General features: G+C 37.0%; 1 protein-coding gene and 1 pseudogene across 1 annotated transcript; both read left to right on the top strand.

The window, feature by feature from the left end:
• The first annotated feature begins 22780 nt into the window (after window positions 1-22780).
• LOC125469763 (expansin-A9-like) lies at window positions 22781-25258 on the top strand. Its single transcript, XM_048567533.1, has 2 exons — window positions 22781-23642; window positions 24396-25258. The coding sequence occupies exons 1-2, from the start codon at window positions 23402-23404 to the stop codon at window positions 25022-25024; spliced, it is 870 nt and encodes a 289-aa protein (XP_048423490.1). The 5' UTR covers window positions 22781-23401; the 3' UTR covers window positions 25025-25258.
• A 29039-nt stretch (window positions 25259-54297) lies between these two features.
• On the top strand, window positions 54298-55371 carry LOC125469762 (annotated as a pseudogene).
• Window positions 55372-72089: the final 16718 nt, after the last annotated feature.

A 72089-nucleotide genomic window follows, 5' to 3' on the forward strand; every position in this document is an offset into this window, starting at 1 on the left:
GGAGTTCGTCTGGCCATTTTCCCTTCTTGTTGGTGAGGGATTTCTTGAGGTAGTCGAGGATCATCTTGTTGGATGCTTCAGCTCGCCTATTGCCTTGAGGATATCTCAGCGTGGACATGTGTTGCTTGATGCCATACTTTTGGAAGAACTTTGCCATACCTTTCCCCATGAATTGCGGGCCGTTGTCCATGAGGATGGAATGTGGGATCCCAAATCGGCAAATGTGTTCCTCCATATGAAGTGCTCTATGTCCGTTTGAGTCATGGTCGTCTTGGGCTCTGCTTCTACCCATTTGGTGAAATAGATGATTGACATGATCATCATGCCTCTGCCCCTAGTAGGAGGCGACATAAGTCCTACCAGGTCGATTGCTCACTGCATTAACAGTTAATGACTCATATGCAGGTGTAGCTCGCTGGCAAGCAGTGCTAGTATCGGCTTGTAGCGCTGGCAGCGATTGCACTTTTGTACTAACTTCTTAGCATCTTAGTGCATGGTAGGGCATCGTGGAGCTAGGGCTATGTTACACGTAGCAGGAGATGCTCAATTGCCGGTATTGGACCATTCTAGAGCTAAATTTTGGAGCGAGGGTCAGCTAGGGCTGTGTAACGCGCAGCAGGAGGTAGTGCTCAACTGCCAGTACATGTTGCTCCTATATAGAATCTTTTGGGGCGACGAGGACAAAACTTGCTTTCGAGTGTGTCATTCCAGTGTTGGTCTGCCTTTGGCATGTCTTTTGGGGCGAGTTGTTGCGTTCGTCAGAAATATTTGCATCTACCAGGGTCTACGCCTTTATCAGCGTGCGTTTGGATTGGGTAGAATAATGTGTTATGAGGATGACTGCGTGCATTTGAAGGTAAAACTTAAGTTTTTGGGTTGCAACAACTATCGCCAAAGTTAGCTTTTGAATTTTTGATAGCATCGAGGAGAGCTTTTGAACTGTGGAATACATGAAATCGGGCCCCCAGATCTTCTCGTATAATGGTAGAGCTTATTGCTTCTTCAGATACCGTCAAACATGTGAATCAGTCCTTCTCTGCTTCCTATTTGGATAGTAGGGAAGTGATGTCGGGTACTTTTTCAAGTCCTTAAATATGCATTAGCGTGCCTCGTCCTAAAGTGCATGTTTCTCTGCCAGAACGAAACAGTCTGCTAGAGTTAGATATTCTTTCATGATCAATTTTTCGAATAGCGGGTGGTCTGCTAGAAGTCCTTTTTGGAATACTGCTCTAGCTATCAAGTTGTTGTATTCGACTATTCTTGCCTTCTCTACCTTGAACCTCTTCACATAGTCATGAAGCGACTCTTTTGGGTTCTTCTTGACGTTGAACAAATGGTTAGACTTCTTTTTGATCAAGCGATATGATGAATATTGTTTGGTAAAAACCAAAGAAAGTTCGTCAAAAAATAGATTGTGATGGCAAAGTGTAGAACTAATCTTGCGCCTCACCTTGTAAAGTGATGGTGAATATTTTGCACATGAGATTGTCATTGTTTCAATAGAGGATCATTACACTTCGATAGTGCTTTAAGTGTCTTTTTGGTTCTTCATCCCCTTTGAAAGATGTGAGATGTGGCATTCTAAACTCGCGTGGAGGCTTTATCTGCTTGATCTCGTCCGTGAAGGGTGACCTGCTTATATTGGTCACGTTCCGTCATAATGCCTTGTCGGTGACCTCATTGCGTTGAAAATCACACAATTGCTTGGTCAAGAGCCTTTCTACTTTTTCCTGAATTTACTTTTGTTGGAATAACAGAGCTCTTGGCTGCCCCCAGTCGTGACTTACTATTCGAGGCTGCTTTTCCTTGTGTTCGGCTCGTCTATGATGCGATAGCGGTGCATATGGTGGATTCCTAGCAGGCGAGGGATTTCGCAGGCTGCTGGTTGAATTTGAGTCGGATTGAGTTATTGCTTCTCTCCGCCCATCATGCTGCCTACTCTGATGTGATATGGAGGATGCTCCTTACGGGCCTAGTCGCAAATGAACACTTTGTTCGGAAGGCTACTCATGTTGATTATCGGAGTGTGGCCCTAATCGTGAATGTATGCTCGTCCATGGGCTTAGTCGAGAGTGCACGCTTCTCCATGCACTAAGACGGGAGTATACACTATCTCGGGGGCTGAATTGGGGGTGTACTTTGCCTAAACGCTTGGTTTAGTGGCTGGTCAAGTGGCTGCTTGTCAGGACGCTGCTGAAGAGGTTCTTCATCTGCCCTTGTCCTTCTTCAGGACACCTCGTTTGGAACACATTGCATCTTGGTGCGCTGCAAGAGCTGGTTCACCAAAGTCGTTTGCTGTGCTAGGGCGCTCGTTAACTCTATGACTTGTCGAGACAAGTGTTGTTCGCCATTTGGATTGGAAGAGCTTGGAAGGAATGTTTCTCCTTAAGCAGTGGAAGTGTGGTAAACTCCGGGTGTGAGATTTGAGCTGGGAAATGTCAAATCCGCAGAAAAATAAGGTGAACATGCTCCTGGTTTGATCATCGGTCCAGAAATTTGGAGCTGGGACAGTTGAACTAGTCTTGGACCGATTTGGGCTGCTTAGAATGCCACGGGAGCATGTTGCAAGGTAGGAACATGCTACTCAATGGGAACAGGCTGGGCCACGAGAGCAGATTGTTCAGCGGGAGCAGGTTGGACCACGGGAGCAGGCTGGGCCACGAGAGCAAACTGCTCAGCGGGAGCAGGTTGGGCCACGAAAGCAGGTTGCTCGGTGGGAGCAAGTTGGGCCTTGGAAGTGCATTGCTCGGTGTGTAGCACACATGGGTGCGAGGCTAGGGCTCGCGTTAGGCTTGAAGTGACATGGCTTGGGTCATGGCCTTGGTGCTATGAGCCTTGGATGGCATGGCTTAGGCTTGCTTTGGTGGCATGGCTTGGGCTTGCTTTGGTTGCACGGCTCGGGCCGTGGTAGTGGTGCCATAGACCTCGCCGCAGGTGCCCACCTCAGTGGTTCCCATGGTGGAACCTTGTGGTGCTGGTGCCACTCCCCCTAAGATCACATTTAGTCTCGTGGATCGCCGCGGTCCCATGTCTTGAATATTGGAATTTTCACTTATGGAGTTTTCTAAATTTCTAGCCATTTTATTTCTCTTTTTCGTTTTATCAAAGAATTTTTACAAATAAAAAATTCTAATAATAACAACGTACGAAAAATACAAGTGGACTAGAAAATAGAGAAAAAACCTTTCTATGCGAGAGTCTTCCACGAGTGTGAATTTCAACTCTCAATGAAAGCACCAATTTGTGGATGCAAATTTCTTCCTCCTTGATCTTGGACAAAATTGCGCCTACAAAGCAAATAACACCTTAGGTCAAGGCAAAGAGCCTCACACGCCCACGATGAATTGGCAGGGGGGCTTTGGCCGAAGAACCTCCGATGCCAAAGTTAGAATTTAAAGAGAAAAATGTTTGAGAGTTTTGGAGAATTTTAGCAAGAGTGAAGACCTAACTTTTTAGAGAAAAATGGAGTTCAATAGATAGAGCATGGCTGGTCCCCTTTGGAGAAAAGGTGGCCGGCCCTTTAGGGTATTTTTGGTGTGTAATGGGTGATTAATTGGAAATTAATGGATTAATTAGGAAATAAATCCATTAATTAACCAATTAACCTAATTTTTATGGAATGTTTTGAAGGTCATGGAATGATTGCTTTGTAGAGAGAATATGGAATGAGGAAGGATGAAATAATTTTGAATTTGTTACCTTCTTTGGGCACTTTTGACTTGGTTGAGGGATGATTGCCCACTGCTCGCGTGTAGGAATCCCAGTATGCCTCAAGGGTATTTTTGTCATCTTTTATCCAAAAATCCACATGTCGCCTTGTGATTATTTTTGGCTCCACAGTATCCACTTGTATAAATGTTTTAAATTGATGATCGAATTAGTTCATTGTATTCATATACGTTTAAAGAGTGCAGCTGTAAAAGATCCTCAAAATCAAAGTTAAAATAACCATTAAATAGAGATTTTTTGTTTATAGTTGTCGAAAAGGTTTGTCTCGTTACATAATCTCTGAATGTTTGTTTTTTACGATTTTTAGCGTATGCGATCTCGAAGCATATACAAACAAGTTTGACAGTTGGATCGTTGAAACTAATTTCGTACAATACGTATCCCATCAAAACGATAGATTCCCTAACACTTTTATTAATGCTTTCATCAAGTATAATATAAGATTTTATCGTATCCACTTATGTAAATATTTTAAATTGACAATCGAATCAGTTCGTTGTATTCATATAGGGTCAATGAGTGTAGCTGTAAAAAATCATCAATCGGAGTTAAAATAACCGTTAAATCATTATTTTTGTTTTTTGCGATTTTTCACGTATGCGATCTCGAATTATATACAAACAAGTTTGACGGTAGGATCGTTGAAACTAATTTGGTACAATGGGGTTCCCATGAAGTTCAATGGTATATATATTTACTAATTAGATTTTAATTTATTTATTTTGTACTCATAAGAAAAAGGGCAAAAAAGAAAAGAAAAAAAAAAAACTTTGGGCAGCGTTTCTGTAATTGCATCGCTCAAAACTGTTTTGCGCGACCCAGTTGCACCTATGTCGCGCAGTTTTTTCTTTCTTTTTTTTTTCCTTTTGCTTTTCTTGTGGGGTTCTTGCATTGCCTGTTTCTTTTGCGGTATCCACTTATGTAAATGTTTTAAATTGACAATCGAATTAGTTCATTGTATTCATATAGGTTTAAAGAGTGTAGCTGTAAAAAATCTTCAAAATCGGAGTTAAAATAATCGTTAAATCGTGATTTTCGTTTTTAACCATCGAAAACTTTTGTGTTGTTACTGGATTTCTAAATGTTTATTTTTTACTATTTTTCGTGTATGCGATCTCGAAGTATATACAAGCAAGTTTAACAGTTAGATCGTTGAAACTAATTTCGTGCAATGGGTTTCCCATCAAGTTCAATGGTATATATATTTACTAATTAGATTTTAATTTATTTAGTTTGTACTCATAAGCAAAAAGGGCAAAAAAAAAAAAAAAAAAAAAACTTTGCGCGACGTATGTGCAACTAAGTCGCACAAAGCTATTTTACGCGATGCAGTTGCACCTAGGTTGCGCAATTTTTTCTTTTTCCTTTTGCTTTTCTTTTGGGGTTTTTGCAGTGCCTTTTTCTTTTGCGGTATCCACTTGTATAAATGTTTAAAATTGACGATAAAATTAGTTCATTGTTTTCATAAATGTTTAAAGAGTATAGCTGTAAAAAAATCATCGAAATCGAAGTTAAAATAACCGTTAAATCATGATTTTTCGCTTATCGCAATCGAAAAGGTTCGTTGAAACTGGTTCCGTATAATGTGTATCCATCAAAACGATAGATTCCCTAACAGTTAGTTTATTAATACTTTCATAAAGTATAACATTTGTGTAAATTTTTTAAATTGACGATCAAATCAGTTCGTCGTATTCATATAGGGTCAAGGAGTGTAATTTTAAAAAAAATCAAAATCGGAGTTAAAATAACTGTTAAATCGTGATTTTTATTTTTTGCGATTTTTCACGTATGTGATCTTAAAGTATAAACAAACAAGTTTGACGGTTGGATTGTTAAAACTAATTTCGTAGAATGGGTTTCCCATCAAGTTCAATGGTATATATATTTATTAATTAGATTTTAATTTATTTATTTTGTACTCATAAGCAAAACGGCAAAAAAAACATTTGTGCGATGTAGGTGCAACTGCGCCGCGCAAAGTTTTTTTTTTTTTTTTCCTTTTGCTTTTCTTTTGGGGTTCTTGCATTGCCTTTTTCTTTTGTGGTATCCACTTTTGTAAATGTTTTAAATTGACGATCAAATTAGTTCATTGTATTCATATATGTTTAAAAAGTGTAGCTGTAAAAAGTCAACAAAATCAAAGTTAAAATAACTGTTAAATCGTGATTTTTCGTTTATAACCGTCAAAAAGGTTTGTCCCGTTACATAATCTCTGAATGTTTATTTTTTACGATTTTTGGTGTATGCGATCGAAGCATATATAAACAAGTTTGACGGTTGAATTGTTGAAACTAGTTTCGTACAATGTGTATCCCATCAAAAGGATAGATTCCTTAACACTTAGAGTTTATTAATATTTTCATCAAGTATAACATAAGATTTTATGGTATCCACTTGTGTAAATATTTTAAATTGACGATCGAATTAGTTCGTTGTATTCATATAGGGTTAAAGAGTGTATCTGTAAAAAATCATCAAAATGAGAGTTAAAATAACAGTTAAATAGTGATTTTTCGTTTTTAACAGTTGAAAAGTTTTCTGCTGTTACTTGATCTCTGAATATTTTTTTTTTGTGATTTTTCGCGTATGCGATCTTGAAGTATATACAAACAAGTTTGGCGGTTGAATCGTTGAAACTAATTTTGTACAATAGGTTTCCCATCAAGTTCAATGGTATATATATTTACTAATTACATTTTAATTTATTTATTTTGTACTCAAAAGAAAAAGGGCCAAAAAAAAAAAAAAAAAGAAAGGAAAAAAACTTTGCGTGCTATATGTGCAATTGAGTCGCGTAAAGCTGTTTGACGCAACGCAGTTGCACCTAAGCCACGCAAAGTTTTTTTTTTTTTTTTCTTTTTCCTTTTGCTTTTCTTTTGGGGTTCTTGTATTGCCTTTTTCTTTTGCGATATCCACTTGTGTAAATGTTTTTAATTGACAATCGAATTAGTTCATTGTATTTATATAGGCTTAAAGTGTGAAGTTGTAAAAGATCATCAAAATCAAAGTTAAAATAATTGTTAAATCGAGATTCATTTATAGCCATCGAAAAGGTTTGTCCCGTTACATAATCTTTGAATGTTTGCTTTTTGTGATTTTTGGCCTATGCGATCTCAAAGCATATACAAACAAATTTGATAGTTGGATCGTTGAAACTAATTTCGTACAATGCGTATCCCATTAAAATGATAGATTCTCTAACACTTAGAGTTTATTAATACTTTCATCAAGTATAACATAAGATTTTGTCGTATCCACTTGTGTAAATATTTTAAATTGACAATCGAATTAGTTCGTTGTATTCATATAGGGTCAAGGAGTGTAGCTGTAAAAAATCATCAAAATCAAAGTTAAAATAACTGTTAAATCGTGATTTTTCATTTTTAACCGTCGAAAGTTTTGTGCTGTTACTTGATCTCTGAATGTTTGTTTTTTGCGATTTTTCACGTATGCGATCTCGAGGTACATACAAATAAGTTTGACGGTTGAATCGTTGAAACTAATTTTGTATAATGGGTTTCTCATCAAGTTCAATGGTACATATATTTACTAATTAGATTTTAATTTATTTATTTTGTACTCATAAGCAGAAGGCCAAAAAAAGAAAAAAAAAAAAAAACTTTGCGTGACGTATATACAACTGAGTCGCATAAAGCTATTTTGCGCGACGCAGTTGCACCTATGTCGCGCAAAGTTTTGTTTTTTCTTTTTCCTTTTGCTTTTCTTTTGGGGTTATTGCATTGCCTTTTTCTTTTGCGGTATCGACTTGTGTGTGTTTTAAATTGATGATCGAATTAATTTATTGTATTCATATAGGTTTAAAAAGTGAAACTATAAAAAAATCATCAAAATTAGAGTTAAAATATCCGTTAAATCGTGATTTTTCGTTTATAGCCGTCGAAAAGGTTTGTTGAAACTAGTTTCGTACAATACGTATCCCATCAAAACAATAGATTCCCTAACACTTAGGGTTTGTTAATACTTTCATTAAGTATAATATAAGATTTTGTGGTATCCACTTGTGTAAATATCTTAAATTGAGAATCGAATCAGTTCGTTGTATTCATATAAGGTCAAGGAGTGTAGCTGTAAAAAAATCATCAAAATCGAAGTTAAAAGAACATTTAAATCATGATTTTTCGTTTATAACTGTCGAAAAGTTTTGTCCCGTTACCTGATCTCTGAATGGTTGTTTTTTGTGACTTTTCGCTTATGCGATCTCGAAGTATATACAAATAGGTTTGACGGTTGAATCGTTAAAACTAATTTTGTATAATGGGTTTCCCATCAAGTTCAATGGTACATATATTTACTAATTAGATTTTAATTTATTTATTTTGTACTCATAAGCAAAAGGCCAAAAAAAGAGAAAAAAAAAAAAAAAAAAAACTTTGCGCGACGTTTTGCGCGACACAGTTGCACCTATGTCGCACAAAGTTTTGTTTTTTCTTTTTCCTTTTGCTTTTCTTTTGGGGTTATTGCATTACCTTTTTCTTTTGCGGTATCGACTTGTGTATGTTTTAAATTGACGATCGAATTAATTCATTGTATTCATATAGGTTTAAAAAGTGAAGCTATAAAAAAATCATCAAAATTAGAGTTAAAATATCCGTTAAATCGTGATTTTTCGTTTATAACCGTTGAAAAGGTTAGTTGAAACTAGTTTCGTACAATACGTATCCCATCAAAACAATAGATTTCCTAACACTTAGGGTTTGTTAATACTTTCATCAAGTATAATATAAGATTTTGTGGTATCCACTTATGTAAATATTTTAAATTGACAATCGAATAAGTTCGTTGTATTCATATAGGATCAAGGAGTGTAGCTGTAAAAAAATCATCAAAATCGAAGTTAAAAGAACAGTTAAATCAAGATTTTTCGTTTATAACCATCGAAAAGTTTTGTCTCGTTACCTGATCTCTGAATGGTTGTTTTTTGCGATTTTTCGCTTATGCGATCTCGAAGTATATACAAATAAATTTGACGGTTGAATCGTTGAAACTAATTTTGTATAATGGGTTTCCCATCAAGTTCAATGGTACATATATTTACTAATTAGATTTTAATTTATTTATTTTGTACTCATAAGCAAAAGGCCAAAAAAAGAAAAAAATAAAAAAAAATAAAAAACTTTGCGCGACATATGTACAACTGAGTCGTGCAAAGCTATTTTGCGCAACGCAGTTGCACCTATGTCGCGCAAAGTTTTGTTTTTTCTTTTTCCTTTTGCTTTTCTTTTGAGGTTATTGCATTGCATTTTTCTTTTGCGGTATCGACTTGTGTATGTTTTAAATTGATGATCGAATTAATTCCTTGTATTCATATAGGTTTAAAAAGTGAAGCTATAAAAAAATCAGCAAAATTAGAGTTAAAATATCAGTTAAATCATGATTTTTCGTTTATAGCCGTCGAAAAGGTTTGCTGAAACTAGTTTCGTACAATACGTATCCCATCAAAACAATAGATTCCCTAACACTTAGGGTTTGTTAATTATTTCATCAAGTATAATATAAGATTTTGTGGTAACCACTTGTGTAAATATTTTAAATTGACAATCGATTTAGTTCGTTGTATTCATATAGGGTCAAGGAGTGTAGCTGTAAAAAAATCATCAAAATTGAAGTTAAAAGAACAGTTAAATCATGATTTTTCGTTTATAACCGTCGAAAAGTTTTGTCCCGTTACCTGATCTCTGAATGGTTGTTTTTTGCGATTTTTCGCTTATGCGATCTTGAAGTATATACAGACAAGTTTGACGGTTGGATCGTTGAAACTATTTTCGTACAATGCGTATTCCATCAAAACGATAGATTCTCTAATACTTAGAGTTTATTAATACTTTTATCAAGTATAACATAAGATTTTGTGGTATCCACTTGTGAAATTTTTTTAAATTGACGATTAAGTCAGTTCACTGTAATCTTATAGGGTCAAGGAGTTGAGCTGTAAAAAATAATCAAAATCGGAGTTAAAATAACCGTTAAATCGTGATTTTTGGTTTTTGTGATTTTTCGCGTATGCGATCTTGAAGTATATACAAACAAGTTTGACGGTTGGAACGTTGAAACTAGTTTCGTACAATGCGTATCCCATCAAAACAATAGATTCCCTAACACTTAGAGTTTATTAATACTTTCATCAAGTATAACGTAAGATGTTGTGGTATCCACATGTGTAAATATTTTAAATTGAAGATCAAATCAGTTTTTGTATTCATATAGCGTCAAGGAGTGTAGCTATGAGAAATCATCAAAATCGGAGTTAAAATAACTGTTAAATAATGATTTTTCATTTATACCCGTCGAAAAATTTTGTCTCGTTGCTTGATCTCTGAATGTTGTTTTTTTTTACGATTTGTCGCGTATGCAATCTTGAAATATATATAAACATGTATGACGGTTGGATCGTTGAAACTAAAGTCGTACAATGGGTTTCCCATCAAGTTCAATGGTATATATATTTACTATGTAGATTTTAATTTATTTATTTTGTTCTCATAAGCAAAAGGGCAAAAAAATAAAAAAATAAAAAACAAATGCAAAATAAAAAACCTTGCGCAACGTAGGTGCAATTGCGTCGTGCAAAGCTGTTCGCGCGATGTAGTTGCACCTACGTTGAACAAAGTGTTTTTTTTTTCCTTTTGCTTTCCTTTGGGGGTTTTTGCATTGCCTTTTTCTTTTGTGGTATCCACTTGTTCAAATGTTTTAAATTGACGATCAAATTTGTTCATTGTATTCATATAGGTTTAAAGAATGTAGCTGTAAAAAATCATCAAAATCAAAGTTTAAATTACCGTTAAATCGTGAATTTTCGTTTATAGCCGTCGAAAAGGTTTGTCCTGTTACATAATCTCTGAATGTTTGCTTTTTGGGATTTTTGTCGTATGCAATCGGGAAGTATATACAAACAAGTTTGACGGTTGGATCATTGAAACTAGTTTCTTACAATGCGTATCCCATCAAAACGATAAATTCCTTAACATTTAGAGTTTATTAATACTTTCATCAAGTATAACGTAAGATTTTGTAGTATCCACTTGTGTAAATATTTTAAATTGACGATCGAATCACTTCATTGTATTCATATAGGATCCAAGAGTATAGCCGTAAAAAATCATCAAAATAGGAGTTAAAACTACCGTTAAATCGTGTTTTTTTGTTTATAACCGTCGAAAAATTTTGTCCCATTATTTGATCTTTGCATGTTTGTTTGTTTGTTGCGATTTTTGGCGTGTACGATCTCGAAGCATATACAAACAAGTTTGACGTTGGATCGTTGAAACTAGTTTCGTATAATGCGTATCCCATCAAAACGATAGATTCCCTAACACTTCGAATTTATTAATACTTTCATCAAGTATAACATAAGATTTTGTGGTATCCACTTGTGTAAATATTTTAAATTGGTGATCGAATCAGTTCTTTGTATTCATATAGGGTCAGGGAGTAGCTATAAAAAAATCATCAAAATTGTGCTTTTTTGTTTATAACCGTCGAAAAGTTTTATCCCGTTACTTGATCTCTACATTTTTTTTTTGTGATTTTTGGTGTATGCGATCTCGAAGCGCATACAAACAAGTTTGACGGTTGGATCTTTGAAAGTAGTTTCGTACAATGCGTTTCTCATCAAGTTCAATGGTATATATATATTTACTAAGTAGATTTTAATTTATTTATTTTGTACTTATAAAACTTGAGAAATTGAGTGATATATATGTAAAAAAAATTATGTGGGTTTTTGTTAGAAAAATATATTATTGTGGGGTTTATGTAAAAAAAAAAAATTTGAATTTGAAAGGAGTAAAGTCACATTTTCAAGAATTTTTATAACAATTTAAAAAAAAAAACAAAAAAACCTGCGCGACACCTTAATGTGGTCGTCGCACAAAACCACTTTGCACGACGTCAAATTGTATACCTACGTCGCCAGATGTGATAATTTTGGTGGTTTAAGAGTGAAAATCGACCTTTTTTTCAATTTTCCAAGTTTGGCAACCTTGAACCCCATAGATCTCTCTCTTCCCGTAGACCTCTCTCTTCCCTCTCGCAACATTGGTTTGATCAATAGGAGTATTTTATATTATTTTGATTAAATAAGTAAATTAATTATTTTATCAATAAAAATATTTTATTTTATTTTGATTAAATATGTAAATTAACTACTTTGATTTGTTTTCATCTCTGAATGACATATAAACTTTAAAATAAATTTAATTAGAATTGAAAGGATAATAGTAAAATGTATAAATTAGAGCAAATTAATTACTTTGATTCGTTTCATCTCCCTATGACATATAAAATATAAGGGTAAAGTACAAAAAACTACCTCAACTATTGCGGTCATGACAGTTTCATACCTCATCTTTTAAAATTGACAATGTCATACCGCATCTTACGAATTTGTGACAATGTCATACCTCCGTCAATTTTTCTGTTAGTTTTTCTGTTAAATGTTGACGTGGCAATAGACGGGGACCACTTTCTATTAAAAAATTAATAAAATATTATTAAAATTTAAAAAAAATATTTAAAATTTTTTAAATATTAAAATAATAAATAAAGGTAAAATTAAAAAAAAAAGGGTAAAGTACAAAAAACTACCTCAACTATTGGGGTCACGACAGTTTCATACCTTATCTTTTAAAATTGACAATGTTATACCGTATCTTACAAATTTGTGACAATGTCATACCTCTGTCAATTTTTCTGTTAAGTTCTGACGTGGCTTGATTCGGGACATGCTTTCTATTAAAAATTTTTTAAAAACTAAAAAACAATTATTTAATATTTTTTAAATATTAAAATAATAATAAAAGCAGAGAAAAAAAAAACCATCAGTTTGTCCCTCCCCTCCCCCTCCCCCCTCCTCTCTCTTCTCCCCATCTTCATTTTCTTCCCCCCACCTACAAACCCAAAAAAATAAAAAAAAATAAAAAAATTTTGAAAACCCAACAACCCCCTACAGAAGAACAAGACGGAGGTGGAGGAGGAGGAGGAGGAAGAAGAAGAAGAAGAGGAAAAAAAAAAATTCCCCCTATCGGCGCGGAAGAAGAAGAAGGGAGAAGGAGAAGGAGGAAGAAGAAGAAGAGGAAGAAAAAATAAAAAATAAATTTGAAAACCCATCAACACCCCGCTGCGGAAGAAGAAGAAGGAGAAGGAGAAGGAGAAGGAGAAGGAAGAAGAAGAAGAGGAAAAAAAGGAGGAAGGAAAATTTTTTTTTTTTAAAAAAAAAAAAAAAAAAAAACATCAACTCCCCTGCGGAAGAAGAAGGAAAAAAAAAATATTTTTTTTGAAAACCCATCAAACCCCAAATCCACCACTTTCATCCATTCTCCACATCCTCTTCCACACCCATCCTCCACCTTCTTTGTGCACCCATCTTCCCACCGACGAGATCTGGGTTTTTTTTTTTTTTTCCTGGATTGTAGGAGGGAGAAGAGTGTGGGTGTGGGTGTGGGTGTGGGTGTGGGTATGGGTGTGGGTGTGGGGAAATTGAGTGCGAGTGTGGGGGGAAGACAAATTGGAATTTTTTTTTTTTTTCTTGGGATTTGCAGGTGGTGGAAGAAGATGAAGACAGGGAGAGGAGAGAGGAGGGAGGAGGGAGGAGGGAGGAGGGAGGAGGGGGGAGGGGAGAGACAAAATGAGGGTTTTTTTTTTTGGCCTTTTATTATTATTTTAATATTTAAAAATATTAAATAATTATTTTTTAGTTTTTAATAATTTATTAATAGAAAGTAAGTCACGAATCAAGCCATGTCAGCACTTAACAGAAAAACTAACAGAAAAATTGACAGAGGTATGACATTGTCACAAATTCATAAGATGCGGTATGACATTGTCAATTTTAAAAGATGAGGTATGAAACTGTCGTGATCCCAATAGTTCAGGTAGTTTTTTGTACTTTACACTTTTTTTTTTTAATTTTACTTTTATTTATTATTTTAATATTTAAAAAATATTAAATATTTTTTTAGTTTTTAATAATATTTTATTAATTTTTTAATAGAAAGTGGTCCCCGTCTATTGCCACGTCAGCATTTAACAGAAAAACTAACAGAAAAATTGACGGAGGTATGACATTGTCACAAATTCGTAAGATGCGGTATGACATTGTCAATTTTAAAAGATGAGGTATGAAACTGTCATGACCGCAATAGTTGAGGTAGTTTTTTGTACTTTACCCAAAATATAATTGTAAAATGTATAATTATAAATATTTTTATATACAAACAAATTTACATTCTTTAACTAATTTAGGAAATCGAACTGAATATCGTACTATTTATGTCTACTCTACTATAGGTTATTAGCGAATTTTGTATCCGAACCGAATTGAACCAAATCGCAAAGTCAAACCGTGCCCCGTATCTTTGGCATGTGTTTTTCCTAGAAAAATAATTCACAATTCTTTCCAAGGTTAGGAGTTTCCGTTGTCTGAGAAAAAAAAACTATGAACTTCTGCTCTAAACTCAGTATGGATTTGACATAATTGGTATTTGTAGATTATTGGCATTTTTAATTAATTATTTTTTGTTTCAATTTTTTTTTGTTCCTTTTCTTGCTGGTATGCTGCTTGAAATTATAATTTTACTTTGTCTTGAGCCTATACTGTCTTAATTTATTTGTTGGAGATTATGTCGTGTTTTTTTTTTTTTGAATAAAAAATATTATCTACACTAAAAGAAAGGAAAGTGAGTTTAGCCTCAGATTGGACTAGCAATAATATGGTTCAAATTCGCCTACATTTTACTTACAATTGAAGAGGAATACCATTAGACCAGAGTATTAAGTGATAGAGATTATGTCGTGTTAACTCCTATATATTGGATTTGTTGCCAATATGAAATAAAAATATAAGCACAATTGAAAAGTGAATTATCAAAAGAATTGAAAACAGAAACATGAAGCATCGCCCAATGACAATATTTGAGAATAAATCAGCTTCGACAAAAACTTATAAAATTTCTATCACATTTTCAAATTTGCCCTTAAATAAGTAACAAAAAAAATTAATATTAAAACCCAAAACTCAGGAACAACAAATTATCTCTACACCCATCCATTTATTCAGGTAAACTCAACTCAGACACTAGCTACACTTTCCCCGACATTGTCAATGGCCACCATTCCCTTTCACCTTTTTTTCCTTTTCTTTTGTTTCTTGAATTTCCATGGATGTATGGGCAACATATATGAAAACTAACCTTAGCAGCATAGCCTAGATTGTAGCCTCCAAGAGCTAAATCCTTAAACCTGTATCAGTAAGTTCATGAACATTCCTTCACCGGTTTGATTTCCAAATTTTTGCTAAGCCAACACGTTTTCGTGGGAATTTCAAATGAAGTATAAGTACTGTATATAAGTGTTAAAATAAGGAACTCAATGTGTTGTGCGGATATGTAAAAACAAACCAAACAACATGTACAAACGAAGACATAATGGTAACCACGGTAGAGCAAGCAAATTCAAAACAAATGAAAACATAAAATAAAGTCATACGTTATTCATTCAAAAAATAGAGTCATACATTATATGGATCACCAAATGAGAATACAGAATGTTTGTATATCTCAATCGAGTTTTTGTCATTAAATTACAACATTATAAGAATGCATTCATAACGGAAAGAAAATAATGATAACTTGTCCTTGTAAAGGAGATTCAGAAACAAGACTATCTATAATAACAAAACTTATGCTTGCAACCCTACAATTAGATTATGAGCGTAGACACAAATGACCTATGTTGAAAGAATTGTGGTCGTAATCATGACAGTACTAATGCTGGGGTGTGTTGCATGATGTTTAGCTCTTTAAGTTGACTCTCTAAGCTCAATAATTGGTGTTGTTTATGATGTTTCCTGTTTTCCAATATATGCATACATGTACGACACTGGACGCATAATAACAGGAAAGATCTCTGACAAATACATTATTAGGCCTCTGTTTTCACTTTTCACTAATTAACCATTTTGAGTGATTTATTTTTTTTATTTTTTATTTTTATTTATTTATTAAAAAAAAAAAAAAAAAGAACAACCGGTGGCAAACCATGATTATCCATCCCTTCCGAAGGTCAAGAAGATTCACAGAGACAATTCAACCTCTTCTTGGGCACAAGTCTGACTTCCACACCAGCAACGAGTTTCGAGCCCAAGACCTCCAGTGTGGTACATGGAAGAGATTATGTCAGATAGATTTAAACCCTTATGATTCACATTTGTGAATTACTTAAAATCAGTATTTATGTTGACCATTTGATAGTGAAGGTGCTTTTAAGTATAATGTGCGGCTAATATTTACTAATTAAACCATAAGACAATATGTGTTATAGGGCCAAGTGAGAGAATGTAAGAATATATATATATATATATATATATTCTGGTGTAGCCAGATGACGTGGTCTATGTGTGATATATTCGGTTTAAAGAATATTGTTTTGGAAGCAATCTTAATGGTCAAATTATGAGAATTTGTTTCCTATTTTATTACTGTGATGAGTGGTAATTAATTATGAGTTTATTAGGAAATGAGTCATCTCTTTGCCTATAATATTGCACATACCTTTAAAAAAAAACAAAATGAAATGAAATTGGCCACACTTTATGTGTGGGCATCTGCTAGTGTAAATTATGTAAATCCATAAGACTCAATTCATGAGTCAAGATCTTGAACTCCATAACATTCAAACATTATCCCACATAAATTACATACCTCGATAATTAGCTATCAAATATTATTTACAATCTCTATCTTGAGTGATTCGTAAACAAGCCGTCAACGTGAAGGAAATTTGGTTTCTCATTCTAGCCTTACTTGCACATTAAAACTTTAATACGTGTTTTTTCATTAGTGTACACCTATAAGTGCGAATAGTTTTTATAATTTTTTTTTTTAAAATAGTTATTAGAATTGGGATAATGATGAACAGTTATTTATTTTATTTATTATTTTATATTATTTTTAATTTTTAAATAGAGCATGCTATACTAATATGGTTATGAGATTGCTGTAAAAAATAGAAAAAATATATGTTTATGTAATTACTAAATTGCCCATATTTTTTTTAATTTGGTACAGTTTTGATGAGGGGGTTAAAATAGTAATTAAATAGAGTTTTAATTGACAACCATGGTTCTATTAATAGGTAGGTGGTTGTTGTTTTTATTTTTTATTTTATTTTTAATACAACAATATATTTTAAACTAGAATAACTTACACTTTATCACTTCAAGTTTGAGGTCTATTGCAACCTCATACAATATCTTCAAAAAATTTCACTTTCATACCTCATCTATTATTCTATTTCAATATAATACTTCCGTTACATTTTTCATTCATTGGTCCGTTAAAAGCTGATAAAGCTGCTACATTTGTACTACATGGTTGCCACATTTGTGTCACGTGACTAAACATTTAATAAAAAATTTAAAAATTAAAAATTAAAAAAAAAAAAAAAAAAAAAAAAAAACAGAACCACCTTCGTCTTTCGCCCAACCCTCCACTCCTCTAATCTCCATAATAACCACCAGCGCACCACCCCTCCCAATCCCTAAAACCCATCTTCCCCGACCCACCTTTTCCCCTCACTTCCACTCTCTTCATCTACTCTTTCTTCCACTCTCTTGACCTCCCCTCTCTTCCAGTTTCTTCACACAAGCTCCTAACCTCGGCAGTATACATATAAACATCGGGTCGAAGACCCACATCGATCATTTCATCAAAGAGTTGTAGAACCAAATTGAAATGCCTAATTTTCACCAACCCATTTAAAAGGGCATTCAAAGTTCTCACCTCCGACAACATTTCACACTCCCTCATCAGCCTCACAACCAAAACACCATCCAAACCCTCTTATTTTGCACATAACCTTGAACCAACAAATCAAATCCCACACTCGACAAACATTATAACAATTCAACAGAGATTGAAAAACCTCACTTGGGTTCAACCCACGAAGCAAGAGGGTCTGCAAAAGTGACGAGAAGGGCCAAAAGAGATTTCCCTGAACCAGGGCGCGAATCAGAATGCAAAACGACACCGTAAAGTGGCTGAAGCTTCTGTGCAAGCCCAAGAAATTGAAAAAGGGCAAGGCTAACTTGGGATTCCGTACGTTCTGGATCAAAACCTTCTCAATGTAGCGGGGCTTCAGGGAAGCTGAAATGGAGGGGTCGTTGAAGGCGAGCTTCTAGCTCTGCTTCCCCCGAGAGACCTCGGATACGGTGAAGAAGAAGTGGGCGTCGTCGTTTTCGTCATTATCTTGGGAGGTGGGATTGGAGGAGATGGAGGGTCGAGTGGAAGATGAAGGGGGTTCTGTTTTTTATTTTTTTTAATTAATTATTTTAATATTTTATTAAGTGTTTAGCCATGTGGAATAAATATAGCAGCCATGTAGCATAAATGTGGCAATCACGTCAGCTTTTAACCGACCAATGGATGAAAAATGTAACGAATATATTATATTGAAATAAAATAGTAGGCGAGGTATGAAAGTGAAATTTTTTGATAATGTTGTATGAAATTACAATAGACCTCAAACTTGAGATGGTAAAATGTGATTTACCCTTTAAACTAAGACTTACTCCAACATTTGAAATAAAACTCAAATTTTAGGTTTTAAACTTACCTCAACTTGCTCCAACCCTTGGAGCAAATATGAGTTAAAACTCAAAACTTATTTCTAGGCCAAATTTAACCATGAATTTACCCCAGGGTTAGTGGGGCTGACCCACCATATATGTATATTATTTTTTATTTTATATTATAAATTTATTGAATCTAATGATTAAGATCTAATTTGATGAAATTCAACAGTAGAAAAAAATATCTAACGCTCCAAATTTAAATTCAATGGCTAAAGTAATTAAAAAGAAATTCTTTTATGTGTTTCATATTTTTTTCGTAGTGTTTCATGAGTTTCATGATGTCGGTTAGTGATTTTTTAATATTTGTGGGAATCTAAATATTTTTAGGTTAAAATGTTTATAAAATTAAATTAAGATAATGTACATAATTTTTTCTTTAAAAAAAAGTTACTTTAAGAGATAAAAAAAAGAAAGAAAAAGACTAAATTCATACTTTAATAATCTGGGATTAAAATTTTAATTCAGAAGGGTTATAGCAAAAAAACTATTTCTGTGTTAAAATATAAATTTTCTAAGCTACAAAATTTAGATTTTAACCCAATGATTGAAGATGGTCTAAGAGGTGGGGGAGTTCAGCTAAACCACATAATGAGTAATCAAATTTGGTAACGAATTCACCATCCGTGAGATTCGAACATAAGATCTCTTATTTACAGGTGAATAAAAATATCATGCAACCGTAATACTGAATGACATTAATAGGTAGTTTAGATTTACAAAAGGCTGCCAAATGAACTTATCGTCATTTTCAGTGAGATGTATGTTAAATTATTAATTGAAACCAATGGAATTAAAATTATTGCGAGGAACAACTTGTTGCACTTTTTCCTTATTCCAAGAACCATCAATGCTAATTTCCAGGTTTTCAAAAAAAAAAAAAAAAAAAAAAAAACCATCAATATTAAATATTCGATCAACAACTGTTTCACCAAGATAACGAATATTTTGTAAATAAATTATTTTAGTTTAAGGAAAATGATAAATTTAGGACCGATTATGAATTTTTTTATGCTCAGGGAAAATGCTCAAAATTTACATTTTTTAATATATGAAAATATATTAAAAAGATATATTTAAGGAGGGCTGGAAGTGGAACCCAGTCGAAACCGATTCTAAATTTTTTGGTGCACGCCGTCATGCCCATATTATATTAATTGAAGAAAAAAAAAATATGGAGGGGACAGAAAACTAAGCCCCAACTCATTCTTTTTGGGAAAAAAAAATTATTAATAATTCTTTTAACAAACGATATTATCCACATTAGGGGTGGGAGAGTACGTCAAGCCTCACAATGGGACAACCATGATAATGTGGTTCAAATTCACCTTTGGTGAGAATCAAACTTAAAACATTTTACTTACAAGTGAAGATGATTACCATTAAACCTTAGTACTAACTTGCTAGAATTTTTTTTATTAAGAGATCCTTTTAAACTTCCGCAATTTCTTTATCCTTAGCACTTTTTTTTTCTTTTCATATTACCAAAGAGTTATTTTATTTTTTTTGAAAAATTACCTACATGCCGTATAATAAAAAATTTCAATTTGTTGTAGACTTAATTTACTAAACAGTTATAATAGCACAGAGAGAGAAGAGATAAATGTGTAATTGTGAGGTGTGAGTTATTCAAACCTATTGTGTATTTATTTATAGTGGTAGGAAAATAAATTCTTTACCCCAATAGAATCTACTAAGGATATTTCAGATAATAGGATTTACACGATTACATTCTTATAATAAATAGGGTTGCAACACAATTCAAATTATCATTGCAAATATGTTATAAAAAAAAAATTAGCAATAAGAAGCATATCAATTAAAAATTTAACATATATTATAAAAATTACCTACTCTCTAGTCGCCTGGATTATTGCTACTTTTGCAGTATTTATACCACACACGGTTGTTGCAGTTTGCTGTTGTTGCAACCCTGATACGAAATTAAAACTGATTAGTAAAAAACAAAATTAAGTTGAAAAAAATTGAGAATACTGAACGAAAAGAAATGAGCAAAATTAGGGTGAACTCAGAACTGGTCTGTGCCGTCTGGCTCGTCTGGGACTCTGTCACTCTGGTTGTTTGGAAGTGGAAGGACGGGACGTAGGAGTCGGTCTGTGCAGCCTGGGAAATTATTTGCTTCGAAATTCTGGGTTCTGGGTATAGCAATACAGTTCTTAAAGAACTGATTTATCATTCCTTTACTTAATTAAAAGCTTCAGGCTTGGAACTTGGAACTGAAAGAGATAATTATTAACAGTTTTAACCCACTAATTATTTGGTTGAGTAAGAATTTTCCAACTCAATTTTGCTAATGCAGTTTCATTATAAAATTCAGTGATCCTAATTCTCAATCCTCCTAAATGTCTAGTTTTACACATCCATTTTCATGAAATTGGAAATAAGTTTGAATTATTAGTTCCTGGGAAAAAATTTCTTGAAATTTTTTTGAGTTGGTTAATTGTGGCCTTTGAACAAGGAAAAGCATTACATGAAATGATTTGGCATACCGGTGATACTTGAATTTGAAGGTACCATTTTCCGTGCTCGAGAAAATAAACTAGATTTCCATGTAGATAATTTTAATATAGTCTTAGTAATATGTTCTTTGGAAGGATAATGTTAGGTGGAACAAAATTTTAAACTAAATTTGTTATTCAAATGATGTGTCACCAATAGAAAATAAGCATGTTAATCAACACTTAATAATAATTTAATCATCAATGACTATATCATTTGATTTGAAATTTTGATATTCCTACCATTACCTTTTTTGAAATTACTGGAATCAGCCCATTCAACAATATTTTTGTGAGCCAGGAAATTTTTTTATAATTTTATAAGGGTTTTTTGTTTTTTTTGGTAATATAATGGAGTGAATCACAATAAAAAATTAGCTTAAAGAGTTATTATATATGGAGTAGGATTATCTCCTCTTTTTTTTTCCTTCTCCTTCCCTCCCTTTCTATTTGAATGGTTACGGTTAAAGCACGTCAACATCTCATATTAATTTTTTTTATAGAAAAAGAAAAATAAAATAGAAAATGTGAGAGGAGGGAATTGAAGGAGGAGTGAGAGAATCCTAATCCGATAATTTGAATCCTAAGGACTCCCACCATAGTACAGGGGCAAATTCTCTACCCTCCCACTTCCTGTGCTCTCCTGTGCCCTTCTATTTGTGTGGTTACGGTTAAACTACGTCAACATTTTATATTACTATTCATTTTTATCTTAGTATTTTTATAAAAAAATAATATAAAATATTAACATGCTTAACTGTGATCACATAAAACAGGATGGCACACGAAGTGGGAAGGCAGAGAATCTGCCTCCCCATAGTACACAGGACAACGCCCTGCAGTGAAGACAGATATGCAGCAGCCCTATGCTAACGGTTAACTATGTTGTGGGGTGGCAAGTGTATATTTTGAATGCATAAAAAATGTAAATTATTATTTTTCTATAACAGTAGACAAGAATTATGAGAGATTAGTTATTTGCCAACAACTTAAATTATTGTGGCTAGGAAAAGGTTAAAATACTTTTGTGAGTCTTTTCGACTCTCGAAAATAATGAATAACCGTGATTTGCTACCAATTGTCATTTAAACTAATATAACAAATTAAATAATATGTTACATTAGGTCGGATCGCCCTGTAAAACGTATTCTATTTATTAGATTGGAAGTCTCAAATCCATATTTTATTAATTACATTGACTTAAGATATTGGAAGGTACGTGTCTATTTCAACTTTCTTGATGTCGAGTTTGACCTTTTAAGGTATTCTTTGAAAAGTAAGATTCTCTCTTCTTTTTATTTTTTTATTTTTTTCTTCTTCTTCTTTTCCTCCCCTCCTATTTGAACGGTCATGATTAATCTATATCAATTCTTATATTAATTTTTTATAACAAAAGAATGATAAAATAAAAGAATGTGAGAGAAGAGGATAGAAAAAAGAGAGGAGAAAATCCTAGTCAATTATTTGGACTCACACTAATCAATGACAAACATCCCCTAACGATCTATTAGTTCACGTGTCCCTTCGACATATGTTATCACTTATCCTTGTGGTCGATTACTCGTTATTAGGTTGCTAGGAATAATATAGAATCATGTGTGACCACACGTTAATTGATTTTTTGGCGTACAATAGTCTTTTCATGGTTAAGAAATTATATTGTATTTCTAATGAGTTTGTATTGTATTTATGATGGATTTGAAATGCAGAGTTGCATGTGTTATTGCTTTTGGGATATGTGGCCTCTTTTTCTTGCTCTAGAGATTTCCCAAATGGTTTTCTCCGACTAAGGTTTGTTCTGATGATCACGTTTGGTATGTCTGCTCTATATAAGGTTTTTTTTTTTTATCGTTTTTGTTCCAATTTCAATTTATCTATAAAAAGATTGTCTTTAAGACTACTTGCCTACGACTTATCTTGGAGAAGTTTAGTGCCAAATTTGCTTGCTAGAATTAAATGCACCAATTTAAGCACAAAATGGTATTGGTTACAGACTGTTATCGGTTATCCAAATTAAGCGTACTTGCCATTTAGTATTACGGTCTAGTGATATTCCTCTTCACTTGTAAGTGAGAGATCTTAAGTTCGATTCTTGTCAGAGATAAATTTGAACCACATTATTGCTAACCCATTGTGAAGCTAAAATCATCCCCTCCCCCTAGTGTAGATTATATCGTTTGTCAAAAAAATAAAAATTCGAGTGTACTTTGCCATTTTAGTTTACTTAATCAGTTTGTTGACCCTTATTTGCTATAGAAAGGAAGGCACATTTAATGGGATCTAAACAGACGAAGATTTTGGTCCTAGTCTATTTCCTCCTATATAGCTATGGCATGCGCCAACCAATTAACATCCTAAATACGATCATCCAACTAATTTAACCGAAATAAACGCTACAAAAAGAAATGGTCAAACTACAAAAATAACCTGCATCTTGTACTATATATACTCAACTGACGCCGAAAATTAATATCTAAAAAATAAAAAGAAAGAGAGAAAGATAGCAATGGCCATGCCAATGTCCTCACCGAGTGCCAACGCCATGACAATGAAGGCATTGACTTTGCGAGCCCTCCTGGGGCCAATCCTGCTATGTCTTCTTCTCCCTTACCATGTTCATGTCTCTGCTGCCGACCGTGTGCTTCTTGAAGCCAAGAAGGATCACGATAAGGTTGGGCCAAAGTTCAAGCCTGGCCCTTGGAAGCATGCTCATGCCACATGCTACGAAGGAGGCTCCGGAACCTTTGGTATGAACCCTATCAACAAGGGCGGAGCCATGAAGGGACCATAATGGTCCCCGGCTTGCCTAACATTTTTTCTACAAATAAAAAAAAAAGGAGTGATTCTTTTGATTTCTAAAGACTTTTCAAGGTTTTAGTATCTCAACCAGAATCTTTCCTTATTTCCTTCACTAAGTTATGCAGTTAACTCGCGTCACTATGAGTTTTGAGGGACTCAGGGGATCAGAAGAAGGACAGAGAGAGAGGAAGTAGGCGAGAGAGCTGGTTTTATTTTTTTATTTTTGCTTTATTTTTTTTTTAATTCTTTGAAGCCTCTTAATAGTATTACTTTTGCTTTTTCTTTTTTCTTAAAGGGATTTTTATTTGAATCTAAGTGATAATACTGGGCATGGGGTTGAGTTGAGAAAGAGGATGACAAGAACGACATCATACTGCTTAATAAACCACCCATTCCCAATGTATTTTGAACCATCCTCTAACCCATCTAATTTCTTACAAGGGAATCTATTGCTCACATGATGTAGCAAATTTATATGGAAAGTGCTTGCCCAAAGATTTTTCTCTGTTAGCCGTGAGGGAATGTTTGATAATGTTTTGGAATGCTTAGCAATATTTTTGGACATCTAAAAGCTCTTCTTATAAGAACAAAACGTGCTTTTCAATGAAACACTTGCATTTTTTTTTTTTTATAGAAATTTTGGCGCTCTTCTAATAAAAAAACAGCACTAATTAATTCATGAAATTTTTTGAACCAACTAGGTGGAGCTTGTGGTTACCATGATGTTGTTAAGGAAGGTTATGGCCTCAAAACTGTAGCACTAAGCGATGCACTGTTCAACAAAGGGCAGTCGTGTGGTGCATGCTTCGAAATCAGATGTGTAGACTCACCCCAATGGTGCAAGCCCGGGCAGCCAGTTGTGTCAGTTACAGCAACAAACCACTGCCCTCCAAACTACAACCTCCCAAGTGACAATGGAGGATGGTGCAATTCGCCACGTGAGCATTTCGATATAGCCAAGCCCATCTTCCTCCAGATTGCTGAGTACAAGGCTGGCATTGTCCCAGTTGAATATCGAAGAGTACCATGCAAAAAAATAGGAGGCATTCGGTTCACAATAACAGGGAATCCTTATTTCAATGAAGTGATGGTTTGGAATGTTGGAGGCTCTGGGGATGTAACAAGTGTCGAAGTGAAAGGTGACGGCAAGCTTCCATGGACGCCGTTGAAGCGAATGTGGGGTCAGAGGTGGACCACCGATGCTAAGCTTGTTGGGGAATCATTGACATTTAGGGTAGGTGAGAGTGATGGAAGAACCATTACTTCAGTGAATATTGCCCCTAAGAATTGGCAGTTTGGTCAGACCTACGAAGGCAAGAACTTCGATTAGGAGTAGAATCATGTTGGAAGCTTCATTTTGATGCTTTCGACTAGGAAATTAACGAACAAGCTCTAATGTTATTGTTGATTGAATTAGTTTTGCTTGTTATCTTATGTGTATAAGTTGCGATGAAATGGTAAAGTAAAGGGGCTGCCTTGTTAGGTGGATGGAACATAGAAATTGTTCTAAATGTACCATTAATTAGGTTAAATCTTAATTCGACGAAAAGTAATTTAGTTGTGAAATCCCGTCTTTAGATTTCACTATTTAATTTTACATATTTTATATCTATGCGAATTTATCTTATTTTTGTTAATTTTAGATTCGTTACTTAGTTACAAAGTTTGAATTTTTATAACGAGTCATTAAAAATCCATAGACCTTTTGGGTTAGTCATAGTATTTTGGGTAGATTCCAAGAATGCCTAGGCAAAAACCGTTTACAAATCGGAGTAGTAACGAAGGAGAAGTAAGCGAGGAAAGGCAAGGGTGAAATGTTCTTTTGGACCCTATGCTTCTGGAAGGCTCCAAGAAAACAAGGGAAATGATCTGTTGAGGAACATATGTGGACCGAGAGGGGGTTGGGATTGGCTCGCCCTCCCCCCCTGGCCCAAAAAAAGAACCCTTCTCCTTTTTACCTGTTTTTGGAATCGTTGATTCTGGTGTTTCCCGATCGATTCACTTAACGCCACCTTCTGGAAACGGCTCACCACCATTCTAGGATCATTTCCCACCTAGTGTTTCCATTTGTTGGTCGTCGTTCACGACATGACGAGTTCATCGGATGTCAACCACCATATCCAGTCGAAAGCCCATGACTCTAGGAGGTGATTTGTGGGCCCCAATGGTTTGATGGTGCAAAGGTGGCGGCAAAGTGGCGCCGCGATCCCTCCAGCCATCCGCCGTTTTCTCAACAATTTACGCTGTCTTCCGTCCCTATTAGACTTTGTCACAGGTATGAAAATCATTCCTTATACTTGAGTTCTATTTGCTTGTAAAATTTGGTAAAAATCGTAGTTGGTAGGAGAACGGAGTTCACATTTACTGAAATCACCATCCATGACGGTGCATAGGGACTTTGGCATTTGGGATAGCAAGACATCTTCAATGTCTTGCGTTTAGTTCCAAGGTCCGTTTATTGAAACACTATACGATGGTTCGATAATTTGATTTATAAAAAGTTGAACCATCGTTTGATTTTCAAAATTGACTTTGATCTGACTGTTGGATCGCTATGATACTTTAATATGTTATTGTATTTGAGGACTTAGAAATTTATGGATTGGAAATTTGATATACAGATCTTTTGGATTGAAGAATCTTAGATTATTAACATTTGTGGTTGACATTAATCCGACCATTAGATCATTATGAAATTATAATATGTAGTTGGGTGTAATATTTGAGAATATTAGAAACTTATGGATTGGGAATCTGACGTACAGGTCTTCCGGGATTGGATTTCTAAATTTGTAGGACCAATTGTTGATAACCACTTAAACTTGCGATTGATGAAAAATCCAACCTTCAGATCGTCACAAATTTTTAATATGTTGTCCTAGAAGTACATTGAGACTCTTAGAAAGTTATGGATCAAAGATCTGGTGGGCGGATTTACCATATTGGATTACTAAGGTTGTTGATCGTTCTGTTGACCGATGGTTGATTTTTGGTCAACATGTCCTGAACTGTTCTTTAATACAAAAATTAGTATTACTAGAAGCTAGGTAAAGCCTAGTGGGCCCATCTTGGCCAGTGAGCTATACCTGTTGATTTATATCTCGGGTTACGTGTAAGTGGTACCTTATCAAAATTTATGTGATTATTGAACTACTAGAAGATATAAATGATATGTGTGATTGCTAGTAAGAGAATATGAGCTAGAACTATGTTAGAATTATTTCATAGAACTTGTATGTATGTGTGAGTAGATATTCATTTGTGTTGTGGAATTGATAATGTGTATGCTAATAATAATAATTCATGTCGACTTGATGTGTGATGACGTGACTGCACCATGTTGCAGTGATACATGGATGGTCCCGCCTGGTTAATTCATGTTGGGGCACCATACGCATTCTAGGGGTAACTCTACCTAGTTAATCCGCATTGGGGAGTCACTCCTTGCTTTGGTTTCAGGGAATCCCTCACCCAGTTCCATATGGGGATGAATCCAATCCTAGGGCATTAACCTTTCTGGGAAGCCGGTCCCTTTACATAGCCATAATAGGCAGTTTTTTTGAAGTAGCTGCAATTGATTCTAGAAGGTTACACTATTCCCATAGGTGACTTTGCTTGGTTAATATGTATCGGGGAACCAACTATTGGAGGCATGTCCATGGTCCCGCCTAGTTAACGTTGGGGGAGTATGCGCACCCTAAAGGTGGTCTCGCCTGGTTAATCTGCATCGGAGGATCATGCACACCTTAAGGGTGACTTTGCCTGGTTAATCCACATTTGGGGGGGGGGGGTTTACTACCTACTCGGTTTACTTTAATAGGTGGTTCCATATAGTTATCCGCATTGGGGAACCATACACATTTGAGGGGTGACTTCACCTATTTAATTCGCATTAGGGAACTATACGCATTTGAGGGGTGGCTCCGCCTGGTTAATCCGCATTGGAGGGTTACTGCCTTCTTGGTCACATTATATCTATAGGTGGTCATGCGTGGTTATTCCGCATTGGGGAGCCATACACATTCTTGAGTGGAGTTCTGTCGAGTGGTCCGAAATCCTTCTTTCCATTTAGTTCCATTGATTGTTCTGAAACTAGATCTCTAAAAATCTTTACATATTCAAGAAGAAGTTGTGTAGTGATCACCACCATAGCCAAATAGCCTTACTTCCCATATTTCGTATATGTTGTAAGTTTTAACCCCGTTGAGCCTTGTTTAGCCTTTATTCTTTGTTTACCCACATTTTCTTCACCTAGCCTAGTTTAGGACAATCCCCACCCTTGTTCTTAAAAGATAGTGAGTATGACTTAATTGAATTCCTTTTGAGTTACATTATGAAAGAAAATGAGTGTGGGGGAGAGAATGTTTAAGTGTTTATGTATGTTTTGAGATTCAAAAGAAAAGAAAAAAAAAAAAAGAAAAGAAAGAAAGAAAGGGAAAAAAAAAAAAACTTGAAAAAAATGAAAGAATGAGTGATTGAAGAAAGGGTCCAAAACACCAATTCTGGCCGTAAATTGTCTAAATTCTCCCTTTTTGTTCAAAAGTTGAGTTTTCATTCAAAAATGAATTCTAAGTTGATTCAAGTGCTTTGCTCACTATTTCTTTAAGAACCTTTGTTTTCCATATCCCTTCTTTGTTATCCATACGCCCCAAGCCCCATTACAACCTGTGACTTCAATCTTGAGTGTTATGTGTTTCAATTTGTGGAGTTTGAACTTGGTATGAGCATATGGTGTCACTGGTTCTCGCGTCTAAGTAGTAGCATTCCATTCATGAGATCATATCTAAACTTGATTATTAAGTCCAGAAATTGCGTTCTTTGTGATACATATATGTGAGTGTTCGTTTTCATGTTTACATCAATCTTCTCATATATGACTAGATTAGGGTGTGTAGTTAGAAAATCTGAGTTAAAATTGAGTGCATATCTTGTAAGGAATTGAGCAAATTCTCTAAGGCATGTTACTACATTCAAAACATGGTTTTAAATGCTTAATTGTGAAATAGTATGTGGTGACTATGATTAAGAATGTACTTAAGTGTGAAGATGAATAAAATCTGTGGGAATGATGATTTTTAACATGTCATGTGATTTGGAAATCCCTGAGGCAAACATTGGAAGGTTTAAGATTGTCTTTGGTTTGTTTTGTTTCGTTTCGTTTCGTTTTGTTTTGTTTTTCTGTTTTGCTCGAGGACTAGCAAAAGATAAGTGTGGGGGAGTTTGATAGGAGCATATTCATGCGACTTAAATGGCTTGTTCTCGTACGTTTACGTTATGTTTCTCTAGTTATTTTAGTCCTTTATGCTTCTTTTGTGTGTTTTCAGGTTCTAAGGGCTTAGGGAGCAAGAAAGTGCATTTTGAGGCTATTTGGAGCATTTTTGTGCATGGATTGGATAGCTTATCCATGAAGCCAAGTAGATGGACGAAATTGAAGATCAAACCATTCACTTATCACTTCCATTCACTTATCACTTATCACTTCCATTCACTTATCACTCACCACATATCATTCATTTATCACTTAACATATCATTCATTTATCACTTAACATATCATTCACTTATCACTTATCATAACCATACATTTATCACTTATCATACTCATAATCATCTACACATTTCAACCATTTAAACATATGCATTTCAACTCACATGCACACCCACCTCTTTCCACCTAATCCACATGCTTTCACAACCTAAAACACATGCACATTCACCCTAAATCAATCACATTCACAACCTGCCATCATTTCTCCCCCCTTTGCCGTGCATTGCACTTCAACTTTCCAGCTTCCCACTCCTTCAATTCAGCCACCATTCATTCTTTACTCAACATACACTCATCATCACACACCCTAGCTATCATTCACATGCATTCACATGCATCACAACCCCAAAACCATCAAGAAAACACTCCATGCCGTGGCCTACTCACATTCCCAATTCCTTTCCAACATTTCACATGCATTTCCACCTTGGTCATGCTTTCCCATTTCATTATTCATTCACTTTGCATTCATTCAATTCAGCCACATGCAATTATTCTTTCATCAACCCACCACAAATCCAACTATGCCGTGCCTCCCATCATAATTACTCCACCAATTCAGCCACAAGACATTATCATTGCATAACATTCCATTTCCACCTCTTTCCAACCTAATTCACATGCATACCTATTCTTTAAATCAACACATGCATTCACATGCTTTTCCAACCTAATCCACATGCACATTCATCCACCTTTCTTCCAAAACCACTCCACCTTGCCGTGCATTACTACCATCAGATTTCCAGCATTTCCATGTGCTTTCCCCTTTGTTCTAGCCACCCCACATGTCCCTTTAATCATTCAAACATGCAGCCACATATTCCACCCTTTGCCGTGCAAAACATCTCCACACTTCACATGCAAAACAGCACCATTCACTCCATGCCGTGGCATTCATTCCCCTTTCCAGCTTTCCCTTTCATTTCCAGCTCTAACTCTTCATCATTGCAGCCACCTACATGCATTATTTATTAACTCTTCATCATGCATCCAGAAAATGAGCAAGAAAGCTTCCCAAACACATGCATACACACACCATTTCCAGCACATGCATGCTTAAACAAACAGCCATATGTTCCCTCCACTACTCCTATAAATACCCTAGCATTCATTCATTCATGCATCATCTCATTCACAACACAACACCCCTCAAACACTTCCATTCCCTCTCCTAGCCGTGGCTTCCCATCTCTCCCTTATAATCCAAACACCAATCCTATTCCATTGCAGCCACTCCAACCATTCCCCACTCCATTCCACATACACCTAAAAGCCCTAAACATCTCCTTAGACCTTGTGCCACAACGAAGAGGAAGAGAAGAGTGCCTAAACGTTCATACAATTCAAGTTTGAGTTGTTGGAATGTATAGGTGTTTCTTTGATTTCAAAGTTATGAGGAACTAAACCCCCTTTAGCTAGGGGGTGATTCGAAACTATGTTTATGTTTGTAATATGATTTGATTACTTTTAATTATGTTTCATAAGTTGTGAATTCAATTTGTTTAACTGTTTGATTGATAACCTATTTATGTATGTTTATTAAGAATGAACGCTTAATTTTCATGCATGAATTTGACGCTAGAATATAAGTGAGTTTCACGTAATAGTTATGAACTTATATTCACAAGTAGTGGAGGTTGCTTATAAACAATCGCGTTAAACAAATTCTTGGCATAAGTTTCATGCAATCATAGTAACGAATGCCTCGTCAAAACTTATAGTTTTCATGTTGCTTAATGATTCTTGCTTGTATCTCTATTATGCAATTCATGTAGGGAACTTGTGAGGAATGCTTTGGGTTGTCGTATGCAATCATCCAATTCATTAACTTAAGGAAAACTTGACGGTTAATTTAAGCGGACCTAATTAACCCGGAGCGTTGAGAATTCATGGTTTATTGAAATGCAATTAGAAATCTTTTTACTATGCAAGTGTAACATGTGTGGAGATGAACCCCTTGGCTAGCATCCATTCATTCCATTTCATCAATTTCATATTTACATTCTGTTTTAATTGCAATTTGTTCATTTAGTTTAATTCCGTCCAAAACTCAATCCCCCTTTACTTTATTGTTCAATTTAGTTAGAAATCAATTTAGTTTGTGTTTTTAAAGTATTTTGAGTCTTTTGGTTTGTCTTAGTGTTTTAATGTTTAGTTTCACATTCTTTGAGTCTAGTTTAGTGTTTTATATTGTTTTTACGTTTTTGAGTCAGTTTCCAAGAGATTAACAATCCCTCCTAATCCCCGGTCCAGAACGATCCCTACTTATACTTATACTACAATTGACAAAAAGAGGGTTTAATTTGTGTGCGTATAATTCTCGCATCAAGAAGTAGCATGCAAAATGTCAAAATTTAACAAAGGGTGAATTACAAATGATTTGATCCCGTTATAGGGTACGTAGGTAGTTTAACATAGAGGTTAAATGCAACCATATAAAGTAGACGAAAAGCTATTCTGCTATTGGACCTTGAATGGTGTCTTGTTCATGTCTCGAAGATGAGGCACAATAGATGTACATGTACGAGATGACATCATGTATTGATCATGAATGTATCTCGAGATCGGGGCATGACATTAGTACTTCATTTTGTAGGATATATAAGTTATATATGAAAATTAATATTTAAAGGTTGAGATAACGTATTGTAAAACTTAAAACACACGACGTAAAAACTAAGAGGTCTTAGGTTAGCTCACATGTATGATGATGATTTATTATATAATTTAGTATTTGTGTTGACTTCGATACCTATTTCTTAATCCCCCTTCAAAATAGATGTATAAAAAGGAACATGAGGTAGGAGTTAGGAGTTTCCAACCCCGGTTTTAGAGATCAATCTTTTGGTGGGACTAAAATATGGTCACATGCTTTAATTTACCAATGTGCCCAAATTTATACACCGAATTTGAAAGAGAACTTCTGCAGTGTTTGACTTGAAACATGATATTATCATGCACTTAAAACTTGCAACATAGTAAGTTTCAAGTATGACTTATGCTGTAAATTTACATTTAAAGTTCCCATAAATAATATCCTCGTAATTAATACACACCACTAATTTATGTCTCTTTTTCTTCTTTTCTCTCCTCACCCTTCACATCTCTGATTTTTCCTCCACCGTAAATAAGTATTCTCTCCCCATGCCCTACAAGAAAGTGGGTAATGGTTACCATTTTTATTAGTCGCCATTGCCCCCAATACGAAAAAGCTACTAAAGAGGGGTGCGTTGTTGTCATAGGCGTGACAATATGGCTCCATTGTCACCATTTTTGTGTTGGTGAGAACAGAATATGTGCCATTGCCCCAACTTATAACCCTCATACAATTCCAAGCCATAAACCGAGGTATAAAATTGGTGCCGGCTGTTGGCTATGTAAACATTTTTCTTGGGTGGGCGAGACATAAAAGCTTTTAAAATCAACAAAAAAGAAGTAAGACTTACAAAGGCTGAGGTTACTTCCTGTGGAGGAATGTTGAGGTCTTCATCCTGCGGATGAAGCGGTGTCTCGGCCGTCGCTTCAGGCTCGGCCAGGGGTTTCTTCCAACGATCGCCTAGAAGAGGAGCCAGTTGGACGGCTGCCTTGACCACAAGGGAAGGATTGGCAGGAGGAGAATTGGCTGGTCGAGGGCGACGCTCCAGCGGGATCTCGTCACTCTCGCTCTCATCGTCCTGAGGAAACTTTTGTTACAACTGGAAAATTGAATGAACGAAGGTTAGCAGTAGAATCATACCTCTTCTAGAATGACCGTCGGTCGTTGGATGGGGGATGCATCGACGGGTACAGTTGTTGCCCCCAAGGCAGGTGCAATGGTGCACTCCGAGGCTGCAGCTGGTACAGCGATCGGATCGGCCATAACCCCAGTCGTGGGGACGGCCGGAGGAAGGGGGTCCGCCGAAGCCGGGGCAGTCGGAATGGAAGGAGAGACGACAGAAGCAGTCGCTCCCATGGTGTCGCTGGGAATAACATGAATCTCCCAGTCCCCCTTCTTCGCCAACTTCTTGAAGCTTTTGGAAGGACGAAGAGCATCATCCCCCGTCTCGGCGTCTTGGTGAAGGCGCTTGGTCGACGGCGTTCGCTTGATAATAATGGTCTTCGTGGGGACCAATTTTTTCTTAGCCACCACCGCGGCGACCACCTCCGCCCTTCTCAACACACAACCTAAGATAACGAAGTAATCAGTAACATGGGGCAAGTAATTGAAGTACAAAAGACGAAAGGACAATGTACCTTGGGTTTCCTTGGATTGGGCCGCAGGAGCTTGTCTGGGCCGGTCGTCGAAGATTCTGCTCACCACGTCTTCGGCCGAGACGCCGAAGAAGTCACGGGTGTACTCGTCTCATCAATCCCTAAAGGTGTCGGTACCCAGAGATTCAAGAACGGTCGGTCGAAGCTGAAATTTTTTACACTTGTCCTGAAACTCTTGTTCCGTCGTCTTACACTCCCTCTCGGAGGAATCAGAAAGACGTCCCCGACTTAAGAGGGAGCAAGAAGCGAGCAGGGGTACGGGGCAACCTTGAAGGTAGCTGAGCTGCCAGGCGACGAAATGAGGATGATAGACCTCCCAGCTAGCTCGGCGGGCATCGCAACTAAGGGGAAGGTCGCAGGTCAATACGAATGACCCCCAATGCTGGCGAAGATCAGCATCTTCGGTCTCGGCCCACGCTACCGTCGTAAGCTTGATCGAGGTGGGGTACTCCTGACGCCGGCACACCAGGAACTCGTCATCAGAGAGGACGTCTAGGTCGAAGAAGTGTTTGAGGACTTTGTCGACCCAGTGAAGAGGCGCTGGTCGAGAGGCCAGTTGAGGACCAAGAGCTGCGGTAGGTTGGAAAACGGGGACTTCGGGCCGAAGAGTGGAGAAGTAAACCTGCAGCCAGAGTTGGAATACCCAGAGGGGTCCGTTCTGGTACGGGTCGATTTTGTTGATGGTCGTTTTGGCCAAACAACGGAAAAGATTGGCAAGGATAGCCAGACTGAGCACCAAAGTGTAGTTTTTGAACCTCTTCTTTCGAAGGCTCTCGGTTACCTCGGCTGAGTGTCTCAACAGCCCGTTCGTCGAACAGCGTTTTCAGGTCGAGATGCTAGGGACATCCGGAAAGGGTAGCATCAATTGGGAGACCAGATAGGGAAGTCCCAATGATAGCTGAGATATTAAGGACGGTGGGACTAAGAGGGCTGAAAGGAAGGATCATGGTGTTGGTAGCCGAACACCATAAACTCAGGGTCGCCATGAGTAGTTCTTTATCCATGGTGATCTCCATGGTCGAGAGCATGATAGCGTCATGAATGACGAGAACTTTCCATTCGTTGCCGAAGAATGCTCCTATTCGGTCGACCCAAGCAGCCCAGGCTGCAGTGGTCGAGGGCCAAGCTCCTTGGGGTCGTGCCAAACACCATTTCGACCAATCAAACCCCTGCAGTAAGGGTGTCAGGCATTGTTCCTTGAGGAGGTTAGTGATGCACGACGGCACTGCACCTTTGAATAGTGGCCCCAGAATTTGGTGAGTGGTAGTGATGCGAGAATTATATGCACACAAATTAAACCCTCTTTTTATCAATTGTAGTAAGTATGTAAGTAGGGATCGTTCTGGACCGGGGATTAGGAGGGATTGTTAATCACTTGGATTTGACTCAAAAACGCAAAAACACAATATAAGACACCAAATTAAACCATATTCTAAAAACACAAACTAAATTGATTTCTAACTACTATGACTCAACAAAGTAAGGGGGGGGGATTGAGGTTTGGACGAATTTAAACTAAAATGGATAGATTGTAAAGAAAACAAATTGTAAATACGAGTTTGACGGAAATGAATGGATGGGAACCTAGCTAAGGGGTTCATCTCCACACATGTTATACTTGCATACAAAATGATTTCTAATTGCTTTTCAATAAACCATGAATTCTCAACACCCCGGGTTAATTAGGTCCGTTTAAATTAACCGTCAAGTTTTCCTTAAGTTAATGAATTGGATGATTGTATACGACAACCCAAAGCATTCCCCACAAGTTCCCTACATGAATTGCATAATAGAGATACAAGCAAGAATCATTAAATTCTTTGAAAACCATAAGTGTTGACGAGGCATTCGTTACTATGATTGCATGAAACTTATGCCAAGAATTTACTTAACGCGATTGTTTATAAGCAACCTCCACTACTTGTGAATATAAGTTCATAACTATTAGGTGAAACTCACTTATATTCTAGCGTCATATTCATGCATGAAAATTAAGCGTGCACTCTCAATAAACATACATAAATAGGTTATCAATCAAATAGTTAAACAAATTGAATCCACAACTTATGAAACGCAATTGGAAGTAATCAAATCATATTGCAAGCATAAACATGTATTTCGAATCCCCCCCCTAGCCAAGGGGGGGGGTTTAGTTCCTCATACGTACAAGACAAAGAGAATTGAAATTAAACATTGAAATCGAGGAAAAGCAACACCTAAAAATTCCAACAACTCAAACTTGAATTGTATGAACGTTTAGGCACTCTTCTCCTCCTCTTCGTTATTGCATAAGGTCGAAGGGATGTTGTTGGTTTGGTGTTTGTATATGGAATGGAGTGGGGAGTGGTGGAAATGGAATTGAATGGAGGAGAAGATGGTAAGGGAGAAAGCACGGCTAAGGAAGGGAGAATGCTGTTTTTTTTTGTGTTGTGTTGTGTATGAAATGAGGTCTCCTTTGGTAATGGGAATGCAAGGGTTTTTATAGGAGGAATGGAGGTGTATATGGCTGTTTGTTTAGGATGCATGTGGCAAGTTAATGATGGAAAAACAGCTAGGAAAGCATGTGAAAGCTGGAATTGCATGTGGCAAGGTGTGTAGGTGCTGGAAATGCAATGTTTATGCACGGCAAAGGCTTGAATGTGGGTGTAATGATGATTTCTATGGTGGGTTATGCATGGCAAGGCTGGAATGTGGTGTAATGATGAAGGAATAATGTCTTGGTGGCTGGAATGATGAAGTGGAATGCTGGAATTGCACAAGGTGAAAGCTGGAAAGGGAAGGGTAGGCCACGACAAGGCATGTTTGGGGTTGGAAATGCATGTGTTTGCATGTGAATGTTGTTTGTGTGAAGTGTGTGTGAATGTATGTGGATTAAAGACTGAATGGTGGCTGCAATGATGAATACATGTGGCTGAAATGAAAGGGAAAAGAAAAGGAAAAAGCTGGAAATGGGAGTGAAGAGGCACGACAAGGTGTTGTTATTGTGTTGTTGTTGTTTTGTTGTTGATTAGGGTGAATGAAAGATGAATGATGAAGAATGCATGTGGATTAAAGAGGGAAAATGTGGTGCAATGATGGTGTGGGAATGGAATAATGTGGCTGCAATGATGGTGTGGAATTTCAATAGGGGGAATGCTGAAAATGCATGTAGGAGTGCACGGCATTGAGTGTGTTTTGGTGCTTGAAATGCGTGTGAATGCATGTGAGTGCATGTGTGTGTGAATGGTGGTAGCTAGGGTGAATTATGATGAATGCATGTGGAATAAAGAGGGAGAAGGTGGTGTAATGATGAAGTGGAATGGCTGAAAATGCAAGGGGGAGTGCAAGGCACGACAATGGGTGTTTCTTGATGGTTTTGGGGTTGTGATGCATGCGAATGCATGTGGCTAAGGGTTGTTGATTGGGCTAGAGGTTTTGCATAGCTCAAAGGATTGTTTGATTGGGCTAGGCCCTTTGTTTTTTGTCCAAAGTGCATACAAGGCTTTCAAATTCGTCCAACACTTTGGCTCCAAGCATATGCTATCCATTCCAAGCCCAATTTTGCTCCAAAATGCTCCAAAATGCATCTTTTTGCTTCCTTAGCCATATGAACCTAAAAACACACGAAAATGGCTTAAACTACTAAAACAACTATGAATTAACAACATAGATGCACGAAAACAAGCTAAGTAAGTCGCCTAAATATGCTCCTATCAAATTCCCCCACACTTAGCTTTTGCTAGTCCTCGAGCAAAACAAAATAATAACAAATAAACAAAATGACACTAAACAAGTAAAACACAACCTAAACCTTCCAACAACCGTCTTAGGGATTTCCAATGCATATGACATGTTAAAAATCATCATTCCCACAGATTTTAGTCATCTTCACACTTAAGTACATTCTTAATCATAGTCACCACATACTATTTCACAATTAAGCATTTAAAACCATGTTTTGAATGTAATAACATGCCTTAGAGAATTTGCTCAATTCCTTACAAGATATGCACTCGATTTTCACTCAGATTTTCTAACTACACACCCTAATCTAGTCATATGTGAGAAGATTAATGTAAACATGAAAACGAACACTGACATATATGTATCACAAAGAAAGCAATTTCTGGAGTTAATAAGCATGTTTAGATATGATCTCATGAATGGAATGCTACTACTTAGACGCGAGAACCAGTGACACCATATGCTCATACCAAGTTCAAACTCCACAAATTGAAACACATAACACTCAAGATTGAAGTCACGGGTTGTAATGGGGCTTGGGGCGTGTGGATAACAAAGAAGGGATATGGAAAACAAAGGTTCTTAAAGAAATAGTGAGCAAAGCACTTGAATCAACTTAGAATTCACTTTTGAATGAAAACTCAACTTTTGAACGAAAAGGGAGAATTTAGACAATTTACGGCCAGAATTGGTGTTTTGGACCCTTTCTTCAATCACTATTTTTTTTTTTCAAGCTATTTTTTCTTTCTTTCTTTCTTTCTTTTCTTTTCTGTTTTTCTTTTCTTTTGAATCTCAAAACATACTTAAGAACAAGCATTCCTTCCCCCACACTCATTTTCTTGCATAATGTAACTCAAAAGGAATTCATTTAAGTCATGCTCACAATCTTTTAAGAACAAGGGTGTGGACTGTCCTAAACTAGGCTAGGTGAGGATAATGTGGGTTAACAAGGAATAAAGGCTTAACAAGGCTCAACGGGGTTAACTTAAACATAAAATGAATGAAGGGCACATGGCTATTTGGCTTTGATGGTGGTCACTACACAACTTCATCTTGAATATGTGTTATGCAAATCAATAACATGCTTTGAATGAAATGGGCATGAGTTCTAGCCTTTGGAACTATATGATGAAACACCTTCTAAGTAGTAACCAAGCAAAGAATAATGAGATCATGCAACGACTTTAGAAACAATAATGCACAAATTTTAACTCTCCAAATAACGTTTAGGCTCAAGTCTCACAAGGTTGTAGCGTTTGTTTGAGTTCCTTCCTTCAAGCATGTTACAAGAACAAATTTTTTTCATATTTGATTTCATGTGAAGTCAGACATTATAACCAAAACCAAGCATATACCAAGAGTATATCAAACTTTTCTCCATGTTTATAACTCTTTTTAACAGTCATGCAATTACAAACCAAATCCTGAGGCAAGTGTTGGAAGGTACCTACGACACAAAAACGACTCAAAACACTCTTTTTAGGCTTTTCAAAACATGTTTTTCAAATTTTTATGTGATTTTCGGAGTTATAAAACAAAACACACTAAAACACTCCAAATCAGCTTAAAAACATTTTAAAACAGCAAGGAACAACACTTGAAGTTATGGGTGATAAAATCCAACGAATTTGCATCAACATACTTAGTTACCCCCCCACACTTCAATCAAACATTGTCCTCAATGTTTTAAGCTTAAAACACACCAAACAAAAGTAAACACATAAACAGCAACTAAACATACTAAACATGGCAGAATGTATCTAACAAAGAGAAGAGTTTAGGGATGCAAATCTGGTTATGGAGTGTAAATTCCATCTTCTCTTTGGTGATTGCAGTGAGGCTTGATCTTGAGTTTTCCACAGGCTACTCTTGAACTGAGCTGGAGGATTCTTTTAGTTTCCTCCAATCGTTGATTTTCCTTTGTGCTACTCTTGAACTGGGCTGGAGGATTCTGACACATGGCAGGCAAGCACGAGGTAGAGGTGATGACCTGTTTCTTTGTTCAATCTTTCCAATTCGTATTGAAGAGGGTTAGAGGATAACTCAGCATATGCAGTTGTTGCGTTTGCTGACTATCCACAAGATTGATGTTTCCTCGTCACTCGTCTTAGCTGTTCTCCAAGCCGATGTGGTCCCTTCTCTGGAAGTGTATCAACCTTTGAAGATGACTACTCGAGAGCAACACTAGGTAAGCAACCAGGGAATAGATTCCAGGTAGTTGGTTCCAGATCAGAAGACTGACTCCAAGTGCAGGCTGATTGCTCACTTTACTTTGCCATGCGAGTAATAACAAGGACAAAGGAAAGGACAGGGAAAGATCATGATATGAGATACCTTTGCTTTCGCCCTTGATGATATGAGATACTTTTGCTTTTGCAGAAGCAGTGAATGAATCCACATGCTTCGATCCACCGTTTCCTCTTGCCTCATTTGTACTCCAGGCATTTGGTATCTTCTTTGGGGGATACATCCATGGTTGAAAATGTGTTCTCAAGAGAAGAAGAAAACTGAACATGTTTGAGAGGGTTGGTTTCAGCTACATTCTCGGCCGAGAAGGAAAGTCATGCGTTTTTGGGTATATGCCTTGCCATGAATGTTGATGTATATAGGAATTGTAATGGCAAGTGGCAGTGCGGATGCGGCAATGTCCTCCACGCGTCTTCAGCTTTGTCAGAGAGCTTTTGACAAAATGGCACGCGTTTTCTGAAAAGCCGGGAGCTTTTGGCTTTGTCACCTACGCTTGTCGGCAAAAGTGTGTAGCTGCTTTCTCGGCCTCCATGCGTCTTCTGAAAAGTCGGGAGCTTTTGACAAAGTTACACGCTTTATCTGAAAAGCCGGGATTGCGTCTGAAGAGCTGGCGATCTTTACGCCGGAAAATCCGGCTTTGAAGAGTGGTGTCTCTTCAATTCTGAATTGGTGATTGTGTCGCCTCTCCTTTAATAGAGGTGATCGATCACCTCTATCATGCACACTTTGAAGATTGCCCAAAAATCGTCTCCGGCCCGTCGAGATTGTACTCCATCCAACCCTTCTTTTTTTAACTTCTTGAAAAATGGCTAGCTCATCTAACCCATCGAACATTTGCTTAGATTTGAGTCTAAGCAGTGATCTGGTTGCGCCTCGTCAGGGTAAGGTATGGTGCCCGTCTTTCTTATCTTCTCATGGCCCTCTTACAGGTGAGGACTCTGTGATGACGGATGCAACAACAGCTACGATAGTAGCTCGGAACCTCGTCACTCCCAAAGATAGTCAGCTGCTTTCAGGACGGTCCGATGAGTTGGCCGTTCAAGAGTCCCTGGCTCTCAGTGTTCAATGCGCGGGCTCTGTGTCCAACATGGGCCAACGCCTACTTACTCGCTCCTGTCAGGTTGAATCATTGATGGCGGAGGTGGAGAGTCTTAAGCAAGAGATCAAACAGCTTAAGTACGAGAATCGAAGTTTGCACGTGCTTGCCAATAATTATTCGACAGGCATGAAGAGGAAGCTTGATGAGCTGCAAGAATCTGAAGGTCGAATTCAAAATGACCGTCAAAGGCTTGCGGCTTTCTTCTAGAGGCACCTCTTTCTTGCATCATCTAGCGTTCCACCAAGGATTAGGGCCTTGAATGATCTATCTTCGGTGCCTCCCGCTCCTATGCCTCTCGCTCTGATGCCTCCTGCTCCGAGAGTGTTGCCACGTAGTGGGGCTTCACGTACACAACCTTTATGAAAGCTCCATCTTTCTCTTTCTTTGTTAGATACAAAATTCTCTCTTTCTCTCTTTTATTTTTATTTTTTTTATTTTTTTTATTTTTTTTCCGCTTGTAGTCTCTCGGAAATCAATGAACAAGCTTTGTTTTATTCACTGTATTGGGTTGCCTCCCAAGTAGCGCTTTCTTTTACGTCTTGCAGCTGGACGGTACCTCCGTTTAAGCTTGACTAGGTTCCACGGCATGGAGGGGTACCTCCTCCACGACATGCTCCTCAAACGTCTCGTAATAGGGCTTCAATCGATGCCCATTCACTTTGAATTCTTGCTATGTCCTTGAACTTTTGATTTGCACTGCACCATGAGGGAAAACATTAGTGACAATAAAAGGACCAACCCATTTAGAACGTAACTTACCGGGGAATAATCGAAGACGAGAATTGAATAACAACACTTTCTGCCCGATTGAGAAGGTTTTGGCTCTAATCATCTTGTCATGGACGGCCTTGGTCTTCTCCTTGTAAATCCGGGCATTCTTATACGCTTCATGCCTAATCTCTTCAAGCTCGCTCAATTGTAGCTTCCTATGGTTTCCAGCCGCGTCCACATCCATATTGAAGGTCTTGACCGCCCAATGTGCCTTGTGCTCAAGCTCTATGGGTAGATGGCACGGCTTGCCATAGACTAGCCGAAATGGGGACATACCAATGGGCGTTTTGTAAGCCGTTCGATAGGCCCACAGTGCATCCTCCAAGCGCAAGCTCCAATCTTTTCTATTCGGCCCAACGGTCTTTTCTAGGATTTGCTTGATTTCTCGATTTGAAACTTCGGCTTGGCCACTGGTTTGGGGGTGATAAGGTGTGGAAACCTTATGCATCACGTTATACTTCTTGAGCAACGCCACAATGATGCGGTTGCAAAAATGAGTCCCACCATCGCTTATGAGCACTCGAGGCATCCCAAATCTAGAGAAAATGTTAGATTTTACAAAGTCTGCAACAACTCTAGAATCGTTAGTTCGGGTGGCTTTAGCTTCCACCCACTTTGACACGTAATCAACGGCAAGTAAAATGTACGTAAAACAAAAAGACATAGGGAACGGACCCATAAAATCAATACCCCAAACATCAAAGATTTCAACAACAAGGATTGGGGTTTACGGCATTTGGTCTCTTTGGCCTATACTTCCGGTCTTTTGACATCTATCACAAGTTAAGCAAAAAGCCCTAGCATCTCTAAACAATGTAGGCCAATAAAAACCACTTTCAAGAACCTTAAACGCTGTGCGTTGTGTGCCAAAGTGTCCACCACATGCATATGTATGGCAAAAACTCAAAATGGAATTAAATTCAGATTCATGAACACAACGACGCACAATTTGATCCGGGCATATTTTCCACAAATAAGGGTCATCCCAAACATAAAAACGTGCATCCTTTTTTAATTTATCACGTTGAGCTTTGCTTAAGGTGTTAGGAACTTGCTTAGACACCAAAAAATTAACTAAATCAGCATACCAAGGGTTACTTACCTCAACGGACAAAAGTTGTTCATCTGGAAACGTTTCTAAAATGGGAAGGTCCTCTTCTTCACGCACCATTCGACTTAGGTGGTCAGCCACCACGTTTTCACATCCCTTCTTGTCCCTAATTTCAATGTCGAATTCTTGAAGTAAGAGCATCCAACGAATGAGCCGCGGTTTAGCCTCCTTTTTAGTGAATAAGTACCTAAGAGCTGCATGGTCAGAAAATACAATCACTTTAGTGCCAAGTAAATATGAACGAAACTTATCTAAAGCAAACACAACGGCAAGAAGTTCTTTTTCCGTGGTAGAATAGTTTAGTTGAGCATCATTCAAGGTCCTAGAAGCATAGTAGATGGCGTGGGATTGCTTATTCTTCCTTTGACCCAAAACAGCCCCTATTGCATAATCGGATGCATCACACATGAGCTCGAAAGGCAACGTCCAATCAGGTGGAAGGATGATAGGTGCCGTGGTAAGCTTGTTCTTGAGAAGTTTGAATGCCTTCTCACACTCCTCGTTGAACTCAAACGTCACTTCTTTTTGCAGGAGACGGCATAAGGGTTGTGCAATCTTGGAGAAATCTTTGATAAATCGCCTATAGAATCCTGCATGGCCAAGGAAAGAACGAACCTCTCTAACAGAAGTAGGAGAGGGTAAGTAACGTACAAGATCTATTTTAGACTTATCAACTTCAATTCCTTTTTCAGAGATGATATGACCCAAAACTATGCCTTGTTTAACCATAAAATGACATTTTTCCCAATTTAAAACAAGGTTGGTTTCCACGCATCTTTTCAAGATTAAGGTAAGATTATGCAAGCAATCATCAAATGAGTCCCCAAAGACACCAAAATCATCCATAAATACTTCAATTATCTTTTCAACATAATTTGAGAATATACTTACCATGCATCGTTGAAAAGTGGCTGGTGCATTGCATAAACCAAATGGCATACGACGATATGCAAAAGTACTAAATGGACAAGTAAAGGTGGTCTTTTCTTGATCATCCGGCGCTATGACAATTTGATTATATCCCGAATAACCATCAAGAAAGCAATAAAAAGAATGACCGGCTAACCTTTCAAGCATTTGATCAATGAATGGCAAAGGGAAGTGATCTTTCCTTGTTGCGGTATTTAGCTTCCTGTAATCAATACAGACACGCCAACCTGTTTGGATACGAGTTGGCACAAGCTCATTCTTGGCATTCTTCACCACTGTCACTCCGGACTTCTTTGGAACACATTGCACCGGTGATACCCAACGGCTATCATAGATCGGATAAATCACTCCACAATCAAGAAGTTTGATAATCTCCTTTTTCACAACTTCCATCATTGGAGGGTTGAGACGGCACTGAGCCTCTCGAGTTGGTTTAGCCCCCTCCTCTAGAAGTATGCGATGCATGCACGTAGTCGGGCTAATTCCCCTAATATCGGCCAAAGTCCACCCAATGGCCGTCTTGTGCTCTTTCAACACTCGGATCAACTTCTCCTCCTCTATGGCCGTGAGTGATGAGGAGACAATGACAGGCAATGTCTCGTTGTCTCCCAGAAAGACGTACTTTAAATGATCGGGCACTGGTTTAAGCTCAAGTACGGGTGCCTGAATCACTGAGGGTAACAACTTATTAGTGGAAATTGAAATTGAAATTGGGTTAGAAGGCTTACCATGGTGTTGAGGTAGTGACTCAAGGGCAGCCACTATCTCGGCCTCCTCCATACTTCTAAGCACGGCAAAACCAGATTTTTGCCCAATTCCTTGTGCAATTGTTGTTTCAAGTGTATCCCTCTCCAAAGAATCGAGAAAATCCTGCGCCAAATCATCAATTATATCAATAGAAAAGCAAGAATGATCGTCCTTAGGAAATTTAATACTTTCAGAAAGATTGAAGTCAATGACTTCCCCATCAAATTCCATCGTTAAAGTTCCTTTAAACACATCTATCTTGGTGCAGGCTGTTTTCATGAAGGGCCTCCCTAATAGAATCGGCAATGGGGTGGAATGGGGTGAATCCTCCATGTCAAGCACGTAGAAATCCGCTGGAAAAATCAAGTTACCAATCTGCACCAAAACATCTTCCAAAACACCCTTTGGATATGCATTAGAACGATCGGCTAATTGAATTATCACACCATCATTTTTAAGCTCACCTAAGTTCATAGATGCATAAATAGAGTATGACATAACATTAATCGAAGCCCCTAAGTCTAACATGCATTGTTCAAACTTAGTATTACCAATAACGCACAGAATTGTAAAACTACCCGGATATTTGCATTTAGGGGGTAATTTCCTTTGTAACACAGCAGAGATATTTTCACTTACTTGAACCACCTATTTGTTCGAAATCCTTCTCCTTGTTGTACAAAGTTCTTTTAAAAACTTAGCATACCTCGGGACTTGCTTAATCGCATCAAGGAGCGGGATATTGACTTGAACTTTCCGAAAGGTCTCTAGAATGTCCTTCTCGGCTTCTTCCTTCTTTGATTGCCTAAACCTACCAGGAAAGGGCACATTTAGTGAAATAGAACTCGAAAAAGACGAATTGGGACTTACCTTGGTGGTTTGGGACGGTTTAGGAGGACTAGATGAATTCGGCAAGGATTGGTCATCCTTGGCTGTGGGCTTTGCTCCCTGTGCTTCTTCTTTCAGCAGCTTGTCCTCCTCATCTTGACTTGATTTGGATGTATTTGAGTTCGTTCCAACCTGTTTACCACTTCTAAACATGATGGCCTTAGCGGTTTCAAATCCTCCCTTTGGGTTCATATCGGTTGAACTGGGCAATCTGCCTTGTTCTCTAATTTGCCCCATAAATTCGGCAATTTGACCCATTTGCTTCTCCAAATTGTCCACCCGTTTGTCTTGGATTTGTCTCTCCTTATTTTGAGTTTGTACTTCCTGCGTCAAAATAGTAAGTAACTTAACAACTTGATCATTATCCAAAGACATACCTGAGGTTGTTTGGGCGGATTGCACTTGGTTTTGATTAGGGACGAATGGCTTTGTATAAAAGCCCGGTGGTTGCTGCCTAAATCCTCCTTGGGGTTGTTGACCTTGTTGGGGGTCTCGCCATTTGAAATTCGGATGATCACACCAACCGGGATTGTAAGTATTAGAAAATGGATCCCCACGTGATTGGTATTGGTTGCCATATCCCACGGCATTGAGTGTTTCCCACCCTCCATTCTCGATCAATTGTGGGCACGTGTCCGTAGGGTGTCCTTGCATGGAGCATACGTCACAAGAAGCTACGGTTTTGACTTTTGGACCTTCCACCACCTAAGAAATCAACGTAGTAAGGTTAGCCATTTGATTTTGAAGTTCAGTTATGGCACTTACCTCATTGACTTGGTGTTGCCGTGGGGGGTCTCTTTGTCCAACACCTTCATATTGTTGTGCATTATGTGCTCGGTTGGCAATTAGAACTTTTGCAGCCCCCGAAGTTTTATCCACCAATGCGCCTCCCGCCGAGGCATCAAGCATTTGACGTTCCATGGGAAGGAGTCCTTCGTAAAAGTACTGAATGAGTAGCTCCTCCTTCATTTGATGCTGTGGACAAGAAGCAACAAGTGATTTAAAACGTTCATAATAAGAAGGAAACGATTCACCTTGATTTTGTTGGATGCCACTAATCCGTTTCCTCAAGAGAATGATTCTTGAAGTTGGGAAAAACTTCTCCAAGAAAGCTCTTTTCATACTATCCCAAGATGTAACCGTTCCGGGTGCTAATTCGAAAAGCCAATCCTTCGCTTTTTCCAAAAGTGAGAATGGAAAAGCCTTCATCATCAGAATGTTCCCGTCGACATTTATGGGTGTCATGCTCGAACAAACAACCTCGAATTCCTTGAGATGCTTGTTGGGATCTTCCATGGAAAGCCCATGGTATTTCGGAATGTGGTGCAACAAGCTTGACTTCAACTCGAATTCATTGGTCTTGCCTTGGGCAGCCGTGGGGTATTGAATGCATAATGGTGCGGCATTGGCCAATCCCGAAGCGGAAAGCTCTTTGATTGTTCGGTTGTCCGCTGCCATGTCTACTTCACCCTCTGTTGTCTTGGGTTTCTCTTCTTTAGATTCAGAAACGGACTCAGAGCTTTCACTTGATTCGCTAGGTTCTGGGTTCTTTCTCTTTCGTCTCAATTCTCGCTCGAAATCGGCGTTAAGAACTCCGAGTCATAAACTATACCTAAAACAAGAAACAAAACAAGATTAAGAATTTGGAATAAAATAAAAACAAAAGAAAATAAAACAATCCAAGAGATTAGCAAAGTTGCTAATCCCCGGCAACGGCGCCAAAATTTGATGCGAGAATTATATGCACACAAATTAAACCCTCTTTTTATCAATTGTAGTAAGTATGTAAGTAGGGATCGTTCTGGACCGGGGATTAGGAGGGATTGTTAATCACTTGGATTTGACTCAAAAACGCAAAAACACAATATAAGACACCAAATTAAACCATATTCTAAAAACACAAACTAAATTGATTTCTAACTACTATGACTCAACAAAGTAAAGGGGGGGGGGATTGAGGTTTGGACGAATTTAAACTAAAATGGATAGATTGTAAAGAAAACAAATTGTAAATACGAGTTTGACGGAAATGAATGGATGGGAACCTAGCTAAGGGGTTCATCTCCACACTTGTTATACTTGCATACAAAATGATTTCTAATTGCTTTTCAATAAACCATGAATTCTCAACACCCCGGGTTAATTAGGTCCGTTTAAATTAACCGTCAAGTTTTTCTTAAGTTAATGAATTGGATGATTGCATACGACAAGCCAAAGCATTCCCCAAAATTTCCGTACATGAATTGCATAATAGAGATACAAGCAAGAATCATTAAGTTCTTTGAAAACCATAAGTGTTGACGAGGCATTCGTTACTATGATTGCATGAAACTTATGCCAAGAATTTACTTAACGCGATTGTTTATAAGCAACCTCCACTACTTGTGAATATAAGTTCATAACTATTAGGTGAAACTCACTTATATTCTAGCGTCATATTCATGTATGAAAATTAAGCGTGCACTCTCAATAAACATACATAAATAGGTTATCAATCAAATAGTTAAACAAATTGAATCCACAACTTATGAAACGCAATTGGAAGTAATCAAATCATATTGCAAGCATAAACATGTATTTCGAATCCCCCCCTAGCCAAGGGGAGGGGGGTTTAGTTCCTCATACGTACAAGACAAAGAGAATTGAAATTAAACATTGAAATCGAGGAAAAGCAACACCTAAAAATTCCAACAACTCAAACTTGAATTGTATGAACGTTTAGGCACTCTTCTCCTCCTCTTCGTTGTTGCATAAGGTCGAAGGGATGTTGTTGGTTTGGTGTTTGTATATGGAATGGAGTGGGGAGTGGTGGAAATGGAATTGAATGGAAGAGAAGATGGTAAGGGACAAGGCACGACTAAGGAAGGGAGAATGCTGTTTTTTTTTTGTGTTGTGTTGTGTATGAAATGAGGTCTCCTTTGGTAATGGGAATGCAAGGGTTTTTATAGGAGGAATGGAGGTGTATATGGCTGTTTGTTTAGGATGCATGTGGCAAGTTAATGATGGAAAAACAGCTAGGAAAGCATGTGAAAGCTGGAATTGCATGTGGCAAGGTGTGTAGGTGCTGGAAATGCAATGTTTATGCACGGCAAAGGCTTGAATGTGGGTGTAATGATGATTTCTATGGTGGGTTATGCATGGCAAGGCTGGAATGTGGTGTAATGATGAAGGAATAATGTCTTGGTGGTTGGAATGATGAAGTGGAATGCTGGAATTGCACAAGGTGAAAGCTGGAAAGGGAAGGGTAGGCCACAGCAAGGCATGTTTGGGGTTGGAAATGCATGTGTTTGCATGTGAATGTTGTTTGTGTGAAGTGTGTGTGAATGTATGTGGATTAAAGAATGAATGGTGGCTGCAATGATGAATACATGTGGCTGAAATGAAAGGGAAAAGAAAAGGGAAAAGCTGGAAATGGGAGTGAAGAGGCACGGCAAGGTGTTGTTATTGTGTTGTTGTTGTTTTGTTGTTGATTAGGGTGAATGAAAGGTGAATGATGAAGAATGCATGTGGATTAAAGAGGGAAAATGTGGTGCAATGATGGTGTGGGAATGGAATAATGTGGCTGCAATGATGGTGTGGAATTTCAAAAGGGGGAATGCTGAAAATGCATGTAGGAGTGCACGACATTGAGTGTGTTTTGGTGCTTGAAATGCATGTGAATGCATATGAGTGCATGTGTGTGTGAATGGTGGTAGCTAGGGTGAATTATGATGAATGCATGTGGAATAAAGAGGGAGAAGGTGGTGTAATGATGAAGTGGAATGGCTGAAAATGCAAGGGGGAGTGCAAGGCACGGCAATGGGTGTTTCTTGATGGTTTTGGGGTTGTGATGCATGTGAATGCATGTGGCTAAGGGTTGTTGATTGGGCTAGAGGTTTTGCATAGCTCAAAGGATTGTTTGATTGGGCTAGGCCCTTTGTTTTATGTCCAAAGTGCATACAAGGCTTTCAAATTCGTCCAACACTTTGGCTCCAAGCATATGCTATCCATTCCAAGCCCAATTTTGCTCCAAAATGCTCCAAAATGCATCTTTTTGCTTCCTTAGCCATATGAACCTAAAAACACACGAAAATGGCTTAAACTACTAAAACAACTATGAATTAACAACATAGATGCACGAAAACAAGCTAAGTAATTCGCCTAAATATGCTCCTATCAGGTAGCTAGGTCATTTTCGAAGCGTAGCATTTTGATGATGCTCCAATCGATGAAGTCCTTGCATTTATTGCACTCGTCGGAAAACTTGGAGATGAATGAGGCCATTGGTAAGGAATAAAAGTGGTGCGTAGGTTAAAAAGGGGGTTTAGGAGAGATGAGCTTGAGGGTGCGTGGTTTGAGCAAGCAAGAATGGCGAAAGGAAGATTTCAAAATCTCTGAAAGCATGGGATACGAATGAAAGAGATTTGGGTATTTATAGGTGTTTAAGAAGGAAGATCAAATGTTTGGTATTCGAAAACACTAGAGTTTGAATTGGGGGGAAATTTAACCGAGAAATGGCCTCAATCATTTCGGATATTTTGGGAACCTGCAAGGATAGGATCGAGGTTTTCAAGGATTTGGGACGCACGATTGCATGCGGTGGCGGTTTTAATGCATTAATGAGGAAGAGACGCTTCGGTGGGTGCACGTTTTTGAGGGCCATGATTGAAAGTTGTTAAGATTGGCAGAGAGTCGACACGTAGCTGTACGTCGGGAGTAACGAGGATAGTGCAATCATATCCCATAAATGTGCATAGTAATGGTTATCAAGAACAGTTAAGTCTAACGAGAAAAAGATGGTTTCGCTTCTTCAAAGTCGAAATCCGACCAAAGGTTGACAATCAATGACCTCAGAAGCGAAGGGGCAATGTTTAGGCCCGAAATAATATTGTTGGGCTGAGTATAGGGTTGTGCTCGGCCCAAACCTGTGTCAAATACTATAGGCTGCATGATTGATTCCGGGCCATTTAGCAGGGTTGGTCGAGTCCTATCATAAGAAGGAGTAGTCCAGATAAACAAAGAGGGTCGAGGAAGTCCTGGTGTAACTAGGATTCTCGGCCAGTGATGAATAAAAACTCGAAGGGGGGTGAGTTCAAAGTCTTAATGGGAGTAGGGTTGTTCGAAGTAAAGTTGGAACGGGGCAAGGACTCCCAATCCAGATAGGGGTTTAATTCGGTCTCAAGGAGTGGGTGCTATAAATACAAGAAATCATGCAACAAAGAAGGACCTTCAATTCAACATACAATTGCCCTGTGCAAAACCTCTCAAATACTTTGAGATTTTTCCTTTTCTTTCTCCACCAACATACCTTCAGATTGGATAAACAGCACTGTTGCCATAGAATCAGCCGACCAAGGAGCATCTTCAGTTTGGATAAACAGCACTGCGTCGAGGCTGACTGGTTATCTATCCAAGTCTCGGCCGAGAATGGTTTTCGAATCCTTATTGATAGGGGTCATCTTATTAGCCGTCTTGGCAAAGTAAGGTGTTACGAGTTACGACATTCAGCGTTTGAACGCCGAGTGATTTTATGATTGGGTATTCCCAAGTGAGTTTTAGAGTTCGGCATTTCGACGGTCGAACCACGTTCACCATCAAGACATACATCACCTTTGAATATTTGTGTCCGTATAGTTTGGTGTCGATTCGACGTGCTCATCTTCAGGCTCTAGAACCCAAAGACCAAGAGTGTTCCTTCCTCGACCGCAGTCGCAAGATAAAGAAGTCAGCAACGCGCTCAACGTAACATCAACAAATTTTACTCCTTGGCCGAGCTCGGCCGACGAGTTGGCACACCCCGCATTCTACCGAAGGACTTAGTTAGCTTATTAGTTATTCGGCCTGTGCACTGCGTAGGCCTTGTAATTTTTAGGGTCAACATTTTCTCAATTTGTTTTTTTTTTTTTTTCCGTTACTTATTTTTATGTGGTTGTAAACTAAACTATTTAGTTTTTTTTTTTTGGGGAATTTCAGGCAACTTCTAGTGGGACGACTGAGACAAGGCTTGTTTTGATTACATAGATCGTGTGTGGAGGGAGCCGTATACGGAGTGGAGGTGCAAGCTACACAAGTTGTGCGTTGCCTGATGTAACTCTTACAGATTCATTTTGAGAATGAAAATTTTCAGGTCATTGGCTGTGCATTCTTTTTTTAGAATGAAAATTTTCATTGGCTGTGCATTCATTTTGAGGTCATTAAATTTTATTTATATTTTGAGAATTGTGGACGCCAGAAGTTAGTGAAGATTGTGGGCGAGTGGCATTGGCTGTGCATTGATTTTGAGAATGAAAATTTTCAGGTCATTAAATTTTATTTATATTTTAATTTTAGCTCAATATTTATATTTTTTTAGTTAAGGTTAATTAATATTTTTAGTTGACAGAAAAAATTGGCGGCAAATAAAGGTAACTGGGAAAAGAAGCCGTTCCTTCACCACTTCGATTCTCGACCCCTATGTTCTAGGGTCGAGGAACAGCACGCAACTGGTTGGCATTTCTTGGGGGTAGAGGTTTTGGGGGAGACGCATGCCAATTATGGCACTGAGGTTGCTAACAAAATTTATGTAACTATTCATTTCTATGTTTTAATTGTAAATTTCATTATTGTATATAAGGTTTACATTATGATCAATAATCTTTATTAGTTTCTCCTTTTTTGTAGGCTTCTATGATGCAAAATAAGGATGAGTACCTCGCTAACCTCTCTTAGCAATAACTAAACGTCTGTATAGAGGAGTTGACACGTAATCCAAATGTGTCTTTACAATTGCTGATGGACGGGTTGGCCTATGGAAAGGCAAAGAACTTCGCAGAGTAGGAGCGAGTCGTGGTTCAGGAACTTGGGAGATCTTCTTCTTCTTCTTCAACAAGCTCTAGTCCTTGGACTGGACTGATTCCAGACTTCAGTAGGTAGAGATGGATCTAGCTCGCCAAAAAGAAGTTGAGCGCCTATAAGAAGAAGCGGCGTGCTTGGGAAATTGGTACCAAGTGAAATATCCTACAATTATGAATTAAGTATGCTAGATTGACTAGTCAAATATACTAATCAACTAAGTACAAATTCATTAGTTATGCAAACAGAAATCCGGCAACCAAACTTAGTTTACTATAAGTTATCCTAGTCAACAACAACCCAATTCATTACTCATAATCATTGAATGTAAAATTAAGCGCATACACGTATCAAATAACAAGCCATAAAATGCATGCATCATATGCTAATCAATTAAATATGTGGACAAGATTAAGCAATAAAGAACACATGAAGTTTTGATCAGAAAAAGCCACTTCTGGGTTAAAAAATTGAGGACTCCATAGAGTCAATCCATTATTGCTAATAAGGTTCACACAAAGTACAACATCAAACTCATTTCCTAGACCTAACCTTCAAAGTAGTTTTACCTTTGTGCAACCTTACTTTGCACGAGTTGGAGAATGTCTTCGGTCTTCACAAGAGGGCAGCTCCATCCCTTAAGCTAATCTCCATGTGGCACCAAGACCAACATGACCTATGTATGGTAATATGATGATGATAATGACATGAAGTATGGATTCAAAAGACAAGTCAGTTTCTTCAATCAAGCAGTTGAAGGAAAAAACTCACCAAGAATCCAAAACAAAGGTCTATGAGATGATTTGAAACTTAAATGCTAGACCATGAAAACAATGCAAAGCTATTTCTCAAAGATTGGGAATTTATTGCATGAATGTGGTTTTAGGGTTTCATTTATGAAGAAGAGGGGAAGCTTCAAAGCTTTAATGCACTCTCACACTCTCAAAGTAAAATCTGAATAACCAAGGAGTAAATGAAAACCTAGCTTCAGTTTTAACAAAAAACACTTGTTTGATTTCAGTAAACAAGAACAAAAGACACTTAGCAATGTTGAAACTGACTTGAACAGATCAAGGGTCAAAAGCTAGCTCTCAGTAAAAATGTGTCAGTTAGCCCATATGGGCAGTCTTATAATGCATGCCCAACTTGTGTAAAAGCAGCAAGCAAAACTAACGAGACAACTAAACCGATTAGATTGCAACATGAATTTAGACATGAAATGCACATGGATGAACAGAAGTTTCTGCCAGCAACGTTGAACACTTATTTTCAACAATAGCAGACCTTCAGAATATATTCTAAAACCTAATTAGAGTAAGTGTGGTACAATTACAACATTGACAAGGAAAGCCAAAATACTTAAGTCTAGACTTCACAGCTTTGCACAAGCTGCTACGAAAGAGTTGGAATTATTATGCTTGTACTTCCTTGTCGTAGCCTAGTCCTTGTCAGCTCCTGGCATTAGGATTCCTAAGCCCCTCGGCCGAGCTTTTGTAGCCATTCCCCCAGCAGCAGCTGCCTCAACAGCCACCTTAACGCCCACCCAAGTAGTTTACGTTTTTATGTTTAGTTTTTTAACATAATTGTACGTGCGAACAATTTTATTTTGCTTGTAAATATTTATTATAAATATTTTTAAAAATTTGAAAAAATAAATTATTAATATAAATATTGAACTCAAAAAAAAAAAAAAAAAAATGTTAGCCCGACAAACGTTTTGCCCTGCAAAATTTTCAATATTTTTTACTTTTGGTTTCTTAGTTCGTCGAGTCAAGTTCATTACATTATTTAATTCTTTGCTAGGTGATCAGATATCCTTGTTGGGCAAGATGATTTTTTCGGGTCAATTCAGTCAATGCACGTTCATCAGATGAATATTTTCCTCAAGCTAACTGCCTTTTGCCTGACGGAATTGTGTTATCGTCGCTCAAGGTTTCGAGCGACGGATTTTTCCAAACTAATCTTCACGACGAACCTCTATTGGCTAAATGCATCCACAACAAAACCAGAGTTTAGCCGACATAAATTATCCATCTGGCGAGGTGTTTTGTATGTGGTGATAATAAGTCACGAAGACCCATTCGAGTCATTCCTATTTTTAGTTGAAGAAAGAAGAGAAATGATGAAGTTATGAAGGATAAATCATACATAGACTGGTGTACAAAGTAAGGTTAAAAAGTAATTTTAAGTTTTATTTTGGCTTTCTGTCTAGTTGAAAAAACTAATCTTAGATTTTGAGTCATGAGGACATCTCCAATCAACAAAGAGATAGAGGAGTTACAACCATATACAATATATATATATATATATATATATAGGTATAGGTTGTTTATTGCTGGCAATGATATATTTCAATGAGGTACAGAGTAAACTAGAAACAATTGCAACTAACAAAATAACAACAATCTTGTACTATATAACATATGCCTAAGCAGCACAAGAATCTTCAAATTAAAAACAAAGAAATTAAATCACCACGACATTACCTACTTTGCAAGCTCTTTTGGGTTCCTTGTCTGTCTTTCTTTTTGTGCTAGTTGACAATGTCCATGTGGTTGCAGCCAACCGCGGCCGCTTTGGAGTTCACCACCCCATAAAGCACCATAAGCCAAGGTTCACTACTAAGCAAGCTCATGCCACATTCTACGAGGGCGTCTCGGGAACTTTGGTGGAGCTTGTGGTTACCATGACGTGGTTCAAGAAGGCTATGGCCTCGAGACAGTGGCATTGAGCAATGCTTTGTTCAACAATGGACTGTCATGTGGTGCATGCTATGAAATCAAGTGTGTGGATGAACCCCAATGGTGTAAGCCAGGGAATCCTATTCTCACTGTTACTGCAACCAACAATTGCCCACCAAATTGGAATCAGGCTAGTGACAATGGAGGATGGTGCAATCCGCCACGTGAGCATTTCGATATAGCCAAGCCCGTGTTCCTCAACATTGCTGAGTACAATGCGGGCATTATTCCAGTCACGTACCGCAGGTGATTAAATGCACATGCATGCATTGAATACATTGAATGTTTGATCGATACATATAAATGGTTTTATCACGAATACTAATGTTCTAAACCACACGTTATATATATATATATATATATATATATATATATGAATTTCGATGGGGCCATATTGAAAAGCATGATAACATAACATGTACATATATTAATTGTATGACAAGAGAATATTTCCCGTTGTAAAAAATGATTTTAATGAATGCTAGAAATTGTTTTGTAGGGTTCCATGCCAGAAGAAAGGAGGCATGCGATTCACAATAACTGGGAACCCTTATTTCAATGAAGTGTTGGTATGGAACGTGGGAGGAGTTGGGGACATCATCAGCGTGCAGGTGAAGGGCTCCGACAAGCTCAAATGGGTAACAATGAGTCGGATGTGGGGTCAGCAGTGGGTTACAGGTGCCAAGATGGTCGGTGAGTCACTGACCTTCCGAGTTGAAGCAAGTGATAGAAGACACTCAACTTCATGGCATGTTGCGCCCAAGACTTGGCAGTTTGGCCGGACTTTTGAACAGAAGAACTTCCGATAGATCAAATGCACATCATAAGCTTCAATGCTTCGTGCATGTTAAACTCCTCCACACCATATTATGTGAACTAGTTTGGCTTGTCATTACAAATGTATATAGACTAACCATGGAATTCTGGCGTGACAGTGTAATAATAAAAGCAAGGAACTCATATATACCATACCAATTCCTCGTAAATTTTCCTTCTTCAATATTTTTCTTGAGTGGTACTATACTCACCTGCCTCTCATATTTTTCTTGACCCACCTTATTTCATCTGTCACGAACATTTTCACTAGTAGGTGTTGGTGGTAAAATAAGGCAAGTGGTTGGAATTACATCAGTCTTTTATCTTTTTATTTTTCTGGTTGGACATGTCGTTGTTAGACCAATTGAAGATGATTATTTCTCAAATTCTTTTCTCTCATGCCTTTCTTTGTTCATTGTTCAATATCCGGGTGTACTAGGCATAGAGGAACTATATCAATCCATCCTGATTCCTCACGATATTTCCTCGTAATGCATCACAACCATGGCAACTATACTACCAAAAATACCATTTGCCTGACCACATTGAGGGCATGTATAAAGGGGTGGGAACCTCCTGTTTTGGGGTCGGGCAATTGAAGGAATACAATTCGAGCAACATAGTGGATGTAGCTCAATTTTGAGGGGTGAACCACTTAAATCTTTGAGTCCATTTCATTTTAGTCCATATCTCAAGCCTACCAAGGATTCATAAATTTTAATTTGTTAACCTGTAAATTTTTAGTGTTAACATGCGCAATCTGTGGGAAACGTATACGATTGTAGAAATTTTCAGGTCGACGGGCCGAGGGCCCACTCCAACAACACCGATACTGTCCCCACTTAACCACCTGCACAATCCTCAGGTGTGGGGTTTTATCACAAAAGGCCTCGATGTTAGTTAGAGAGGGGTATTTCTATTTAAAGCACTCTTCTCTTCTCCCTCTGTCCGATGTGGGACTGGGGGTTCCAACAACGATTTAGTTGTGTTTTCTACCTAGCTGTCTTATGAACTTTCTATGATCATGGTCAATCGAGCGGGATAACAAGCAGAAGAATGAAAGATGGGGAAACTTGGGGTAGACCCGAGATGACCCTCCAAAGAAAAAGATGAGAAAAGAGGGCCATGCTTGCCAGCTTGGAGAAGAAGATGAATGACATACTTGTCGGCGTTGAAGAGATGAATGAGGTGAGGAACCTTCTCCATGCCCAAAGCACCCTACTCCTGGAGAAGCATGACGTCCTCCTTGAACATGTTAACCAGACCAACGAGAAGATCGACAACACGTCCCAAGTGGGGGTCAATCCTCATCCTCCTCTTGCCCCTTAAGACGTCAAGATAGGAGGTGAGAATGCCCGCAAGGTCATCAACAAGATGCCCCAAGCAGAGGAAAATGGTTGAGGAATTGGGGAGCGAGTGACCGAATGCAACGAAGGGCTCGACGAAAGTTCACCAAAACTCTCCCTAACCACCTTGACTTAAGAAGAACCCTAAGGAAGTGATGGGTAAGAAAATGAAAAGTGTGTGGGACTGACTGGGAGACATAGAGCGAAAGTCTATGCCAAAGAACCCTGACTACTCTGATGAATAAGTTCTTCTGGCATTTTCCAAAGAACTGCTCGACGAACTAACAAGTGGGAGATACCCCATCACTCAAAATGCAAAGCCATGAGAGATGTGCCTGGACTGGTTCATTTATGCTGTTAAGAACCGAGGAAATGACGACGCCATAAAGTGTAGGCTATTTCCAACCACCCTCAAGGTGGCAGTTCAAGATTGGTTCAAACAAATTGCCCTAGGGTCCATTATGTCATTCTCAGGGCTGAGGTAGGTCATCCTGGTCACATATATGATCATCTCTAAAAGGCAGTACCCACCAACAGATGCCACCTCGATGAAGCAGGGTTCCGGATGAGTCATTGAGAGATTATATATCATGGTTCAACAACGAGTATGCAAGATACAAATGAGGCAACGAGCCATAATGCCCTCATAGGGGATTTGCCCAATGAGACTTCTATTTCTATATGACCCAGAATCTTTCGAGACCTTCAAAGACCTTTTCCGTGAAGCAACCAACTACTCTCAAGTCGAGAATTTGAACAAGAAAATGATACAGATTGCCACCTTGGCGCCAAGGACGGATCACCTGAGTACACCGGCTAAGGTGAAAAGGGAAATTGCAGTTGATTGCCCACCAAAGAAGAAAATGTATGGAACCACTAGCATAGCACTCATAGTCACCCCGAACGACAGGACATGTATAGATCTACACCCCTATGAATATGTCTCGGGGAGAAATGTTCTCACTTGTGGAATGCCAACTCCCCTCTATTCGAAGAGTACAACCCAATTTCCAACGGCATAAGAATGATAGCAAATATTGCCGTATCATCGAGACCATGGACATCTTACGACGACTGTATGGACCTTAGGGATGAATAAAAGTGCTCATTCGGTGAAGGTAATTCACGGAGAATGTAGGGTAAGAGGTAATTGAAAAACAACAAGTTACTAGGATCACAAATAAAACATAAAATGATTACAATAAACCAATCAAACAATTAAGGGAAATAAACTTATCTTACAAAGCGGAGGAAAAAGACGTCATGACTGCTAGGGTTTCAAAAGGAGTCTTCTACACTCAAGCAGCCGAGAGTCCTTGCTATCAAATAGGGTTTTTAGCACGAGATATGTTAGTACTTTGAATGCAAGGACCTCCCTATATATATCCATACTCCCTTGATATCAGGCCTATTAACTTATACCTTGGATATTCCAAACTGATTAGGGTTTTGGTATAGTCCTCATAGGTATATATTGAGCTCTTGTCAAGTTTTGATAAGGTTACTTGAATATAATTGCATGTTATTAGGACTATTACTCTTAGCCAAGTAGGATCGGAATTTCCTCAACATGATAACTCATACACTGAACTATCAGTTTGTTGAGAACAAGAACTCATTCTTCTTGACACTCACATCTTACATTCTCCCACTTAAGTGTCCAAGAAGAATGATATTACATAGGCTAAGACTAAGGTGATCACAAGTCCCCGAAAGATGCAATTAAACCTTTAACAACCTATCACTTATAGCTGCAAATACTGAATCATAAATGCAGTATGTAATCTTATCTACATGTGCACTTTATGATTACAAGTACCTACACCATAAGCACTGTGTTTGAAAGAATTCAAAAGTTTCTGGTTGGTAAACAAAATTTAACTCCTGAACTAAGCCTTATGCAAGCATGGCTCATATTTTCTGTCAATGATAACATAAAAATAAGAGAAGACGCAAATACAATATACTGTTACAAAATTACTCTCTTATCAAGATTTATGAATAAAATTTGTTTCCACTAACACTTCAATTCAATAATACAAAAGCAATTTTAAACTCCCACTGATTAAAAGAGTGAAAAAAATCTCATAAACGCACATACCTCTTAAAAGCTCCCATTGATCAAGCATTAATCAAGGATTTAAAAGTATTGAGAAGTCAACATCAACCACTAATTTTTCTGACTATATCTCTATGCCAGATATTGCGAGGAAGTAAGTGGCTAAAAAGATATACAAAATCATATGGTTAGTTTTATTCATCTAAAATTTGACAAAAACAGAAAACTTTAACGGAACGTTTTTTGATTGCAACAAAAACATATAATTCCATAATCATCTTTGGACAAAATCTGATTATATTAGGTTTTCACAGCTAAAACATAAAATACAAGGGCAAACGTATAAAGTTTCAACACTTTTGAGCAGATGAAGTATATACAATCTTGTCAATTCCATGTTTAACCGTTCACTGATTTATAGTTAGATTGAATAAGAAAACACTTTTGAGCAGATTAATTATCCATCAATAACACACTACTACAAAATGAACTTATTGTGTCAATGGGTGATGTCACTTTAATATAATATAGTGGCGGATAAGACATTTGCAACACCTACTGAACATTACGTCGAATTTAATGTCGCTCGTAAGCGTCATAAACTGTCTATGTCACTTTTAACCGATGTAAACATTTAAAATCGGTTATAAGTTATAACCGACATACATTTTAGTAATTTTTAAATAATGGTGTCTCTTTAAAAAAATAGCGTCGCTTTTAAGCGACATAAAGTATTGATGTCGCTTCTATCCGACACTAATTATTGTTTTTAAATATTTTAAAGCCTACGTCGGTTCTGAGAGACATAGATTTTATTTTTTTATTATTTTGAAACCCGGTGTCTGTTGTAAGCGACAAATTGATGGTCTTTATATGCTATCCCCCGTGTTTTCTTCTTCCTCTCTTGCATATTTTTAAGGATGAGTTTATGAGGTGGCAGGCAACTAGGCCTGGCAAACGGATCGTGTCTATCATTTTCGTGTAACACCTGTTATCTTAACGGGTCTTGTCGTGTCTCACCCATTATCTTAACGGGTCCTTAACAGGCGACCTATTATGACCCGTTAAGAAAAATATTTTTTTTTCTTAAATTTGCACATACCACACATTGCCACATAAATATTACTTCAAAACATTAAAACACATTTTTCGTTTAAGTACTACATCTACACTCGAAAATAAGAGCCTAATGAACAAACATCCATACACAATTGCTCTATTACAAAATGTCAAATGTGCAAGGATATGCAAAATGAAAGAGTTTTTGTTTTCAAGATTGTGAAGCCTTTCTCAAAAGTTTAAACCTTGCATGTTATTCCTTTTACAAAATCCTTAATTTTCATCAATCATCATGACATAAGATTTTGTAGTATCCACTTCTGTAAATATTGTAAATTGACGATCAAATTAGTTCATTGTATTCATATAGGATCAAGGAGTGTAGCTGTTAAAAAACATCAAAATCGAAGTTAAAATTGATCGAAATCATAAACCACCATGAACAGAGAGAGCTTGAAGATAAAAGCCAAGAGAGGAAGACTAATTTTCTTATTTATGTGAAGAATGAACATTACAGACGTTATCCCTTTAGGATAGAATATATAGCTCATTACATAAAGCAAACTTTTATTTACACCACTTAACTATCTCAAGACAACACATCAGCTCACTTAAGCTGATGTGTCACTAATGTTATCTATTAGCCTCCCTCAACCTCATGGTAGGATTCTGTAGCATGAGGTTGCTGCGTAAAAATAAGAATTGAGGGTAATGAAGCCCATTAGTCATAATATCGGCAATTTGATTAGAATTAGAGACATGAGAAATCACCAAATCTTTCTTATGAACATGTTCACATATGAAATGAACATCCACCTCGATGTGTTTAGTACGATCATGAAAGACAGGATTATGAGCTAAGGCAATTGCAGAGATATTATCACACCACAAACTAGGAGGTCTAGCTAGATAAAGATGAAGATCACATAAAAGTTGTCGGATCCAGTGTAACTCACAAGTAGTTTGAGCCAAACTTGGATATTTTGCCTTAGTCAAAGAGCGAGACACGGTAGGCTGCTTCTTTGCACCCCAAGCAATAGGATTGCGGCCCAAAAAGATAATAAAACCAAATGTAGAACGTCAATCATCAGAGTTACCAGCCTAATCTGCATCAGAGTAGGCTTGTAAATCTAAATTGCCTCTAGAAAATTGAATACCAAACTCAATGGTGCCCTTAAGATGCCTTAGTATACGTTGGACAGCTATGAAGTGAAGTGTAGTAGGTCTATGCATGAATTGGCAAACTGTATTAACAACGAAAGATAAATTAGGCCTACTAAATGCAAGATATTGCAATCCTTCTGCCAAGTTCCGAAACAAGAATGGATCAGCTAAGGAGTTGCACAAGGTTTGCACTTAGTTATACCAGCTTTCGACAGTAACTCAGTTGCGTATTTAACTTGATTCACAAAGATACCTTCAAGTTCGTAATGAATATGAAGCCCAAGAAAATAGGACAACTGACCAAGATCTTTCATGTTGAATTCGGAGCTAAGAGTCTTGAAAAAGGAATCCAAAGCAACAGAGTTTTCCCAGTTAAGAGAATATCATTAACATAGAGTAATAAAATGATAACAACGGAATCTGTGCGTTGAACAAACTGAGAAGAATCTAATTGTGATTGTTGAAATCCTAAGCCTAAAACATGAGTAGTGAAATGTTCATTCCAAGCCCGTGGAGCCTGTTTTAAACCATATAAAGATTTGTGTAATCGACAAACCAAGTGAGGAGAAGTATAATTCACAAAGCCAGAGGGCTGTTGCATGTATACTTCCTCAGAAAGAAAGCCATGAAGGAAGGCATTCTTGACGTCTAATTGCTTAATCGTCCAACCAAAATTAGTAACAAGGGCAAGAACAAGTTGAACAATAGTGTGCTTAACAACCGGACTAAAGGTTTCATCATAATCCACTCCTTCTTCTTGCAAATAACCTTTGGCAACTAATCGGGCTTTGTGTCTAGATATTGAACCATCAACATTCTTCTTGAGTTTAAAAACCCATTTACAACCAACTAAGCTCCTTGAAGTAGGAAGTGGAACAAGAGACCATGTCTGTTGTTTTTGAAGAGCTTGGTATTCTTCTTGTATTGCTTTATACCATTCAGGAACTTTCATGGCCTGTCGATATGTCTTGGGTTCAACAATACCAGGATCAGGAGAAATGGAGGCATGAACTGCGTGCTTCTTGGTAATTCCTGACTTTGCTTAAGTGATCATAGGATGGTGATTGTGAGGAATTAAAGCAGTGGATGCAGATGACATGGAAGCACTAGAATAATTCTCTAGAACAATATAAGCAGTTGGAGGCTGTGAATCTTGATTGACTCAAGGAGGAATATTTTATACCACTCTAGAAGCATCAGGGGACTGCATATGGATATAAGCCAAATCTGTAGCTTCTGAAGACCTTGGAGCATCACATAAATGAGTGATAGGAGTGAAAAATAAACTAGTCATTGGTGCAGGATCAATGGCCTTAATTAATGCAAAAGGAAACACTCCTTCATCAAAAATAACATGCCTTGATACATAAACCCTTGCAAATGCAATATGATAGCACATGTAGCCTTTGTAATCAAGAGTATACCTAATAAACACACATTGGTCAGTCATTTCTTGCAACTTATTATGATTTTATGGTCGCAATAGTGGATAACAAGCACTACCGAAAACTTTAAGAGTAGTAACATCAAGAAGTAAACCAAAAAGCTTCTCAAAATGATACTTCATATCTAGAACTTTGGTTGGCATCTGATTAACAAGATAGTTTGCTATAGAACAAGCATGAAACCAAAATTTCAGAGGTAATAAGGTTGTAGAAAGAAGAGTAATAACTGTTTCAACCAAGTGTCGATGCTTTCTCCCTGCCATCCCATTTTGCTGTGGAGTGTATGGGCATGATTTCATGTGTTGAATGCCTTTAGATGCAAGAAATTCTTGAAACACTTTACTAATGAACTCACCACCACCACCACCACCATCACTATGTAATATCTATATAGACTTTGAAAAATAATTGGAAATATATGCATAGAATTGAGCAAAACTTCCAAAAACCTTGGATTTACTCACAAGTGGATAGATCCAACAGTAACGAGTACAGTCATCAACAAACATAACATAATACCGATATCCTGAGATAGAAACATGTGGACTTGGCCCCCAAACATCAGTATGGACCTTATGAAAAGCTTCACTAACTCTATTTACACTAGGAGAAAAAGGCAAACGAGTCATTTTACCTTTCAAACAAGATTGACAAATCATTGAAGATGAATCTATAAAACAAGAGATATTAGCCTGAGACAACATAATAGAAGTAACATCATTAGCAGGATGACCAAAGCATTGATGCCACATGTGTGAATTGATCTTCTGACCAAGAAAAGCACGTTTGATAAAAGTTGGATCAAGCTTAATTTGGACAAGAATAGGGTACAAGCCATCAGTGCTCTGGCCTTGGTACAGAACCTTCCTCATTTTGTCCTGAATTTCAAAAATAACCTCATCAAATAAGAAACGACACTTGTTGTCCAAACTCGAGAACCAAGAGTTAAAGTAGCATCCCCAATATGTAAAATAGACAAATATTTGGAGGTTGAAATGGCACTGAAGACATGGCATTGAAGGCTTGCACTGAAGGGGGACTCTGTCCTTGCACAACATAATTGTAGCGATGAGGACAATCAGCACCAATATGACTCAGTTGCTTACAAATCTGACAAGGTATTGTGGATGAGCTAGATGTTGAGACGCTAGAAATTGGGGGAGATAGTGGTGGTGCAAGATATGATAGTGCACTTGGACGAAGGACTCCTTGTCCATTATGTGGAGGAACATAGTAGTATAAACCGCCTCCATGTGAAGAAGATCCTTCTCCATGAGAAAATTGAGGGGAACCACCATAAGAACCTTGATAACCACCAGAGTGAGGAAATTATCCACCATTATAAAACTGTAATCCACCAAATTGAAATGAAGGAAATTGTCCACCATTATAACCACCATTAGGATTTTGAAAAATGTCAGGGTGAAATGATTGTCCCCCATTGGAAAACTGAGGTCCACCAACTGGAAATGAAGTAGAATTAGGGCCAGAATATTGAGAACGACTGTAACCTCCATTATATTGACACCCTCCATTATATTTGTTTCTGTAATTTCCTTTTCCACGATTAAATCGACCACCAGTATAGCCTCCATGAGACCAAGAAACGTCTTATGAATTGCCCTGAGAATATGGTGGTTGAGATGAACTTCCAAGCATATGTTTAGACAAATTTGAGTTAACGGAAGAATAAGCCTTGCTGGAAGAATTAAGCACAGGTTCAATTGTGGAAGATGTAGAAAAAGATAAACACTTAGCAATCATGGCAGCAAGCATTGGAGCGTTCATGATAAGATTAGCTTTAGAAATATCACTCTCTTCCGCAATATGTAGAGAACATAACTCAGATATAGTAATAGCAACCGGTCGAGCTCGAACATGGGAGCAGAAGTGTTATATTCAACTGGAAAGCCATTCAATGTAATCAGAACAATATCTTTATTAGTGACAGTAAGACCTGCACAAGCTAAACGTTGGCGAGCGGTCTTAATTTTGCTCAAATAGACTTCAATAGAGTCTGATCCTTTCTGAATGGTTTGCAAATTAGTTTTCAATTGCATAAGACTTGCCTCAGAAACAGAAGAGAAACGTTCCTACAATGTAATCCAAGCCTCAAGGGAAGCTTCACAATTCATTATTTCAGAAAATGCCTCCTCAGTTATGGTAGCAATAAGTATGTTCATGATCGCGGTATCATGATCAACCCATTGTTGAAATGACTCACTGGTAGAATCAGGACATGGAAGACTACCATCAATATACCCAAGCAAATGATATCTTTTCAACAATCGTTGGATTTTAGCACTCCAAGACACATAATTTGTGTCATCCAATTTAATAAACATGAAATCAGAAATATTGCGAAGAATATCCATAGCAAAAGAGTCAGAGATAGGCATGATAAACTTGCACAATTAATGAATTCCAGACAAATGACAACTTCTAGCAGAAGTAACAATAAAGCAGAGAATCAGCAACAACTAATCTTCCAAAAATCATAGATTCAAAGCGATTGCAAAGATCAAGAGCTAGGGTTTCGAAGTCCAAATCAATCAGAACATCTAACACGACTAAAAATAAAATTGAAGTGCACAAGAACATAGATAGCAGCAAGATCGATTAAATTCTACAAATAACAGAGCGCAACAAGAATCAGATCTGAAAGAAAAATCTCAATGGCTAGCGGAAATCGCGAAGTCCCAAAGATAGATCACAGAGTTGACGAACCGAAGAATGAGTACCAAACGAAGCGTATATGACGAGATACGAAGAAATTAAATGCTACTAAGCATATGGCTCACGATGATACCATGATCGAAAGCATAAACCACCATGATTGTAACAGAGAGAGCTTGAAGATAAAAGCTAAGAGAGGAAGACTGATTTTCTTATTTATGTGAAGAATGAACATTACAGACCTTATCCCTTTAGGATAGTATATATAGCTCATTACATAAAGCAAACTTATATTTACACCACTTAACTATCTTAAGACAACACATCAGCTCACTTAAGCTGAAGTGTCACTAGTGTTATCTATTAAAAATAACTGTTAAATTGTGATTTTTCATTTATAACTGTAAAAAGTATTGTCTCGTTACTTGATCTCTGAATGTTTGTTTTTTGCAATTTTTGGCGTATGCGATCTCGAAGCATATGTAAACAAGTTTGAAGGTTGGATCGTTGAAATTAGTTTTGTAGGATGCGTATCCCATCAAAATGATAGATTCACTAACACTTAGAGTTTATTTATACTTTCATTAAGTATAACATAAGATTTTGTGGTATTCACTACTGTAAATATTTTAAATTGAAGATCGAATTCATTCATTGTATTCATATAGGATCAAGGAGCGTAGCTATAAAAAAAATCAAAATCGGAGTTAAAATAACCGTTAATTTTTCATTTTTCATTTTTCATTTATAACTATCGAAATTTTTTATCCCGTTACTTGATCTCTGAATGTTTGTTTTTTCTAATTTTTGGCGTATGCGATCTTGAAGCATATACAAACAAGTTTGATAGTTGGATGGTTGAAATTAGTTTCGTAGAATTCGTATCCCATCAAGTTCAATGGTGTGTGTGTATATATATATTTATTAAGTAGATTTAAATTTATTTATTTTGTACGTATAGCACTTAAGAAATTAAATGGTATGTATATTTAAGCCGATCCAATGGTCACCAATTTTTGAAATTTAATTTAATATATATATATATATATAATTATAGTTTTTAGGGTATAAAATTGTTAAATTAATATATATGATTATTATTGTATTTTTTTAGGGTTATAAAGTTATAAAATTAATATTTTGGATGATTGAATTCTTGATAATGAAATTTTCCATACAAGGGTTGGCGTGGAAGAGACTCATTTTCTTGAATCATTACCGTTGCCTACCCAGTTCGTTAATCATGCAAATGCCAACGACGAGCTAACAGATGATGATAGGGAATAAATATATTAATTATTTTATGTATTAATTAGACTATGTTTCAATTCATGTGTAATGATATCTTATCATAAAATTATATTTATGTTTTTTATTAAGTATTATATTTAAATTAAATTTTATTTATTAAAATATTATATGAGATAACTTAATTGTTTATTTTTTAATTTTGGGTTAAACTTTTTTTTTTTTGGACGAGAATTTTCCCGCTTGTTTCAATGCCACTTGCAATCATAGTCAAGTTTGTCAGCCTCGCGCCAGTTTGAACCGACACAACGTTTTCTTATTTCCACGCAACTTGCAATCACTGTCATGTCTATTAGGCTCACGTCGGTTTGAACCGACGTAAAATTTTCTTATTTCGACACCACTTTCATCAAGTATGTCAGACTCACGTTGGTTTTAACCGGTACATTTTTTTCCTATTTCGACGCCACTTGCCTTTCAGTAAATGTGTCAGACTACTTGACTTAGTGTCGGTTTTAAACGACACGAAGTCCAAATATATCGACGCCAAGTGTGTTTCAGTCAATGTGTCAGAGAAAAGCAATAATAGAGCTCAATATATTGGCGTAACAATGCAGTCCTTATTTCTCATCTCTAAACCTTTTTCAAAAACCTGTGTTTATGTAATTTTTTTACAAAATTTCTTCTTCTTGAAATGGGCAAAGGCCGAAAGGGCAATATTCCCTAGAGGGTTCCTCTGCCCCCTCTTGTGTATGGAGTGTCATCTTTCAGCAGCTTAAAAACTTCCCATGCTACCAATTTCAGTTTGCCATCTTTCACAAAACCTTCCCATACCAGTTACGAGCCAAGTGTTCCCCCTTATTATGGAGATAGTAGTTTCGTCGGTACAGCTCCACCTACTCCCAGTTCTACCTATGATAATCAGGTATGCAAACTTCTCAGCTGCCACCTCTAAATACTGTTTTGATGGGTTTGTAGCACTCTTGGGTTAACAGCTTATATAGTGTTGAACAGGTTTGCCCCATTTCCTGCGGGCATCAGGTACATTTTTGAACTATAGTTTCAAGATGAGTTGAGACGATCATATTTTTAGTACCGTGTTCTTAGTGTTATGTTTTCGATGTAGACATGTTGCGAATACGGACAAGATCTTCAGTCGTGCCCAATATGCCAAAGTGCAATCCAAACCCATATAAAACTATACTAACGACGACGTGCTTTCATGCCGGAGTTAGCTAACATTGTGTGTATTTGTTTATTTTTTCAATCACATTCTTTGTAATCCATTGCTTCAGGTGGTCAGGAGGTTACTACGTTTGGTAAATGGTTGGTCGAATCTAGCGTATGGTGATGATGATCCAGATGTGAGTGAATATTATGATGATTTTTTTGGTTGTTTAAGAAGAAAATGAAAAAGAAGTGAAGAGCTGGCCTAAAAAAAAGTGAAGTTTTGGTGATTTTATGGACGACGGCAGCATTATTATTTTATTTATGGAGATGTTAGGTAATGTCGATTAATACCGACAGTAGATCAACTATTTTATTTATTTAACTTACATGATGTCGGTTTGGACCGACAGTAAGTGTGATATTTTTATTGTTTATTTGTTACTTAATGTCGGTTTTGACCGCCATCATATCAGATTTTCATGTCGCTTATAAGCGACGTAAGAGCCGATGTTGCTTTTAAGCGACACTGTTGTTCATTTTTATTTCATATTACTTTGCTTCTTGGTGGTGGATTAAGGGGGCTAAGCGACGTCATTACCCTTTTGGTGACGGTAGTATTGGTGTCGGTTCCTCTATTTAACATTGCACGATTTAATGTTGGGTTTTTACCAAAAATCCGACAATAATTGGTGTTTCTTGTCGGTTTTACACCGCCAGTGATATCCCCTTTTGTAGTAGTGACATATAAATCACAAGTCCAATTTCTTGAACAACAAATAAGAATTAATAAGCAAAACACTTTTGAGCAAAATATACTCATTAACCCTTCTTGAATTTCTTGCAAGATTAGTTGCATATATAACAAATAAAATATAAACAAGTATGATAATGTACGTTTTATCTACCAAAACCATGACCATTAAAAGCATGCAAAATTGATAAGTGTGAAGCCCATAATACATTATTTCTCCCACTTGGGCAAACACTCAAAATTGCACGTTTAAACACTAGAGAAAGTGGTTTTCATATAACAAAATATAGGCTAGTTGAATCAATAAAGATCAAATACGTAATTTTTTTTTAAGTAGGTTAGAATTAAAAAGTTCCATAAACAAAAACTTATGTAATGACTACAAATTTTGTTTTATTTTATTTTAGTGTATGAGAGAAGACTCACATATGTGTTAAAGATTAGGTCATAAATTAAAATGAAACCTAATAAGAGAATCCAAACTCAAAATTTATGTTTTAATTCTAAAACAAAGTCGATTAAAATAAACACTTAGATATCTCAATAACATCAATTTTTCAACAATAATTTTAATCCAATTTAGAACTCAAAGAAAATTAAGGTAAAAGATTGGCAAATTTACCTACTCATTCTCGATTCTGCAAGATTCATCATGAAAGTAATCGAGTTGTTGAGGATCAAACCAACTCCAAATTGCATGATTGTTACACCTTTGGGTAGAAACTAATCATGCAAAAAAAAAAAAAAACCTGCATAGCTAGCCAAAACATAAAATACACAAAATACATATAGCTTCAACAACTTTGGCCAGATGAAAATATATTAGAAGTACTTTATGATTTGCTATAATACTAATTTATAATTGGTGAGTGATTTCCTGAAATTCCCATTGGGACAAAAGTATTCACCATATAAATTAGAATTTTGATTTTCAAAATAATCATTGAGAACAGTATTAAATAATCGTTTTGTTGGATACTCAATGATTCTCAAAAGATTAAATCAAACACAAAAGTATGTCATTATTGACATTGAACAATAGAGTTCTCGAAAGAGGATGCATGGTTATTCAGTTATACGATAGAGACCAAAATGATCAATTATTAAACTAATGCCATTTTCCAATTTTGTCTTAAAAGACAATTATCATCATAATCAGAATTGATGACCAAACAAAATATTGGTTTAAGCAAAATAAACCAATACACTTTTCAACCAAAATTTAATAAGTATTACTTAATAGAATTCATTTCTATTGAGAATTTGGATAAAACAAGGACAATTGGTACAATAAACTTTTCAAATAATCAGTACTATTAGATGTGCAAAAATCAGTGACAATATTCAGCACGATGTACCACCTTAGTTTGCAAATTCACTAAAACTTCAATTCTTGTTATATTGTCATGAAAATTTTCAAATGTGAACTAGAAATATATGGGTACCATTTTGCAAAATTTCATGATTTTTAAAGTTTTTACAAGTGAGTAAAAAATTAATTCGAAAAGAGATGTCCTGCAAAAACTGCAAAAAAAAATCTGCAATGCAGACCTGAGATTAAAAATTCACTAAATTCTCCTTTTTTATTCAATATGCATAAAAATTTCCAGACATATAGTAGACATACAATGCTACTATTTCCTTAAATTTTATAATTTTTGAAGTTTGACAAGCGTACGAGAAGCAAATTCGAAATGGGATATGCTGCAGAAAGTGCAGAAAATCTGCAGTGCAACTGCGATGAAAAATTGACTAAACATTCATTTTCCATCCAATGTATATGAAAATTTCCAGAAGTGAAGTTGATACATAAAACTGAAATATCACAAAATTTTATAATTTTTGAGATTTAAAAAAAGTTGGCCAAAAATAAAATTGAAATGTAATGTGCTGCAGAAACTGTAGAAATTCCGCACTACATACCCGAGACTAAAACAAAATTCACCAATAATTCATTTTGCAGCCAATTGTCGTGCAAATTTCCAGATTTAAACTAGATATATCAATTTATATCATACTAAAATTTCATAAATTTAGGAGTTGAATAGGTATATCAAAATAATATCACAAACAGACAATGTTGCAGAAATTTGATAACTTTCAGTAGCATAATCTCCTTTTTAAATTTTACAATAATTTCATTTCATGTCAAAATGACGTGAGAACTTTTAATTATAAAAATCATATACTAACATAGCATGATAAAATTACATAATGATTCACAATTGACCAAGAGTAGTTTTAAAATAACCTTTAGCATGTCCATAATGTATCAAAATCTTCCCTTAAGATAAGAACACAATTCAAAAAGGGAAACCAAAAAGGCCCAGTCATTAGTGTGTGTATTTGAGAAATTTCCCAAAAGCACTTGAGTCTCAACTTTGCAATTTTATGTTTGAAGATGAAAGTCACAAAGGACAAACATAGCAAACATGAACTGTAATATTATATATATATATATATATATATAATATTAAACGAAGGAGAAATTAGACTTATAAATCCAACAACTCATATTTGATATTAGAAAAGAAAGTCTCAACATTAATTGGTCCCAACCATCAGTCATAGAAGCATAAGGGAAATCAAAAGTTACCAAATTCTTATTCCTGAAGAGGGATGTTTTCAGGCATAACGATAGATGGAAGCGTAAATCAACTTAATTAATATGTATGGGAAAGTTAGTTTGCAAAAGCAGATGGACTTTTATATTCAAATTAGTTCAACTAATCAACTAATACACCAAAGTGGCCATACCATTATTCTTGTAAACCATTACTCAAAAATATGCAGCGGACTGGAATAAACGAAATTAAATGCAATTCAAGAAAATCCTCAAAGCCTCATTCTAGGCATTAGGAATTGAAAGCCCAGAAAACACAAAATGTGAACATGATATAAGATCACAACGGCTTACTCAAGTTATCTCCTAATGGCAAGTGATTCACATTGAAAAACCTTCGAAAACAACCGAAATTTTAAACCTGATCATTGACACGATGCGCTAGGAGAAAGAAGCATGCAAAATAATTATTAATTTAAAATGGGATTCCAAAACAAGGAACCCTAACCATTGCCCAGGAGCAACACAATTGCCATCCAAGCGGATCAAAGCCAATCTTGATATTAATCATGTAAAAAAATAATAATAGTTAAATCAAATTATTTAGATGCATATGTGTCAAGCCTTCGAACTTTCAATCCAATGCAAAAAAAAAAATATATATATATATATATTTGTTTGGACCTAAAATTATTGGGTTGGGCCAAGTATGGAATTATTCTCGGCCCAGAAGCTCTGTTCGAGGATTTCTACAAACCAACCGGTTCATGGACCGCCTAACTAAAAGTCGGCCAAGCCCTATTTGGAAAAGAATATTCTAGATGAATAGGAAGTAGGTGGGCCCTATTGCGAAGCAGATGAATGAAGCGGTTAAGTTCTGATGCAGTAAGGATTCTCGGCCAGATAAGGATACAGGAAAGTGGAAGTGAATGTGGCCTAGTAAGAGGTTGAATTCAAAATCCTAATAGATGTGGGATTGGCCGAGATAAGATGGATTGGGGTAAGGAGTCCTAGTTCGAGTATGGTTAGGATTGGGTTTTGCTGCTATAAATAGAGAAAGGAGGTGCAATTCAAAGACCTCCAATTCAACACACAACTGCCCTGCGCAAAACCTCTCAAACATCTTGAGATTTTTTTTATTTTCTTTTTCCCGCCGACACATCTTTAGTTTGGATAAACAGCACTGTGAAGGCAACCGGCGAACACCTTTAGTTTGGATAAACAACACTG

The sequence above is a fragment of a genome, unplaced genomic scaffold (assembly GCF_019419815.1).
Source record: "Pyrus x bretschneideri cultivar Hongxiangsu unplaced genomic scaffold, Pyrus_bretschneideri_v1 Contig45, whole genome shotgun sequence".
In the NCBI taxonomy this organism is placed as follows: domain Eukaryota; kingdom Viridiplantae; phylum Streptophyta; class Magnoliopsida; order Rosales; family Rosaceae; genus Pyrus; species Pyrus x bretschneideri.

Coding starts and splice junctions, on each gene's coding strand:
- LOC125469763 (XM_048567533.1), top strand. CDS start 23,402: ATGGCCATGCCAATGTCCTCACCGAGTGCCAACGCCATGACAATGAAG. Junction 23,643..24,395: donor AGGAGGCTCCGGAACCTTTG/GTATGAACCCTA, acceptor TGAACCAACTAG/GTGGAGCTTGTGGTTACCAT.